Here is a 72,089-nt window from a genome sequence, read left to right as displayed (position 1 = left end):
AGTATAGCAGTGAGTACTTGTCAAGCCCAAACTCCCAATTTACCCCTCCTGCCCACCTTTCCCCCCTGGTAACCATAAGTTCATTCTCTAAGTATGTGAGTCTCTTTCTGTTCTGTAAATAAGTTCATTTATATAATCTTTTTTTCTAGATTCTTCACATAAGCAACATCATATCATATTTGTCTTTCTCTGTCTGACTTACTTCACTTACTATAATCTCCATGTCCATCCATGTTGCAGCGAATGCATTATTTCATCATTTCAATAGCTGCATAATATTTTAGTGAATATATATATATAACATCTGATTTATCCATTCATCTGTCGATGGCCATTTAAGTTGCTTCCATGTTTTGGCTATTGTTAACAGTGCTGCAATGAACATTGGGGTGCATGTATCCTTTTGAACCAGGTTTTTCTCTGGATATATGTCTAGGAGTGAGATTGCTGGATCATATGGTAAGTCTCTTTTTAGTCATTTAAGGAACTTCCATACTGTTCTCCATAGTGGCTGTACCAATTTACGTTCCCACCAACAGTGTAGGAGGGTTCCCTTCCTTCTCTCCACACCCTCTCCAGCATTTATTGTTTGTAGATTTTTTGATGAAGGCCATTCTGACTGATGTGAAGTGATAGCTCATTGTAGTTTTGATTTGCATTTTTCACTAGTGATGTTGAGCATGTTTTCATGTGTTTCTTGTCCATCTGTTTGTCATCTTTGGAGAAATGTCTATTGATGTCTTCTGTCCATTTTTTGATTGGATTTTTTTTTGTTTGTTTTATATTGAGCCTCATGAGCTATTTGTAAATTTTGGAGACTAATCCCTTGTCCCTCGCATCATTTCCAGATATTTCCCCCATTCTGTGAGTTGCCTTTTAGTTTTGTTTATGGTTTCCTTTGCTGTGCAAAAGCTTTTGAGTGTAATTAGTTCCCATTTGTTTATTTTAGTTTTTTATTTCCATTACTCTGGGAGATGGATTAAAAAATATATTACTGTGATTTATGTCAAAGAGTGTTCTGCCTATGTGTTCCTCTAAGAGTTTGATAATATCCAGTGTTATATTTAGGTCTTTAATCCAATTTGAGTTTATTTTTATATATGGTGTTAAGGAATGTTCTAGTTTATTTTTTTACATGTAGCTGTCCAGTTTTCCCAGCACCATTTATTGAAGAAACTCTCTTTTCTCCATTGTAAGTCTTGCCTCCTTTGTCATAGATTAATTGACCATAGGTGAGTGAGTTTATTTCTGGGCTTTCTATCCTATTCCATTGATCTACATTTTTGTTTTTGTGCCAGTACCATACTCTTTTGATGACTGTAGCTTTGTAGTGTTGTCTGAAGTCAGGGAGCCTGTTTATTCCAGGTCCATTATTCTTCCTCAATATTGCTTTAGCTATTTGGGGTCTTTTTTGTCTCCATACAAATTGTAAGATCTTTTTTTAATCTACTTCTGTGAAAAATGTCATTGGTAATTTGATAAGGATTTCATTGAATATGTAGATTGCCTTGGGTAGTATAGTCATTTTGACAATATTGATTCTTCCAACCCAAGAACATGCTATATCTTTCCATCTCTTTGTGTTATCTTTGATTTCTTTTATCAGTGTCTTATAGTTTTTGGAGTACAGGTCTTTTGTCTCCTCAGGTAGTTTTATTCTTAGGTATTTTAATATTTTTGATGTAATGGTAAATGGGATTGTTTCTTTAATTTCTCTTTGTTAACTTTTGTTGTTAGTGTACAGAAATGCAAGATTTCTGTGTATGAATTTTGCAAACTGCAAGTTCATTGATGAGCTCTAGTAGTTTTTTGGTAGCATCTTTAGGATTTTCTATGTATAGTATCATGTCATCTGCAAACACTGACAGTTTTACTGCTTGTTTTCCAATTTGAATTCCTTTTATATCTTTTTCTTCTCTGATTGCTCTGGCTAGGATTTCCAAAACTGTGTTGAATAAAAGTGGGGAGAGTGGGTATCCTTGTCTTTTTCCTGATCTTAGATGAATTTTACAGCTTTCAGCTTTTCACCTTTGTGTATGATAGTTTATTGACATTTAAAGTGATTATTTGTAGGTATGTACTTATTGCCATTTTGTTACTTTTTTTCTGATTCTTTTTGCAGTTCTTCAGAGTGTATTTTTAATGCTAAGGAAACATTGTTTTTTAATAGTGTTAACATGAATGGATGTAATAAAAGAAGTCATTTGGCCTGCTGTCCTAAAAGTTTTGACTGGTGAACTGGAAACATGGGGATGTTCAGCCTGCTTTATGGCTATAAGAAAACTATTTACTTAGTCTATTCACTAAAGCTTATCAAGTTTCCTTACTATCTTTGATAGATTCCATTTGCAATGATTTAACAAGGGGAATAGAACCTACTCTTCCCTATCCTAAAAGACAACACTCGTTCACTCATACAAAATAGTAAAATAGACATAAAAATAGTACCATGGAAAATGGGAAAAACAGTGTGCAATTTATAAGGTTGTTTGATAGGCAAAATATATTGATATGCGTAAAACATTTAAAACGGCTTCAGGCCTATACAAAATGCTATATATATGTTAACTTTTAACATTATATCATTCTTGAATCTTATCATTCACCCAAAAAGTAGATGTAAAATTATCATTAGTGACATCTGTTGATACCAGAATTATTTGGATAAGGGTCAAGACACAAGAGAAACTCTAGAGTGTGCATACTGACATCACATAACACAAATAAAAGCAGATTGATTAGAAATCCTATATAAAATTCAGTCTTTGAGACATAAAATGATGTCTTCATTTTCAAATATTTTGAAAGTCAGATAATGATAAATATGCACAAGAAACATAAACAACTCTGAACATTTAAATTTATAACATTTTTTCTCATAGATATTTCTCAATTTGTAACCACTGTGGCAAACTAGTCTTGATCCTTATTCAGGGAAAAATAAGTTTATAGTAATTTTGATTGATCAGCCTAAGGCAAACAGAAGCTAACAAGAACCTCTTCAGACCTTAACTTTGAAGAACAATGTTTTGTCCTCCAGTGTGGATGTGTAAGCTTGAGAGTACTGGGTAAAGAGTAGTGAGATGTAGACCAACACAGCTGACATTTTATATTTCTCTCTTTTAGAAAAAAAACCAAACTTTATTTCAGAGACACTCTGAACCACATTAACATTATCTTGCAAATGGTTTAAAAGCAATGTGATTTGTAAAAATTAAAACAAATCTCAATTAAATTTTACATCTAGAATTTAATTAAGTTTACCACAATCCATATATTGCATAATATTGAATTATAGTGAGTATGCATATATTAAATTATAATAAAGTGAAAAGATAAAGACAGCAAGCCAACTAGTGCCTCTTAAAACATGGCCCCTGGATTGTCACCAGTCACCAAACTGTTATAAGACTGGAGCAAGAAAAGTACAGAAATAGTTATCAGGTAGAAACTTGTATAGCAGTCTGACACTCCTGTGATAATCAAATGTGTGATCATTTTCCTTGTAATTTCCCTTTATTTTATTTTACAGTAGTATTCATTTAAAACTGATTGGTGATTTTTAAAAAACTGTTTGAGAAGTGAAAGCAATGAAAGGATAATTAAAACAATAAAGGGAAGGGCAGGGCCAGGGTCTAAGCTAATCCATTGAGTACTAACTAGGATTCATAATATACCTTTAGAAAAAGTCATGGGAGTGACCATGAGAGGTGAAGCTGCCTTGAAGTCCAGACATCATCTAGTCACACCTATTTCCTGGCTTAACATGTCTGCTGAGTTAAGGAAAATTGGCACTATTATGAACCTTTAATGCTCTCCCTCCATCCTAAGCCTTAATAATTTGATCATTTGATACTGACCACTGCTGGAGATCTCAAGATCACCCTTTGGTCCTCTTTTGCAATGATATTAAAGCCCTTGTTTTCCTGGTTTCTTCTTGTCATCCACTTTGTCTATTTCATCTGTGAACTCGAGTAGCTGTCAAGAGTAACTCATCAGAATGTTATATAGCATTGACCACCCAGTTAGTCTTGTTGTTGTTTTTTCTCTCTTTGAAGAGCTTTAGTTCTATTTCCCAATCTGTTTATTTTTCTAGGTTTCACCAGCTATTATCAGTAAACTGAATTTTAAAAAAATTTCCTGTCTTGAGTTTTTCAAGATCATCAGGAGCCAGTGCCTTTCTTTTGATTTATCTCCACATTGTCACACAGGACCATAGTGAAATATACCTCCATTCTCCAATTAAGTAATATTATGGCTTACATGTCTCAGTTTCTACAATTCTGTAAGCAAAAATTTTCCACTTTACTGATTCAGATTGTCCTGCAAAGGCACAGGACAGTTAGAGATTACAATTTTGATCTTTGAGGATTCCAAAAGCTATCCATCTATTTCCCCTCAGTGTCTTGATTCTATTTTCAGGGAAGAGTTAGGAGTTGACCAAAAATTGTTCTATAATGTTTCATTTTGCTTTTTGAAAGGCAGCTCATTCTGGTAAAGATATTGCAGCTTGGAGTCAAAGGGTCAGAGAATCTGGTTTCAAACTGTATATGCTTCCAGGACGCTGATCTATCATCTATCTATCTATCTATATCTATCTAGACATAGATAGACAAACAGATGATAGATGTAGATATATTCTCAAAGGTTGTGGTGAGAATCAAGTGAGATAATATTAGGTAATAATTTGTCTTGTAAATGTTAGTTGGTATTTTTTATCCCCAATGGATACAAAAAACATGGTGTCAATCTTTAATTACATCCATGTTAACCAACATAAACTGAATCATAACTTATTGAATAAATGTATATGCTTCCTAAATTTATGATGGAATAACTCTTCAACAATGGGAAGTAATAATTGAGACAAAAACAGAAGTTTGTTCATGGAGGCCTGAGTTTACAGATAAAAGATAAGTGTGTGCTCAATGACACAAAGGAATAACAGATAGAAGTAGAGAGACTAAATGGTTCAAATAAAACTAAAAGTGACAGCACGGTATTTGCTATTTCTGGTTAATTTAGATGAACGTTGAAATTTATTAATAAATAAATAAAAGTTGTACAAACCTGCAGTGAAATATTATTTAGAAATAAATAGGAATGAAGTACTCTTACATGCTACCGCATGGATGAACCTTAAATACACTATGCTCCATGAAAGAAAACAGGAAAAAAAGATCATGTTGATTTGTTGATTCCATTTAAATATAATGTCCATAAGCAAATTAATTAAGGCAGAAAGTAGATTAGTGTTTGCCTAAGGATAAGGGGAGTGTTGCAGGAAATTAAGGACTTACTGCACAGGAATAAATGAATATGTTTTAGAATAAAACATATTCTAAAATGTTTCGGGGTAATAAAAATGTTCAAAAATTGATTGTGGCTATGGTTGCAAAACTATGTGAATATGCTGCAAACCAAATATTTTAAATGGTTTTTATATGTGAATTATATCTCAATAAAGCTGTTGTAACAAAGAAGAAAAAAATGCAAAAGGAAAAAGGAGAAGAGCCTTGAGGAGAACAAGTGTTACTAAGTTTTCTTTATCAACAATTCATTCTTCTGTTACTATTAACTTTAAGTAATTTGTAAACAGCAGAATAATGATTTTTATACCAGAATTCTTCAAGAACTCTCACAATCTCCTTTATAAAATCACATGAAGGAACATATATAGTAAGCATTATTAGTAAACTAGGAACCTATTTTAGTCTTTGACTTTTCATAGAATAAATTAAGTGAAGGTGACAAAGTAAAATAGCATTTGTAGGAACATTTCCTATTTCCCATAGTCCCTGGTATGAAACACATCATTAAAAATATTAAGACATCCTTAGGGGCAAGATTAGTGGATCTACCTAAACCCCAGTAATGAACATACGTGTCAGTGCCAATTGTTCTTAGTTTAAAATGACCAGCTGGTGTAAAATAACAGAATGCATTTTTTCACCATTCCAACCATAACATTTTTTTTGTGAAATTCATGACTACACATTATTTTTTTTGTAATTATTTATTTTGTAATCTTTTTTTTTTTACCTCTTTATTGGAGTATAATTGCTTTACAATGGTGTGTTAGTTTCTGCTTTATAACAAAGTGAATCAGCTATACATATACATATATACCCATATCTCCTCCCTCTTGCATCTCCCTCCCACCCTCCCTATCCCACCCCTCTAGCTGGTCACAAAGCACCGAGCTGATCTCCCTGCGCTATGTGGCTGCTTCCCACTAGCTATCTATTTTACATTTGGTAGTATATATAAGTCCATGTCACTCTCTCACTTCATCCCAGCTTACCCTTCCCCCTCCCCGTGTCCTCAAGTCAATTTTCTACATCTGTGTCTGTATTCCTGTCCTGCCTCTAGGTTCTTCAAAACCATTTTTTTTCTTTTTTTGTAGATTCCATATATATGCATTAGCATATGGTATTTGTTTTTCTCTTTCTGATTTACTTCACTCTGCATGACAGACTCTAGGTCCATCCATCTCACTACAAATAACTCAATTTCATTTCTTTTTATTGCTGAGGAATAGTCCATTGTATATATGTGTCACATCTTCTTTATCCATTCATCTGTTAATGGGCAATTAGGTTGCTTCCATGTCCTGGCTATTGTAAATAGTGCTGCAATGAATATTGTGGTACAGGACTCTTTTTGAATTATGGTTTTCTCAGGGTATATGCCCAGTAGTGGGATTGCTGGGTCATATGGTAGTTTTACTTTTAGTTTTTTAAGGAACCTCCATACTGTTCTCTATGGTGGCTGTATCAATTTCCATTCCCATCAACAGTGCAAGAGGGTTCTCTTTCCTCCGCACTCTCTCCAGCGTTTATTCTTTGTAGATTTTTTGATGTGGCCATTCAGAGAAGTGTGAGGTGATATCTCATTGTAGTTTTGATTTGCCTTTCTCTAATGATTAATGATGTTGAGCATTCTTTCATATGTTTGTTGGCAATCTGTATATCTTCTTTGGAGAAATGTCTATTTAAGTCTTCTGCCCATTTTTGGATTGGGTTGTTTGTTTTTTTGATATTGAGCTGCATGAGCTGCTTGTAAATTTTGTAGATTAATCTTCTGTCAGTTGTTTCATTTGCAAATATTTTCTCCCATTCTGAGGGTTGTCTTTTCATATTGTTATGTTTTCCTTTGCTGTGCAAAAGCTTTTAAGTTTCATTAGGTTCCATTTATTTATTTTTGTCTTTATTTCCATTTCTATAGGATGTGGGTCAAAAAGGATTTTGCTGTGATTTGTCATATATAGCATACTCTCTTGAACTATGTTGACCATAGTATCTCCAAACATTTTATGTACAACATCTTATTATCTCGTCTAAACAACAAAAAGCCTTACACTTTTCACATGAAGAACTGGGCTTTGAGAGGTAAAATAACTTTTCAATATTATAATAGCTTGTAAGAATACAGCTAGCACTACATAATACTGATGGCTGGGTGGCTTATAAACAACAGAATTTATTGTTCTGGGATCTTGGAAGTCCAAGATCAAGGCTCTACATGGTCAAGTTCTGGTGAGGGCCCTCTTCCTGGTTCATAGCTGATACCTTTTTTCTGTGTTCTCACATGGTGGAAGTGGCAGGGACATCCCTAGAACTTCTTTTATAAGGACACTAATCATATTCATGAGAGCTCTACTCTCATGACCCACTTCCTAGAACCCCCACCTCCTCCACCTCCTAATACCATCAACTATGGGAGTTAGGATTTCAACATGAATTTGGAGTACATAAACATTCAGACCATAGTAAAAGGTGGCTATTTTTAGTAGTTAAATATTAATCCTGGATATAAACATATTGAGTATGATGTAATTAAGGAACAGCCAAATAGAAATGTCCAGGAATGAGTTTATGATGACATACTGTATTTAAGTGAGAGTTTTGTGGAGAAAGTCTGGGCATCTTCATAATAAAAATAATGAAAATGGCTGCACTTTCTGAGGAAGTAGTTGTCAGGAGGAAAGACTATAGAGATGGAAACAATATAGGCATCTGTGCTAGATTCTTAAAACAACTTTTCTCTAAATAAGGGAGAAGAAGGAAGAAAAAGAAAGGGGAGTGGGGAGAGAATTTGTTAAACCATGTTTCCTGTTTATTTACAAATATGTACCAGTCAATAGATTAATAAAAAATTATCAATACACAAACTGTAAGACCATAATACATCATGAGAAACTTTCAACTGCCCAGTTAAAAAAAGCTATGATTCTTTTAAGAGAAAATATCATTTCAGAGGCAGAAAGGGAGAAAGTGCTAAACTTCAAGAATATAAAGAAAAAATGAGAACTGGTCCTCTGTTAATTTTAAATTTAAGAAAATAATTCAGTTAAACTTAGATGCTAAGATTTCCTCTTCATTCAACATCGGCAAACAAATTTGGCCTCTCCACCACCAGCCTGGATCCTGCTCACAATATCACCATTAAAATTCACTTGCTAGAGATAGTTAACACTGGTGTATGGTACATAGTAAATTGTTAAGAGAGTAGATTTAAGAGTTCTCATCACAAGGACAATCTTTTTCTTTTCTTTTCATTGCATTTTTATAAAAAGATGGATGTTAACTAAACCTATTGTGGGAATCATTTCACAATATATGTAAATCAAACCATCATGTTGCTGGGACTTCCCTGGTGGTGCAGTGGTTAATAATCTGCCAGCCAATGCAGGCAACACGGGTTCGAGCCCTGGTCTGGGAAGATCTCACATGCCGAGGAACAACTAAGGCCATGTGCCACAACTACTGAGCCTGTGCTCTAGAGCCCATGAGCCACAACTACTGAGTCCATGTGCCATAACTACTGAAGCCCACATGCCTAGAGCCCATGCTCTGCAACAAGAGAAGCCACCGCAGTGAGAAGACTGCACACCGCAATGAAGAGTAGCCCCTTCTCGGCAGAACTAGAGAAAGCCCCGCATAGAAACAAAGACCCAATGCAGCAAAAATAAAATATATAAATAAATAAATTTAAAAAAACACATCATATTATACACCTTAATCTTATACAATGATATATGTCAATGATTTCTCAATGAAATTGGGAAAAAAATTAACCTGAACTAGAGTTATATAAAAGAGAAGACATATGAAAATTTTATCTGATTGGGTAACATAAGACACAATAACCAGGGAAAAGGTGAGAAAATTAAGTTAGTCATTGTCTACTTGCTCTCTGCAATACCAAGTATCACCAATGATGGTGAAACCTAGCTGTTTATGCCAGAGTCTCTCATCACCAAGGTGAATGAGAAGGATCTCTTTTGAGTCAGTGACCAGTGAATAATCTGTTACACCTTTTTGGGGGGAGCTCAAAATTAAATTTATAATCTTATCTAAATATGGGTTATGGGTTCTTACTTTCATGAATAAAGAGAAGTGTTATATTAATGGGGGTTATAAATTACATGAGGGATGATTTCCATGACTGTCTTCACCACAAACTTCGTATGTTTCTTGGACAAGGATGGAATGGGGAGGTGGGGAGGAAGGATAATATTTAATATTTATTCTGCACCAATTACATTGATTTTTCTGTTAATATATTCTAAATTAATCTCTCTCTCTACAACTCACTTTTCTTAACAATGAAATAGTCTAATAATAATCCATTATAAAGCTGATTCACGTCTGTTAGTACAGCAGAAACTAATGCAACATTTTAAAACAATTTTACTCCAATAAAAAAATAGAATCATAAAAAAGTGAAAATAATTTAAATGAAAGAAATAGGCAAATATTATTTATATAAAATGTAAACATTTAAAATAAAATAGCTATTATTAGTGAGAATATGGGCAGTGGTACACTGGTAAACAGACTCTCTGGGGAATAAAATTCCTCATTTGTAGTGTTTGGCAATTTCCATGATGTAAATGCTTTCAACATGTCATAAGATAAGCTATCAATGTGACGTCACTGTACACAGAGTTAGGAAGAGATGCAGGATCAGCTCTCCCAAGCTGGTATGAGCCAATGCTGTTATACTACAAGTTTATGGAAATGGATACACTTATACATGATTTTTGACACATTCTCTTTGCATGCTATGTTGCAGTAAGATTCAAAGTTATAAAAGTAAGTATAATTTGATGGGCCAATAGATTATCAAGTTATCTATACATGGAAATTTTTTGTGGAAATCCAAGTTATCAGAGGCTATGTCTATAGCTATCTAGACACAATGGAGATTTTTTTTGCAGTTTTGTTTGTAATAGTGAAGCTGAATGAATAAATAAATAGCTACGTAGATTTACATTACACCTATACTATGAAAATTAAACAATTATTGTAAAATTTAAAAAGAAACATGTGGAATAAAGAAAGAAAAAGGAGGAAAGAGAGAAATTTGGAAGGATAAATTGTTATTTCTCAGGAAAGATATGGGAGAAGAAAGTGTGATGGGGACCTTTCAGATTTACTCTTTGTATTTCTGTATTTTTTTGAATTTTTAAACTAAATATTTGTCATAAAAATCGAGATAATAATAATGACACAGGGAATTCCTTGGAGGTCCCGTGGTTAGGACTCTGCCCTTCCACTGCAGGGGGTATGGGTTCAATCCCTGGTCAGGGAACTAAGATCCTGCATACCAGGTGGTCCTAGCTGCTTAAGCCAGAGTTCCTCATCACCAAGGTGAATGAGCAGTATCTCACTGAGTCACAGAGTCTCAGTGAAAATCATAAAAATGATTTGATGCATTATAAAGAATGCTCGTTAGCTTTTTTTTTTTTTTTTGTGGTACACTGGTCTCTCACTGTTGTGGCCTTCCCGTTGTGGAGCACAGGCTCCAGGCGCGCAGGCTCGGCAGCCATGGCTCACGGGCTTAGCCGCTCCGTGGCATGTGGGATCTTCCCAGACTGGGGCACGAACCCGTGTCCCCTGCATCGGCAGGCGGTCTCTCAACTACTGCACCACCAGGGAAGCCCTGGTTAGCTTTTTTAAAAAAAGTTTATTTTATATTGGAGTATATTTGATTAACAATGTTGTGTTCGTTTCAGGTGTACAGCAAAGTGATTCAGTTATACAAATACATATATCTGTTGTTTTTCAAATTCTTTTCCCATTTAGGTTGCAACAAAATATTGAGCAGAGTTCCTTGTTGGTTATCTCTTTTAAATATAGTAATGTGTAAATATCAATCCCATATTTATTTCTTTGGACCTCATATTCTTTCATCCTATAATTATAAAAATCCTATAATCCCTTAACCTGTAATTATTTTTAAAAATCTAATTATTTATCATATATTAATAAAAATCCTATAATTCTTTAACTTATTGTTTACTTAATACTTGTCATGGTGTACTGGAGCTGGCTTATACTGGTTCATGGGAAGAGCTGAATTTTAAATTTTCAGGAATTTGGTATGTCAGTAGTTACAACTTTTATTATAAATAAAATAATATAAACTTATAAATAGTGCTAAAGTTAAAATTGGTTTTAGGTTAATTCAATTTGTATGGGAGTAAGAAATAATTTAACAATAGAATACATATTATATTTAATGATTATAAATTTATTGAGAAAAGAGAGAATTGAGATGCAACTCCATTGCTTGTGGTTGAATTGCAATAATAAGTTAACTATGGATACAACTGTTAATTATGTTATTAAGTTCGGCCCCAAAATTTTTAGTTCATGAAAATAAGCTAAGAAAAAAAAATAATGTGGGTAAGAAAAAATACTGAAATATAAATGACAGGATAAAAATACTTTGCATAGATATTAAAAATTAATGTAAAAGTTTCCTTCATAAAGCCCTGACAAAACATTGTGAGAAAAAGCCAAAATGTGTGGTTTCAACTACTGGGTATAAAGTTGACGAGTAGAATAAAATAAGAGCAAAATTAAAATCCATTCAGAACTTGTATATTAGTGTGCTAGGAACTGAATATACAAAGATGAGAAGACATTTATCCCAGCCCTCAAAGGACTTTTCAATGATATGAAAAGGAAAATCTAATAAATTCTCTAATACAGCTAAGCTAAGCTTCCTGGGAGGTTTGCCTCAGTCCTACTAGAAGAATGACAAACTATTTTTAAATAAAAAATAATTGCTTCACTAATCTGATAACAATGATACTTTTTTCTAAAGTCAGAAGATAAAGGGGAACAATTCTTACCTGCTCAACTGACAGAAAGCTACAAAGTCATCTTATTTCCGTGGAATCTTTCACATTGAGTGTTTTCTTTGGAAAATACAGAAGCATTCTTCTGAAAAAATTATGTCTTAGTTGATTATCTATTTTTCCTTTGTCTGTTATGACTTTGGAAACAGTGCCAATTTCTAAACAGTGCCCATTTCTAAAATCTAGCAAGCCCTTCTCTTGCTGGAAATTATCCAGAGTCCACTTGTTTCTGAAAATAACAAAGTGCTGCATCAAAAAAAGGAAAGAAACTGAAAGGAATCATAATTTTTAAAAAGTGATAATTATAACACACACACAAAAATTCCTGAATGCTCCAGGTACATGAGACTAACAGGCTAACTTCTTTTTTTCTGCAGTACGCAGCCCTCTCACTGTTGTGGCCTCTCCCATTGCAGAGCACAGGCTCTGGATGTGCAGGCTCAGTGGCCATGGCTCACGGGCCCAGCTGCTCTGCGGCATGTGGGACTTTCCCGGACCGGGGCACGAACCCATGTCCCCTGCATCGGCAGGTGGACTCTCAACCACTGCACCACCAGGGAAGCCCAGGCTAACTTCTTAATAGAGAATACATGATTATCCTGGGGGTGGGGGGGAATATAAGTAATAATTTGGTGGAAACTAAAAGAAGGTGTTATATCAATTCATGATTGGAGAGAAACAGTGATTCTAAATTGGAGGGAGTAACTCAACCAGTTGGTAGTTTATATTTTAAAGTCTTGTAAGGAGTGTTGGCTTAGATTTGTGTTGTAAACCCTATGTCAAAAGCAGCTCCTTACAGTTTTGATGGAAATTAATGACATAGTAGCATGTAAGGTACATGAAGTCAGAAATTTCTATTTTTGTTCACTATATTTACTAATAGTAAATACTATTTTACTAATATTTATTTTTTTATTTGCATTGTGTCCCTATACTCATCACAGAGTAAGAAATTGACTATTTATAGAATAAATGAATGCCTGAATTAAAAAAATGAATGACAGAAAGAGGTACATAATTCTATGATAGCAACAACTAGCCTCAATTCCAAGAATAACATATTACATTTGCTGTAATGTAATTAAATAGCTAGCTAACCTAGCCGATAAAGAATTCTGGCTTCTTGGCTTCACAATTTATTTGAAATGGTTTTAAGATGGCATCAACAAACAGTATTTATGCATTTATTCTGGAGAATTAGCTGGGCAAATTCCAGTTTTGGTTCAGTGAAATTCATTTACTGGAAGAATAAAGACTTGAAAATAAAACTTTTGCTTTTGTTTATTGTCACACTATTAAGAAACTTGAAGATCTGTTAGTAAACCTTTCCCTTATTCTTTATTTTTTTACAAAAGAGCAAAATTAAATATATAGGCAAGTATATTGTCGTCAAAAACGTCATACATATTTCCTTTGCTATTTCCAGGTTTTCATTCTTTACCACAGATGCAGGAGGCTAGGAATAAAAACTCTTGGCCAGATTTTGCCATCAGCTTCCCCAAAGAAAAGAAAAATATATATATATATGTGTTATGTATATATATTTGGTGTGTAATTGTAATATGCAGGAGCAAATTGACTTTCATGCAAGGTTTCTTCCTTTAAAAGTCTTCTAGAAGAATTAATTTATCCATAAGCTCTTCAGAGAATCAAGATGAGATTCATTATTTGTAAATAATTCCTGCTAGTTTTGTTGAATATCAGCATTGATTAACTGCTAGTTGTCATTTATCAGCTTCCAAGTCAGCTGATTCAGCTACTTAACTTTTTGTGTGGCTATAATTTCCCCCCTCAGATTATTTCTCCTCTGCTTTACCCAGAACTTAGCATAGCATGATTTTCTAAGAGAGAAAGCACATATACAAACTATGATCCAAAACTAAATTCTTCAGCATCAACTTTTCAGAACTAATTTTGTTGATTTAGATGCATGAGTTGTTCCAACTTCCAACTGTTTGGTCTTCCCAGCATGACTGACACATTGGTAAGCAACATTTCAGATGACTCCAGCTCCCACCTTTTGAGCTGTCTCAACAAATAAGAAGTATTCCCCACTGTCCAAGGTCCAAATTCCTTACTCATAGAATCAGTAGCATAATAAATGGTCATATCACTTTCCTAACTTTTGGGGTAATTTTTATACAGCTTGGTAATAACATTAGAAACTCTAGGATTTTACCAATTTTATTGATCGTTTTTAAAGAAAAATTTACGGTTTCTTAAAAATCTAATTGTGCAATGTTTTATGTTTTTTTTTTATTTTTTATTTTTTTAGTTTTTCTTAATGTTTACTTACCTTGGGTTTAATTTGCTCTTCTTTTTCTGTTTTTTGTTTGTTTGTTTGTTTTTGCTTTTTTAAAATGTGGAAACATCTTTTCTAACATAGGCATTTAATACCATAAATTTCTCTCTGCTTTAAGTGTATCCCACAGATAGTAGTATACTGTGTTTCAATATTCATTCAGTCCAAAATATTTTCTAATTTTCTTTGGGTTTCTTGACCTGTGGATTATTTACAAGTTTCTGCTTAATTTGCAAGTAGAGATTTGGGAGATATCTTTTCTCATTGTTCTCTGTTAATTCCTTTGTGATCTGAGAAAACTCTCTGAATTATTACGTTTCTAAATTTTTTGAGACACTTCCAACATATGAACTTTTGTGATAAACGTTCCACATAAACAGAAAAATATTCTATAGTTTCTTTTTTTTAAAACATCTTTATTGGAGTATAATTGCTTTACAATGGTGTGTTAGTTTCTGCTTTATAACAAAGTGAATCAGTTATACATATACATATGTCCCCATATCTCTTCCCTCTTGCATCTCCCTCCCTCCCACCCTCCCTATCCCACCCCTCTAGGTGGTCACAAAGCACCGAGCTGATCTCCTTGTGCTATGCAGCTGCTTCCCACTAGCTACCTATTTTACTTTTGGTAGTGTATATATGTCAATGCTACTCTCTCACTTCATCCAAGCTTCCCCTTCCACCAACCCCATGTCCTCAAGTCCATTCTCTACATTTGCATCTTTATTCCTGTCCTGCCCCTAGGTTCATCAGAACATTTTTTTTTTTTTAGACTCCATGTATATGTGTTAGCATACGGTATTTGTTTTTCTCTTTCTGACTTACTTCACTCTGTATGACAGACTCTAGGTCCATGCACCTCACTACAAATAACTCAATTTCGTTTCTTTTAATAGCTGAGTAGTATTCCATTTTATATATGTGCAACATCTTCTTTATCCTTTCACCCATCAATGGACACTTAGGTTGCTTCCATGTCCTTGTTATTGTAAATAGTGCTGCAATAAACATTGTGGTACATGTCTCTTTTTGAATTATGGCTTTCTCAAGGTATATGCTCAGTAGTGGGATTACTGGGTCTTATTGTAGTTCTATTTTTAGTTTTTTAAGGAACATCCATACTGTTCTCCATAGTGGCTGTATCAATTTACATTCCTACCAACAGTGCAAGAGGGTTCCCTTTTCTCCACACCCTCTCCAGCATTTATTGCTTGTAGATTTTTTGATGATGCCCATTCTGACCAGTGTGAGGTGATACCTTGTTGTGGTTTTGACTTACATTTCTCTAATGGTTAGTGATGTTGAGCATTCTTTCATGTGTTTGTTGGAAATCTGTATATCTTCTTCAGAGAAGTGTTTATTTAGGTCTTCTTCCCCTTCATTTTTATTTGAATTTATTTAAATGACTATATTTTTATTGGTACTATTTTTTCTAAATAAGCTTTTTTTGTCTACTCTTTTGAGTTTTGATGTTTTATAGTTTATTTGATCTATTTATTCCATTTATTAATGGTTTCTTTCATATACTTTTCATTGCAGCATCTGCCTGAGTCTCCTCTTGACTTGTTTCCACAATATATCATGTTTCTTTGTGGGTTAAGTTTTAGTAGAATTGTTTTCCACACTATAAATCCCCAAAGTCAGAAGTGATCTTCCAGATCTGCTATGTATTTGCTTCTAACAAGTACCTTAGCTGTAGAATCAAACAATGAGCAATATTTATAATATTCATTTTGGAACTACATTATAGAGGTAATGTACCTATTATTGAAGTAAAATGTGCATACAATAAACCAAATCAATTTTAAGGATATGGTTAAATGATTTTGCTAAATGTATATAAACATGCAACCAACACAAAAATCAAGATAGAGATTTCTGTCATCCAAAAAGTTCTTCTCATTCACCTTTTCATTCAATTTGTCCAAACCATCCACAATCAAGAAAATGCATGTTTTCTGTTATTATAATTTAAATTTTCCTTACCTAGAATTTCAAGGAAAAGGAAATAGGGTTTCAAATAAAAAGAGCATGATTTTTTATGACTGACTTTTTTTGACAGGAATAATGTTTTGAGTTATTCATGTTGTTATGTGTATCATTAGTTTGTACATTTATATTTCTGAGAAGTATTCAATTTACTGAATATACCATGCTTTGATAATCCATTCAGTGACTGATGGACATTTCCCTTGTTTCCATTTTGGGGTTGTAATGAATAAAGCAGTTATGTAGATTGTTCTCCAAGTTCTTCTGTATGCAAGTGTTTTTATTTCTCTTGGGTGAATACCTAAGATTGAAATTTCTAGGCTATATGATGATTAAGTTTAACCATATCAAAAACTGCCAAACTGTTTTTCCAAGTGGTTGTACTATTTTACATTATTAATAGAAATATCTGAGAGTTCTATTTGTTCCCTATTCTCAGTAACAACTGACTTTGACAATCATTTTAATTTTAGCCATCTCGTCGGCTATTTCACGGTGAAAATTTAAATTTGGCTTAATGAAAGTGACATTTACATATGGTAAATTTTATTCTTTAAGTATTCAGTTCTGTGAGTTCTAATAAACACATACAATCTTGTAACTAGTACCACAATCATAATACATAGCAGTTCTATCACCTCACCCACAATTCTCCTGTGTCCATTTTTTAGACCATATACCACTCCCCACCTCCAATCCCTGGCACCAATCTGACAGACTTTCTGTTCCTGTAGTTTTGCTTTTCCAAAATATTATATAAATACATTCATAGGCTATATAGCCTTTGAGTTTGGCTTTTTTTATAGTATTTAGCATAATGCAACTGAGATTAATCCATGGCATTGTGTTAGTAGTTGATTCTTTTATTGCTAAATGATATTTTAATTAATTAATTAATGTATTTATTTATTTTTGGCTGTGTTGGGTCTTTGTTGCTGTGCACAGGCTTTCTCTAGTTGTGGTGTGCAGGCTTCTCATTGCAGTGGCTTCTCTTGTTGCAGAGCACAGGCTCTAGGTGTGTGGGCTTTTGTGGCTCATGGGCTTAGTTGCTCTATGGCATGTGGGATCTTCCTGGATCAGAGCTTGAACCCACATCCCCTGCATTGGCAGGTGGACTCAACCACTATGTCACCAGGGAAGTCCCGCTGAGTGATATTTGATTGTGAATGAACCACAGGTTCTTTTGCCATTCACCAAATAGGGGAAATCCATGCTGTTTTCAGTTTGGAATAATTATAAGTAAATTATGTGCTTATTTATCATCCACTGAATTCCCAGGTTTACCTAGTCAATCATGTTAAAATTAAGGCATTGATGAGGAAAGAGGGAGACCTTGAAACTAGGGATGGAGGTATCTGGTCAGACACAGGAAAAGCTGATTATCTTACTCCGTTGAGCCTCCTTTGTAAATGAAAGCAACTTTGTTTCCTATGCCTGAAGAAACTTAAAAATCCTGTTTAAAAATAGCACATCAGAAACATCTGTAAATGACATATAAAATTGTTCTCAAAATTACAAAAGAAGATGGAAAACTAATGTTCTTCATGGTTGGGCATGCTCTCTTGTTAAACCCTAATCCTATATTTTGAAATTCAGAGCAGGAAGGTGTGAAGACCACTGTATAATTTCAAATAGCCCAGAACGTGTCACACTTGAGGAGTTCAGGCTTCATTCCCTATCTTATTTTCTATAGATTACTGGTTTAGCATTTGGGAACGTAATCATAGTTTTTAGGTAGTAAAAAGTGTCATGACAAAGAAAATTTCTCTTACGACTATCTCATCACATACTCTAACCACATCATTTTCTGGACTTGTTCTGTGTTGTGCTAAATTACTAAATCTAGGGCATTTCTGTCTCAGATGTGCAACTGCAGTTCATTTGCCTGAGCCTGATGCAGTTGAATACATAATGACATTCCTTTCTGTTGTCTCTTTGCCCCTTCTTCACTGGAGAGCATTTAGAGGCTCTCTACAGTTTTAGGAACAAAGTTTCTTTATTTAAAGTTCTTGAAATAACTGAGAGAAAATACAAAGAGAATAGGAATTTGGCTCAACTGACCAAGATTTGAAACTCAGCTTTACCTACATCTTGGACAATAAACAAAATTTTCTCCACAATTTTGAAATAAACATTGTAATATCTATCATATTCTGTTGTTTTGAATAGTAAATGAGATACTGCATGCACCAGTACATAGCCCAAACACTGATAATTTATTAATAAACACTATACACACTTAGAAAAGTAGGGTATAAATCTGGATTTGCCTATATATCTTTCATTCGTTTTTTTTCATACAGTCATTCATATTTTAAAGTTTACTTTTTTAAAATAAATATTTAGCATTTATCAGTCTGCGGGTGAGTTTACCGTTGTGAATAAGATACAATGACTGTCCCTGGAGTAGTCATTCTAAAATAAACAATCATATTTTTAATATGAAGAATGTTATAAAACAGTGTCTTTTAATACTATAGAATGATTTGTAATCAACTGACAATATTTATTCAGTATACCTTGTCTGTCATAATCTTTATGAAGAAGGTCTAGATGAGGACAGAATTATATAAGTAGGAGTAATTATAATCCTTGATTTTAAAGATCTCACAGCTTATCATCTCTTGTGGTGGGTATGCTTTTCCATTCCAGGTGTAGGGTTTATTGAAGAAGGCACAGCATCTAAACCATGTCTAGTACATAATAGGATTTTAAAAATATTTTATCAAAGAATTAATAAATTCAGAAAAATGAAATGTCTTTTCTTTAGTTTGACATCAACTTAGGGAAAAAAGAACAAAACTATTTTATAGAAATGCAAGAGAAGGAGGAAGATAAATAAAACAGCCATTGAAATTACATATGGGGAAGTATTTAGGATGTATGGTGCTTAAGCAAGAAAATTAAGCTTCTATTGAGTGGGAGATAGAAAAGCTGTAATACACTGCAAAATGAGGTAAAGGAACTAGACTTATAGTATTTAAATTAAAATGACCGAGTACTAAATGTGTGGATGGAGGTATAGTCAAGATAGCTGAGTAGGATGGCCCGGAGCCTACTTCCTCTCACAGGGACATCAAAATTACAACTATTTACAGAGAAATTATCTATGAGAACAACCTGCAGACTAGCAGAAAATATTTTCCAAAATAAAAATATAAAGAAAGAACCCCAATAAGGTGGGTAGAAGGGGAGGAGATGCAGTATGGTCAAGACCCACACCCCAGGGTAAGTGACCCACAAACAGAAAGATAATCACATTACAGTGGTTCTCCCCAAGAAGAAAGGGGTCCAAGCCCCATATCGGGGATCTCAAGCCTGGGAGTCCTGCACTGGATAAAAGAGCCTCCAGAACACTGTGTTTTGAGGCCAGTGGGGCTTGTGGATAGAAAATTGGAGGGCTATAGGAAACAGAGACTCCACTCTTAAAGGGTACATGCAAAATTTCACATTATTTGAGTCCTAGTGGAGAGGGAGAAATTTAAAAGTAGGCTGGGTCGGACCCACTTGCTGATATTAGTTCTCTCAAAGATATAGGAGGTAAATAGGACTCTCCTGGGGTTGGAGATGCTGATATAAGCCATTTCAGCAACATCATATACCACAAGGACACTAGTGCTGACAAGCCCCATATTGGAGTTCTCTTACTAGCCTATTAATGTTGGGGGCTTACCCACCAACAAGAAGTTCATCATCAGCCCTGGGCCCCCATGGGGCCCCCACCAGTGGGTTAGCATCAACCATAGGCCCCCTCAGTTGCCACAGCCAGGTGCTTCAGGACCCAGCCCTGCACACCAGCAAGGAAGCACAAGCCCTGGGCTCACTTGGGCCCTGCAACCAACCAGCCAGGGACATGACACCACCTGTTAATAAGCCAGTATCAGCCAAGGTCTCCCCCTGCAAAATGTTCAGCCAGTTACCCCAGGATGAGGCCCTCCATCAGCAGGCTGGCACCAACACTTGGCTCCCTGAATCCCACAGCCAGCTGCCACCACCACCAGTGGGCCAGCAGCCACCCAACAAGGTAGGTCCTGCCATCAACAGGGCCAGTAACCTGCGCTGATAACCAGCATGCCCACAGTAGTCAGCACCATACAGAAGGGTGCACACAACCCACATAAGGGACAACACCAGAGCATATAGATGGGAGTGTGCTGCTGGGTCCCAAAGGACATCTCCTACATAAAGCCACTTCTCCAAGATCAGGTAAATTAATCAACCTATTTAATATATACAGTAAACACAGAGAATTAGGCAAAATGAAGAGATAGAGGAATACATTCCAAATGAAGGCACAAGATAAAACCTTAGAAAAAGAACTAAACAAAATAGAGATAAGAAATCTACCCTATAAAGAATTCAAGATAACAATCATAAAGAAGCTCAACAAACTTGGGGAAAGAATGCATGAATATAAAGTGACAATTTTAACAGGAGTTAGAATATATGAAGAAGAATCAAACAGAGCTGAATAATACAATAACTGAGATTAAAAATGCACTAGAACAAAACAAAGATATACTATATAGCACAGGGAATTATAGCCTGTCATTTTCTGGTCATAACTTATAATGGAGTATAATCTGCAAAATATTGAGTCACTATGTGGTACACCTGAAACTAACATGACAGTATAAATCAACTATACTTCAATAAAATATAGATTAGATGATACAGAGGAACAGATCATAAATCTGGAAGGGAAAGTATTGGAAATCACCCAAGCTGAACAGTAAAAAAATAGATGAGGATAATTTAAAATGATTCTGGGACACATCAAGCACACTAACATGTTATAAGGGTCCTGGAAGGAGAAGAGAGCAAGAAAGGGGCAAATAATGGTGTATTTGAAGAAATAATAGCTAAAAACATCCCTAACCTGAGAAAGGAAACAAAGATCCAGCTCTAGGAAACAAAGAGAGCTGCAAAGAATTTGAAGCCAAAGAGGTCCACACCAAAACACATTATAATTAAAATGGCAAATAATCATGATAAAGATAGAATCTTAAATGCAGCAAGAGAAAAACAACTAGTTACATACAAAGGAACTCCTATAAGACCAAGCTTTGACTTTTCAACAAAAACATTGCAGTCCAGAAGAGAGCAGTGCAATATATTCAGTGATAAAAAGAAAAACTCTATAAGCAAGAATACTGTACCTGGCAAGGATAACATTCAGATTGAAACTGAGATAAAGAGTTTTACAGACAAGCAACAGCTTAAGGAGTCTGGCACCACTAAACTGATTTACAAAAAATGTTAATGTGACTTCTCTAAGTGGAATACACAAGACCAAAATTAGAAATGTGATACTTACAAAAGGAAAAAAAAAAAATTCAATGGTAAAGAAAAATATAGAGCAAAGGTGGTAGACCAACCACTTATGAAGCTGGTAAAAACTTTAAAAACAAAAAAGTGGCAAAAGCAACCATATTTATGATAAGTAGTTAAGAAATACACAAATCTAAAAGATGTAAAATATGATGTCAAAACAATAAATGTGAAAGTGGGCAGAGAGAGAACATACCTCAACATGATAAAGGCCATATATGACAAACTCATAGCTAACATCATACTCAGTGGTGAAAAGCTGAAAGCATTTCTTCTAAGATCAGGAAGAAGACAAGGAAGCCCAATCTTGCCACTTTTACTCAACATAGTTTTTGAAGTCTAGTCATAGCAATCAGAGAACAAAAAGAAATTAAAGGAATCCAAATTGGAAAAGAAGAAGTAAATCTGTCACTGTTTGCAGATGACATAATACTAAACATAGAAAATCCTAAAGATGCTACCAGGAAACTACCAGAGCTCATCAATGAATTCAGTAAAGTTGCAGGATACAAAATTAATACTCAGAAATCTCTTGCATTTCTATACACTAACAATGAATGATCAGAAAGAGAAATTAATAGAACAATTCCATTTACCATTGCATCAAAGAATAATAAAATACCTAGGAATAAACCTACTGTAGGAGGCAAAAGACGTGTACTCTGAAAACTAGAAAACACTAAGGAAAGAAATTGAAGATGACACAAACAGATGGAAAGCTCCACAGTGTTCTTGGATTGGAAGAATCAATATTATTAAAATGATCATACTACCCAAGGTAATCTACCCAATTCAATGCAGTCCCTATCAAAATTCCAATGGCATTTTTCTCAGAACTTGAACAAGTAATTTTTAATTAGTATGGAAACACAAAAGACTCCAAAAATCCAAAACAATCTTGAGAAAGAATAGACCTGGAGGAATCAGAATCCATGACTTCAGATTATACTACAAAGACACAGTAATTGAAACAGTATGGTACTAACACAAAAACAGACATATAGATAAATGGAACAGAATAGAGAACCCAGAACTAAACCTATGCACCTGTAGTCAATTAATTTATGACAAAGGAGGCAAGAATATACAATGGAGAAGAGATAGTTTCTTTAATAAGTGGTGCTGGGAATACTGGACAGCTACATGTAAAAGAATAATATTAGAACATTATCTAACACTACATATACAAAAATAAACTCAAAATTGATTAAAGATCTAAATGGAAGACCAAATACTATTAAACTCTTAAAAGAAAACATAGGCAGAACACCCTTTGACATAAATCTCAGCAATATTTTTTCAGATCTACCTCCTAGAGCAATGAAAATAAAACAAAAATAAACAAATGGGAACTAATTAAACTTAAAATCTTTTGCACAGGAAAAGTAACCATAAACAAAACAAAAAGTCACCCACAGAATGAAGGAAAAAATTTGTTCATGGTAACTCTAAAAAAAAAAAATAGCTAAATATAAAAAAGGAGTATAGAATTCAAACATAATACAAATTATAGTCATAAAATCACAAAGGTAGAGAGCAAAGAAGAAATGAACAAAAAAAGAACTACAAAAACAACCATGAAACAATTAACAAAGTGGCAATAACTACATACCTGTCACTAATTACTTTAAATGTAGATGAACTAAATGCTCTAATCAAAACAGATAGAGTGACTAAATAAATAAAAATACAAGTCCCAAAAATATACTGCCTACAGGTGACTCACTCATGTCTAAACACCTGTACAGACTTAATTCAAGATATTAAAAAAGATACTCCATGCAAATGGAAATAAAAAGAAACCTGGTATAGCAGTACTTTAATTAGACACAATAGATTTTAAAACAAAGACTGTAACAAGAGACAAAGAAGGACATTACATAATGATAAAGGGATCAATCCAACAAGATTTAACAGTTGTAAATATATATATATATATATATATATATATATATAGTTACAACATAAAAGCACCTAAATATAAAGCAAATATTAACAAACATTAAGGAAGAAATTGACAGTAATACAGTAGTAGTAGGGGATTTTAACACCCCACTTACCTCATTGGACAGATCATCCAGACAGAAAATCAATAAGGAAACATTGGCCTTAAATAACACATTGAACCAGATGGACTTAATATAGAAAAATATTATATCTAAGCAGCATAATATACATTTTTTAAGTGCACATGGAATATCCTCCAGGATAGATCACATACTAGCCCACAAAACAAGTCTCAGTAAATTTAAGATTAAAGTCATATCAAGTACCTTTTCCAAACACAATAGTATGAGACTAGAAATCAACCATAAGAAAAAAACTGCAAAAATGGCAAACACATGGGGGCCAAAATATATGCTACTAAACAAAAATGGGTCACTGAGGAAGTCAAAAAGGAAATAAAAAATACCTAGAGGCAAATGAAAATGGAAAAGCAATGATGCAAAATCTATTTGATACAGCAAAGCAGTTCTAAGAAGAAATTTATAGTGATACAAGCTTACCTCAGGAAACAAGAAAAATCTCAAATAAATGACATAACCTTACACCTTAATGAACTGGGAAAAGAAAGAAAGAAAAAAAAAAGCCAAAATTAGTAGAAGAAAATAAGTAGTAAACATCAAAGCAGAAATAAATGAAATAGAGAAAAAAATCAATGAACTAATAACTGGTTCTTTGAAAAGATAAACAAAACTAATAAAACTTTAGCTAAACCAATCAGGACAAAAAAGATAGAGCCCAAATAAAGAAAATCAGAAAAGGACGAGGAGAAATTACAATCAACACCACAGAAATGCAAAGGATCATAAAAGAGTACAATGAACAATTATAGGTCAATAAGGGAAACCTTAAAGAAATAGATAAATCCCTAGAAACATGCCAGTAAATGGCAACCCTAAAAGAAATGAATAAATTCCAAGAAACATACAATGGTCCAAGCTGTACCAGAAATAAATAGATATGAACAGACAAATTACCAGTAATGAAACTGAATCAGTAATCAAAACACTCCCAGACAAAAAAAGTCCAAGACTGGATGACTTCGCAGGTGAATTTCACCAAGCATTGAAAGAGTAGGTAACAACTATCTATCTCAAAGTGTTCAAAAAAAAAAAAAATTGAAGAGGAAAAAATGCTTCTGAACTCTTTCTACAAATCCAGCAGTAACACAATACCAAAATTAGACACAGACACCACAAATTTTCTTTGTTTTTAAAATTACTAGCCAACATACCTGAAAATAGATGCAAAAATTTCAGCAAATATTATCAAACTGAATTTAACAATCATTAAAAGGATCATACACCAGGATAAATTGGGATTTATTCCCAGAATGTAAAGATGTTTCAATATTCACACATCAATAAATGTGATGACAGTGAAGAATAAAAATGATATGATCATCTCAATAGATGCACAAAAAGCTTTTGACAAAATTCAACATCCATTTATTATTTAAAAAAAAAACCTCTCAACATAGTAGATATAGAGGGAACATAATTTAATATAATAAAGACCTTATATGACAAAACCACAGCCAACATCATACACCTCAGTAAATAGCTGAAAGCATTTCTTCTAAGATCAAGAATGAGACAAGAATGACCACTCTAACCACTTTTACTCAACGTATTATTGAAAGTCCTAGCCAGAGCACTCAGAAAAGGAAAAGAAATAAAAGGCATCCAAATTGGAAAGGAAGAAATAAAACTTTACTTTTTGCAGCTGATATGATTCTATATATAGAAAATCTTAAAGACACCAGCAAAAAACCATTAAAACTATTAAAGAATTCAGTAAAGTTGCAAGATACAGAAATCTGTTGTATTCTACACACTAACAGCAAATTATCAGAAAGAAAAATTAAGAAAACAATACTATTTACAGGCACATAAAATAGAAAAATATACTAAGGAATAAACCTAACCAAGGAGGTGAAAGAACTGTACTTGGAAACCTATAAGACACTGATGAAAGAAATTGAGGACAACACCAAAAAAATGGAAAGATATACCATGCTCATGGATTGGAAGAATTAGTATTGTTAAAATGCCCACACTACCCAAGGAAATCTACAGATTCATTGCAATCCCTATCAAAATACCAGTGGCATTTCTCAGAGAACTAGGACAAATAATCCTAAAATTTGTATGGAAACACAAGGGTCCTCAAAAGCTGGAACAATCTTGAGATAGGAGAACAAAGCTGGAGGTATCACACCCCCTGATTCAAAACTATACTAACGGGACTTCCCTGGTGGTGCAGTGGTTAAGAATTCACCTTCCGGTGCAGGGGTTGTGAGTTTGATCCCTGGTCAGGGAACTAGATACAACATGCATGCTGCAACTAAGAGTTCACTTGCCACAGCTAAGGAACCTGTGTACCACAACTAAGGAGCCAGTGACCTGCAACTAAGGAGCCCGTTAGCCACAACTAATGAGCCCACTGGTCACAACTAAGGATTATATTTGCCACAACTAAAGGAGCCAGTGAGCTGCAACTAAGGAGCCTGCCTGCCACAACTAAGATGTGGTGCAAACAAAATAAATAAATTTTTAAAACTATACTAAAAAGCTACAATAATCAATACAGTATGGCACTTGCACAAAAACAGACTCACAGAACAATGGAACAGAATAGAAAGCCCAGAAACAAACCTACACTTGTATGGTCAATTATTCTATGATGAAGGTGGCAAGAATATACAATGGGCAAAAAAAAGCCCCCTTAATAAATGATTTTGGTAAAACTGGACAGGTACCTAAAAAAGAATCAAACTGGACTACTCTTTCACATTATATACAAAAATAAACTCAAAATGGATTAAAGAAAAATGTAAGATCTGAAACCATAAAACTGAAAGAAGAAAACAAAGGCAGTATGCTCTTTCACATTGATCTTAGTCATATTTCTCTTGAATCTGTCACCTTAGACAAGGGAAACAAAAGCAAAAATAAATAGATCTCACCACATCAAACTTAAAAGCTTTTGTGCAGTGAAGGAAACTATCAACAAAACAGACAGCCTGCTGAATGGGAGAAGATATTTGTAAACAATATTTATTGATAAGGGTTTAATATCCAAAATATACAAAGTACTCATACAACTCAACATCAAAAAAAAAAAAACAATTAAAAAATGGTTAGAGGGACTTCTCTTGTGACGCAATGCAGGGGACACAGGTTCAATCTCTGGTCTGGGAAGATCCCACTTGCCGTGGAGCAACTAAGCCTGTGTACCACAACTATTGAGCTTGCACTCTAGAGCCCACAAGCCACAACTACTGAGCTCACCTGCCGCAACTACTGAAGCCCTCATGCTCTAGGACCTGTGTGCTGCAACTACAGAAGCCCACACACCTAGAGCCCATGCTCTGAAACAAAAGAAGCCACCTCAATGAGAAGCACGTGCACTGCAATGAAGAGTATTCCCACTAGCTGCAACTAGAGAAAGCCCATGCACAGCAATGAAGACCTGATGCAGCCAAAAAAAAGAAGTCTATCCAGAGGACCTGAATAGACATTTTTCCAGAGAAGATATACAGATAACCAGCAGGCCTACAAGAAGATGCTCAACATCAATAATCATAAAGAAAATGCAAATCAGAGCCACAATAAGATACCACCTCACACATGTCAGAATCATCAACAGAACACAAATAACAAGTGTTTGCAAGGATGTGGAGAAAAAGAAACCCTCTTACACTGTTTTGGGATTGTAAATTAGTGCAGCCAGTATGGAAAATAGTATGGAGTTTCCTCAAAAAATAAAAATCAAAATTTTATATGATGGATAAAAATATGGTAGTATCTATATACAGTTGAATATTACTCAACCATTAAAAATATAAAGTTTTGCCATTTGCAGAAAACATGGATAGATCTAGTGGGTATTATCCTAACTAAAATAAAATATCAGGCAGAGAAAGACAAATAATGAATGATTTCATTTACATAGAATCTTAAAAAAAATAAACCAACAAAATGAAAACAGATTAATAGATACAGAGAACAAATGGGTGGTTGCCAAAAGTGTGGGGGACATGAAAAAGGTGAAAGGGATTAAAAGGTATGCATCTTCAATTATATAATAAATAAGTCATAGCCATGTAATATACAGCATAAGGAATATAGTCAATGATATTTTATTAACTTTGTGCAGAGACAGATGGTTACTACAATTATCTTGATAACCATTTCATAATGTATGCAAATGTCAAATATTTATGTAGTATACCTGAAGCCAACATAATATTGTACATAAACTATATTTCAATTGTAAAAGTTTTACTGAAAGATTCAAGACCAAAAAAGTGTTTCTGTTTGGTCACATTCACAGCAGTGTTTAATGTATTATTTTATCTGATTTTTAAGCTTTCTTTAAAGGTAATTTATATATATTTTTTTCTTTCTGTAATTTTTTTAACATTTTTATTGGAGTATAATTGCTTTACAATGATGTGTTAGTTTCTGCTTTATAACAAAGTGAATCAGTTATACATAAACATATATCCCCATATCTCTTCCCTCTTGCATCTCCCTCCTTCCCACCCTCCTTATCCCACCCTTCTAGCTGGTCACAAAGCTAGAATAAAACCAAGCTGATCTCCCTGTGTTATGCGACTACTTCCCACTAGCTATCTATTTTACATTTGGTAGTATATATATATGTCCATATATACACTATCACTCTCTCACTTTGTCCCAGCTTACCCTTCCCCCTCCCTGTGTCCTCAAGTCCATTCTCTAGTAGGTCTGTTTCTTTATTCCCATCTTGCCCCATGTTCTTCATGACCTTTTTTTTTTTTTTTTTTTAGATTCCATATATATGTGTTAGCATACGGTATTTGTTTTTCTCTTTCTGACTTACTTCACTCTGTATGACAGACTTTAGGTAATTTATAATTGAGTCATTTAAAATGAATTTTCCTTTGAGGACTCAGAAATTTGCAATATAAACATGTAGGTGATTTTAGAGTATGGGCTGGGGATCACAGAACCTTGGAAGTGTCTAATTTTATTTCCTGATTGAAAGTTAGAGATTCTGGCATTGAATGTCACCATGTAAAGCACTCACTGACTGTGTTAAACAAAAAGGATGGGGTGGTCTTTTCAAATGCCTGGTCTGATCCCTCGGCTGAAGAATCTTTTTTGTTAAAAAGATAATGTAGTTTTTTATTGACCCAGAGCAATGGGCCAAGCAAGGTTTTGCTGCAACAGTTTCTATATTGCTGCAACTCAATAGGAAATACACATGGATTCTAAATACGTGTTTTTAAACTAATTTACTTCATCTTAATTTTCAGAAGTCAAAGGCATTAAATTATAATTTAAATCCAGATATGTTAATTTGCTTGAGCTATAAATCTAAATACAATAGAAATACTTGATAAATTCCAATTAAGGAAAGATAAGATATGGGAGCCGAACACTTAAAAGTTTCTTATCAAAGCTATTGAAATATCAAACTGTATGACTGAATTAATATTTTTGCAAACAATGATAGTCAAAACACATCTGGAGCTTCCCTGGTGGCGCAGTGGTTGAGAGTCCACCTGCCGATGCAGGGGACGCGGGTGTGTGCTCTGGTCTGGGAGGATCCCACATGCCACGGAGTGGCTGGGCCCGTGAGCCATGGCTGCTGAGCCTGCACGTCCAGAGCCTGTGCTCCGCAACAGGAGAGGCCACAACAGTGAGAGGCGCACGTACCACAAAAAAAAAAAAAAAAAAAAATCTGTTCTTATTCAATGCTGGAAGAGAAATTAGTTAAGAATAAATTAAAAATGCTGGAGAGGGTGTGGAGAAAAGGGAACCCTCTTGCACTGTTGGTGGGAATGTAAATTAATATAGCCAGTATGGAGAACAGTATGGAGGTTCCTTAAAAAACTAACAATAGAACTACCATACAACTCAGCAATCCCACTACTGGGCATATACCCTGAGGAAACCATATCAAAAAGAGTCATGTACCACAATGTTCATTGCAGCTCTATTTACAATAGCCAGGACATGGAAGCAACCTAAGTGTCCATTGATGGATGAATGGATAAAGAAGATGTGGCATATATATATACAGTGGAGTACTACTCAGCCATAAAAAGAAACGAAATTGAGTTATTTGTAGTGAGGTGGATGGACCTAGGGTCTGTCATACAGAGTGAAGTAAGTCAGAAAGAGAAAAATACCATATGCTAACACATATATATGGAATTAAAAAAAATGGTTCTGAAGAACCTAGGGGCAGGATAGGAATAAAGATGCAGACGTAGAGGATGAAATTGAAGACATGGGTAAGGGGAAGTGTAAGCTGCAATGAAGTGAGAGAGTGACATAGACATATATACACTACCAAATGTAAAATAGATAGCTAGTGGGAAGCAGCCACATATCACAGGGAGATCAGCTCAGTGCTCTGTGACCACCTAGAAGGGTGTGATAGGGATGGTGGGAGGGAGATGCAAGAGGGGGGAGATATGGGGATATATGTTTATGTACAGCTGATTCACTTTGTTATAAAGCAGAAACTAACACACCATTGTAAAGCAGTTATACTCCAATAAAGATGTTGAAAACAACAAAAAAAGAATGAATTAAAAGTTAATATATTAAATTCTACATTTTCAGAAATGTTAAGTGGATTTCATATTTGGAAATTTCTACATAACAATAGTAGATATTCATATCAGTAGTATAATTTAATTGCATTTAGCCAATGTTGTTAACTAGATACCATATTCTAGAAAATATTTTTTAAGGTAGTGTGGAATTACGACACCAGTAAAATCTTTATCTTCTTTCCAAACAGCTTTTAGGTCTATTGTTCCAGATGGGCAGATCTCCGGGAAAACTAAGAAAATAATTAATTTTAGGAAAGTTCTTGCATACATATTTTCCAGCATTTTATTCTCCCTCCATACTGGTGACACCGTGTTGGTACAAATCTTCATAATCTCTCTGTAGTTACATGTCTAAAAACTAAGCTAAGGGAAGCACAATCTTTTCATGCTCGGAAAATAAAATGTATTTTTCTGAATCTGGAAATCCATGTGTAAATTCACAAAACCAAATTATGATGGGAGATTTAAGACAAGAATCATGACTGACCCTGGTGTACTTTGAGGAAAATTTATCCTTCTTAAAAAGTGGGTAAAATAATTATAATTAAATTTATATATGAATTTTTTTAGATGAAGAACTAATTAATGAAATATCAATAAACTAGTAGACCACATACTAAGGTTATAATAATCAGGTCAACTTATGGACTTATTAGTTGTAGAACTATGGGGAAGTTGTTTCAACTCCTGTGTCCTACTTTTCTCATTTGTCAAGTAAGAATGATGATAGTACTTATACCATAAAATTGTTATAAGAGATGAATGAGTCAATAACTATAAAGCACTTAAAAGAGTGCCTCACACATAGTGAGCTTCATATTTACATGTGTTCAGTAAAAATATAAAGATCCAGAGATCAGAAAGTTAAAAATAGAATGGAGATAAGCCTAAAATGTTTAGAGACTATGATACCATAAAGCACAGGCTGGACAATACATGATTTATTATGAGATTATGGAACCTCTCTCAATATTAATAGCCAGATGAGCCTCCTAAATACTCTCAGCTACAGTGCTAAAAGAAAATAATAAAGAAAAGTGATTAAGCAAAGTGAAGTATAAGGATTAAACTGCCATAGACTGATCCCAGAACCTAATCTCCCAGGGGAGGGAAGTTGGCCTCATGCAGAGCACACCGTTTTAGGAAATGAGGCCTCGTCAGTGAAACCAGAAACAATTTAGTGATTAAGACAGTCATTCCTGGTAGAATGCTTTGGTAGCAGGTCAGGGCAGAAAACCACATCATATAATCACTAGTAGATGCCCTAGACTCTTGATCATATCAGAGAGGTGATTGGTGTTCCAACTGAAGGTCAGAGGCTGAAATTCCACAACTTCATACTGCTGTAACCACAAGACTTATATTCAAGTTACTGATTATGCTGACTGGGGTGGAGTTTGTGCCTTCCTAATTAAGCAGATTGAAAGCTTCACAACTCAAGAGCCAGTGGTCCTCTCCAAAACTTTGACATTCTGTCTTGATAAACTCTTGTGTGCTATTTTAGAATGCAATAGGCTATGGAAGAACCATACACCAGCTATAGCTCTTGTGTCTATGAATTTCCCCCTTATGTTTGCTGTCTGATAATTCTCCCCTGTTTGCTTGATCAAGATCTTAAGCAAAACCAAAGCTTGACCCACTAGCTTACTTCACAGTTTCAGAATCACTGATGAACTGCATACTATATAAGGCATCTCACAGTGCTGAGGTAGCAATATTCTAGACTACTACCCATGCACACACTATAGCAAAAACTCAGAATGCTGCAGCACTAAGTACAAAAGAATGTTCCCAAGAAGGTAGCCTAAACCACATAGATCAGAAACAATAGAAGTTTTAATTTCCATAGTGAATGAACGGAAAAGAAGGAAGGGAGCAAAGAAGGCAGGCTACTGATTTTCTGTGCATAGGAAGGGCTCTTGATTAAGGCAGGACCAGTGATAAAATTATATCCCTGGTACACTTTCAAATTCACTCATTGATATGAGTGGCAAGTTATGATATGTGTAAGGAATGGCAGTAAAAAGGACCAAGAGAAATACCTCGAGAAGAACATCCCGACCCATCTACTCTATAAGAGTTTATTTAGCCACTCATTTATGCATTTAAACAAATATTTATTTTCAATACTTATGATGCCCTTGGTTGTCTTCTAGGTACATGTGAAAAACAAAACAAAACAAAGCAAAAAATCATTGCCTTATGTAATCTTTATTTTAGTGAAGACAGCCAAATAATATTTTTGTTTATTTTTATATTTCTATGTATATGTAAAATATTTATAAATGTATATGTATGTATATATGTATACAAAACACTGTATAATATCATATCAGATGATAAAAGCTGAATAAAAGGATAGAGAATATCTTGATATTTCAGTATCAGGTAATGTTATATGAGAGGTTTCCTCACAAAATGTGAGTGTTGAACAAATATTTTTAGGAAGAGAGGAAACTAATCATTTGATAAGGAGAGGAGTATCCAAAGTAGGGAAAACACAAAGTCCCTAGACCAAGAGCATAAAAGTTGCACTGAATGAAAAACAAGAAAGCAGAATGGTGGCCAGGAGAATGGCAGTAGTTGGGAAGTTAGCCAGGAGCAAGGTAATGTAGGACCTTGAGTGCCACTCAGGACTGTTTTTCATTCTGAATGAGAATGACAGACATTGGAGGATTTCAAGCACAGGATTGATATGATTGTAATTTTACTGAGCTGCATTTTAAAAGGACCACACTGAGAACTGTTGAACACACTGAGACTGTTGAAATAGTTCAGAAGATTGTGGCCTGGACCACGAAAGGGAACAATGAAAACTATGAGCAGTAGTTAATTCTGATTATGTTTTTAAGGTATAGGTAATAGGATTTACTGCTAGATTAATGGGATCATGCTAAAATGCTTGTAAATAGTGAAAGAGTTTAGAATGCAACTGTGTTGTGCCTTTGTAAATGTGGGTGACAGATTTGAGTTTCAATATGAATATACAAATTTATTTTTATTATTTATATTTAATAAGATGTTACACACTAGATCAGTTATCTGTGACAAGAGTGCTTAGTTCAAGTTCCATAAATTCCTTAGAATGTTAAAATAGTGAGATGCAAAAGTAGATATAATTCTGAAGGATAAAGGAAAAAAGGAAATACCTGATACATTCCTTCTCACCTCTCAACATAAAAAATTAATTGTTATTAAAAGGAAGAAGTATATAAGAAGAAATATATACATATATATATGATATCTTAGGAAAAATTTTATTCCCATTATCATTATTCTTTGGATGATAAATAGGTAAACCATTTTCAAGAGGGATAGATCCTTATGATCTTGAGTGAACAATCACCTTAGATAAACGTTCTAAAGTGTGGATTTTTACAGTGAATATCTATACCAAGAAAAGTAAAGAAACTGACACTCCTACCCTTAGATAACAGACAAACCACTACAATACATAGACCAGATTTATCACTTTCCAGCAAATACCTGACAGGTATTCCTTTGTGGGAAAGCTGAACTAAATATTGTCTGCTCTGAAAAATTACAGATTCATAACCATCAGTCAATCAAGCAAGATATGTTTGGAAAACAAGCCAATAATGAAATGCTAATGTTCACTCACAAATATTACTTTCTGTGTTATCAATCAAAAGGTAGCACAATTTAGTGAGGTCCTGTACACTTATTGAGACAACAAGTATTATTTTGAATGTATCTACGTAAGGTGATAGACACACTGAGATGATTAAAAGAAGAATTCTTGTCAGGGGTGTAAATAATTCATTATAATAGAAATGGAAAAATGCTGTTGTACTTGTAGGCATGAGGACTCTTCACAAATCTCATATATATCAGTTCTCACCTTTTAACCACATTGTAAGTCTTATACTTTCCATTGCCTTTGAATTTAGTAGAGATTATCTGAGTTGCTTCAGTCAATCAATGTGAGTGGAAGTGACTTTAACCACTTCCGGTTAGAAGTTCAAAGAGCCAAGCCATGATCTACCATGTCACTTTCTTGGACACAGAAAATGTGTCCAAATGACACAGTGATTACAATGGTACAGCTATAGCATCCATTATCTGGGTTTCTTAATACCTGTAATGATCAGAGGCCCCTTGCCAATCTCCACTGGTTTTATAATGTAAGCAAAGTTAATTAAGAACTGACACAGAAGTTAGAAATGATGCTATGAGAAATCAGAACATAGTTATTATCCAGAGTAAAGACTTAAAGGAAAAAATCCTGGAGTAAAAGGACACTGAGCTGAGCCTTAACAATTAGCGGGAGTAAGGTGAATGGAAAGGATGGTCGCCTTATGTAGACCATACAGAAAAGAGAGAGAGTAATATGTACAGAAACTGTATATGGTTCATCATGACTGGAGGGTTAGCATCAATAGATTGTCAATATGTAGTACTGGAAAGATATTTAAGGATCAACTCACAGTGGCCCTTTGTTACTAGGCTTAGTTTTAGTTATTCATTTTTAAAGAGACTGTTAACTAATTAAAGCATGCAAACAGATCTAAAATACATAAACACTATGTACCTGCTACCTACCTTAAAAATTAAATTAGAAGTACACTTAAAATCCCCTGTGTATAAAATTCTTCAGTCACCTCCTCCCTCATCACTACAGGTAATAATTATCCAAAATTTTGCTATATAGTTATGTAACCCTAAATTATATATATATATATATATATATATAATCATTTTGTCCCTTTGTAGATGATAAACAATTATATTATTTTGTAAGCATTTTCCTTTTTACTGTCATTTGATTTTTTGGAAAATAGTCTATATCCTTATATAAATGCAAGACATTCATTAAAAATGTTGCATAGTACTCAGTTATTTGAATTTATCATAATTTTTATACTCGGTGCTCTGAAAAATGTCACTTACCATTTTTCACTGGTACAATGTTAAACTGAATGTTTTGTAAATTCCCCTGATAGATATGTGCAAGAGTTTATCTAGAATATACGAGTATGAAATTACTGGGTCTAAGGCTATGTGAATCTTCAAATTAACTAAGTGTTGCTAAATGAAAAGAGTTATTTATACTTAACCCAGAAGCCAAAGGAAACTCCTGAAGGATGTTTAAGGAAGGCATCAGCATGGTAAGGTTTTTGGTTTAGAAATCTCTGGCAGCAATACGCAAATGTTATTGGAATTGAGCAAAATCTTATGAACCAGAAATAAGGCAGTGCCCAAGGAGATTGTCAAGAAGAGGAGAATCACCAGACATTGGTTGGCTAGTGGGGGAAGAGAGGTATGGTGAATTTGGTTTATAGGCTTATTAGCAGGCATGGACTTTCACTGACATTATCTCTGAGTTTTTTCACATATTAGTTAAATTTATTATTTCTCTTGTTTTCAAATATTAAGTTTAAGGCAGAGAACTATTGTGTATTCTTAAGCAACAATGTGTAGGACATTTATTTTGGTTCTTTGTGAAAGCATATTGTAACTTTCTTTTTCTTAATTTTTATTTTAATTTAATTAATTTTTTTATACAGCAGGTTCTTAATTAGTTATCAATTTTATACACATCAGTGTATACATGTCAATCCCAATCACCCAATTCATCACACCACCACCTCCACCCCCACTCCCCCGCAGCTTCCACCCCCCCTTGGTATCCATGTTTGTTCTCTACATCTGTGTCTCAATTTCTGCCCTGCAAACCGTTTCATCTGTACCATTTTTCTAGGTTTCACATATATGTGTTAATATACGATATTTGTTTTTCTCTTTCTGACTTACTTCACTCTGTATGACAGTCTCTATATCCATCCAAGTCTCAACAAATGACCAAATTTCATTACTTTTTAGCATATTGTAACTTTGAGTTACTTTTTTAAAGTCATATTGACTAAATTTAAATCAGTTTCATTACTTATATGTAACCTCTCTTTACTTCAGTTTCTTTTTCTGTAGAACAGTGATAATAATAATACCAACTTCATGATGATGTCTTTAGTATTAATTGAGATAATATATAGATTATTTACAGAACTTGTGTAGCATATAGGAGTTACAGATAAGTGTTAACTATTATTATTGCTATAATGCCACAATCAATTGTGAAAGTAAACGATAGCATCCCATACTGAAAAATTGAGACCAAGAAACTTTCAGTAACTTAGCGAGAAGCTCAGCTAGAAAACAGAAGATTCAGGACTTGAAAATTATGCTGTTCCCTCTACTCCATGTTGCACATAGCCCTATCCTTACTTTTCAGGTTTAATTCTTTCCCTTCCTTTTATGGTAATAGTCCAGTAGACTAAGTACATGTGACAATTGATTTTTAAATTCAGTGAATCACCCTTCACATTTTTGTTCCACCATTACTCTATAATCCAATTAGTTATTTCTCATTCTTCAATGTACAATTTATATTTTTTCCACCTTCAAATTAATCAATTTAGGTGTTATAGCCTTTTATCTAAATTCAAATTCCTTAGGAGAGAGTCTAGACATGCAGAGGCACTCAAATTTTACCCCTTTTCTCCTAGCAGATAAAGAGAAAACAAGTTAGGCTTACAAATGTGTAAGGTGGGAGAATTAGAGGAGATAAAATGTTCACACTAATCTGAATTTAGTCTTCATAGAAATCTATTTGAATATGGAAACAGAATATGCTTAGTTAGCAAAGGATTTATGGATTTTAAAAATGTGGGTTTTTTTGGGTATTCTTCTAACATATTTATTGGAGTATAATTGCTTTAAAATGCCATGTTAGTTTCTGCTGTATAACAAAGTGAATCACCTACACATAAACATATATCCCCATATCTCTTCCATCTTGGGTTTCCCTCCCACCCTCCCTATTCCACCCCTCTAAGTGGACACAAATCACCAAGCTTATCTCCCTGTGTTATGTGGCTACTTCTCACTAGCTATCTATTTTATATTTGGTAGTGTATATATCTCCATGCCACTCTCACTTCGTCCCAGCTTACCCTTTCCCCTCCCCATGTCTTCCAGTCCATTCTCTACATCTGTGTCTTTATTCTTGTCCTGTCCATAGGTTCTTCAGAACCTTTTTTTTTTTTTTAGATTCCATATATATGTGTTAGCATACGGTATTTGCTTTTCTCTTTCTGAATTACTGTATGACAGTGTCTAGGTCCATCCACCTGACTACAAGTAATTCAATTTCATTTCTTTTTATGGCTGAGTAGTATACAATTGTATAAATGTGCCACGTATTCTTTATATATTCATCTGTCACTGGGCACTTAGGTTGCTTCCATGTCCTGGTTATTGTAAGTGGAGCTGCAATAAACATTGTGGTAGATGACTCATTTTGAATTATGGTTTTCTCAGGGTATATGCACAGTAGTGGGATTGCTGGGTCATATGGTAGTTTTATTTGTAGTTTTTAAAGGAACCTCCATGATGTTCTCCATAGCAGCTGTATCAATTTACATTCCCACCAACAGTGCAAGAGGGTTCCCTTTTCTTCACACCCTCTGAAGCAATTATTGTTTGCAGATTGTTTGATGATGGCCATTCTGATTGATGTGAGGTGATACATCATTGTAGTTTCGATTTGCATTTCTCTAATGAGTAGTGATGTTGAGCATGCTTTCTTGTGTTTGTTGGCATTCTGTATACCTTCTTTGGAGAAATGTCTATTTAGATCTGCTACCCATTTTTGGATTGGGTTGTTTCTTTTTTTGATATTGAGCTGCATGAGCTACCTGTATATTTTGGAGATTAATCCTTTGTCAGTTGATTCATTTGTCAGTCTCCCATTCTGAGGACTGACTTTTCATCTTGTTTATGATTTCCTTCGCTGTGTAAAACTTTAGAGTTTCATTAGGTCCAATTTGTTTATTTTTGTTTTTATTTGCATTTCTCTAGGAGGTGGGTCCAAAAGGTTCTTGCTGTGATGTATGTCATAGAGTGTTCTGCTCTAAGAGTTTTCCTCTAAGTGTTTTATAGTGTCTGGCCTTATATTTAGGTCTTTAATCTATTTTGAGTTTATTTTTGTGTATGGTGTTAGGGAGTGTTCTAACTTCATTCTTTTACATGTAGCTGTCCAGTCTTCCCAGCACCAATTATTGAAGAGGCTGTATTTTCTCTATTACATATTCTTGCCTCCTTTATGAAAGATAAGGTGGCCATATGCACGTGGGTTTATCTCTGGGTTTTTTATCCTGATCTATTGATCTATATTTCTGTTTTTGTGCTAGTACCATACTGTCGTGATTACTGAAGCTTTGTAGTATAATCTGAAGTCAGGGAGCTTGATTCCTCCAGCTCTGTGTTTCTTTCTCAAGATTTCTTTGGCTATTTGGGGTCTTTTGTGTTTCCATACAAATAGTGAAATTTCTTGTTCTACTTCTGTGAAAAATGCCATTGGTAGTTTTTATAGGGATTGCATTGAATCTGTACATTGCTTTGGGCAGTAGAGTCATTTTCACAATGTTGATTCTTCCAATCCAAGAACATGGTAACTTTCCATCTGTTTGTATCATCTTTAACTTCTTTCATCAGTGTCTTATCATTTTCTGCATACAGCTCTTTTTTCTCCTTAGGTAGGTTTATTCCTAGGTATGTTATTCTTTTTGTTGCAATGGTAAAAAGGAGTATTTCCTTAATTTTTCTTTCATATATTTCATCATTAGTGTATAGGAATGCAAGAGATTTCTGTGCATCAATTTTATATTCTGCTACTTTACCAGATTCGTTGATTAGCTATAGTATTTTTCTGATAGCATCTTTGGGATTCTCTATGTATCATATCATGTCATCTGCAAACAATGAGAGTTTTGCTTCTTCTTTTCTGATTTGGATTCCTTTTATTGGTTTTCTTCTCTGATTGCCATGGCTAAAACTTCCAAAAACATGTTGAAAAATAGTGCTGAGAGTGGGCAATCTTTTCTTCTTCATGATCTTAGTGAAAATTGTTTCAGTTTTTCACCATTGAGAAAAGTGCTGGCTGTGGGTTTTTCATATATGGCCTTTATTATATTGTGGTAAGTTCCCTCTATGCCTACTTTCTGGTGAGTTTTTATCATAAACAGGTGTTGAATTTTCTAAAAAGCTTTTTCTGCATCTATTGAGGTGATCATATGGTTTTCCTCCTTCAATTTGTTAATATGGTTTATCACATTGATTGATTTGCATATATTGAAGAATCTTTGCATTACTTGGATGAACCCCACTTGATCACGGGGTATGATCCTTTTAATGTTCTGTAGGATTCTGTTTGCTAAGATTTTGTTAAGGATTTTTGCATCCATGATCATCAGTGATATTGCTCTGTAGTATTATTTTTTTGTGAAATCTTTGGTTTTGGTATCAGTGTGATGGTGGCCTCATAAAATGAGTTTGGGAGTGTTCCTCTCTCTGCTATATTTTGGAATAGTTTCAGAAGGATAGCTTTTAGCTGTTCTCTAAATGTTTGATAGAATCCACCTGTGAAGCCATCTAGTCCTGGGCTTTTGTTTGCTTGAAGATTTTTAATTGCAGTCTGAATTTCAGTGCTTGTGATTGGTCTGTTTATATTTTCAATTTTTTCCTGGTGCAGTCTTGGGAGGTTGAGCTTTTGTAAAAATTTGTCCATTTCTTCCACATTGTCCATTTTATTGGCATAGATTTGCTCTCATGATCCTTTGTATTTCTGCAGTGTCAGTTGTTACTTCTCCTTTTTCATTTCCATTTCTATTGATTTGAGTCTTCTCCCTTTTTTTCTTGATGAGTCTGGCTAGTGTTTTATCAATACTTTTTATCTTCTCAAAGAACCAGCTTTGGGCTTCCCTGATGGTGCAGTAGTTGAGAGTCCGCCTGCCTATGCAGGGGACATGGGTTTGTGCCCCAGTCCAGGAAGATCCCACATGCCGCAGAGCGGCTGGGCCCATGAGCCATGGCCACTAAGCCTACATGTCTGGAGCCTGTACTTCACAACAGGAGAGGCCACAACAGTGAGAGGCCCACATACCGAAAAAAAAAAAAAAAAGGAAAACAAAACAACCAGCTTTTAGTTTTATTGATCTTTGTTATTGTTCCTTTCATTTCTTTCTCATTTAATTCTGATCTGATTTTTATGATTTCTTTCCTTCTGTTAACTTTGGGGTTTCTCTCTTCTTTCTCTAGTTGCCTTAGGTGTAAGGTAAGGTTGTTTATTTGAGATATTTCTTGTTTCTTGAGGTAGGATTGCATTGCTATAAACTGCCCTCTTAGAACTGCTTTTACTGCATCCCATAGTGTTTGGGTTGTCATGTTTTCATTGTCATTTGTTTCTAGATATGTTTTTATTTCCTCTTTGATATCTTCAGTGATCTCTTGGTTATTCAGTAGTGTATTGTATAGCCTCCTTTCTTCGTATTTTTTACAGATTTTTTCCGTAATTTATATCTAGTCTCATAGTGTTGTTGTCAGAAAATATACTTGATACAATTTCAATTTTCTTAAATTTACTGAGGCTTGATTTGTGACCCAAGATATGATATATCCTGGAGAATGTTCCATGAGCACTTGAGAAAAATGTGTATTCTGTTGTTTTTGGATGGAGTGTCCTATAAATATCAATTAAGTCCATCTTGTTTAATGTATCATTTAAAGCTAGTGTTCCCTTATTTATTTTCATTTTGGATGGTCTGTCCATTGATGAAAGTGGGGTGTTAAACTCCCCTATTATTATTGTGTTACTGTTGATTTCCCCTTTTATGGCTGTTAGTATTTGCCTTATGTATTGAGGTGCTCCTATATTGGGTGCATAAATATTTACAATTGTTGTATCTTCTTGGTTTTATCCCTTGATCATTATGTAATGTCCTTCTTTGTCTCTTGTAATAGTCTTTATTTTAAAGACTATTTTGTCTGATATGAGAATTGCTACTCTAGCTTTCTTTTGATTTCCATTTGCATGGAATATCTTTTTCTATCTCCTCACTTTCAGTCTGTATGTGTCCCTCGGTCTGAAGTGGGTCTCTTATAGACAGGATATATACGGGTCCTGTTTTTGTATCAATTCAGCCAGTCTTTGTCTTTTAGTTGGAACTTTTAATCCATTTACATTTAAGGTTGTTATTGATATGTGTGTTCCTATTACTATCTTCTTAATTGTTTTGGGTTTGTTATTGTTGGTCTTTTGCTTTTCTTGAGTTTCCTGTCTAGAGATGTTCCTTTAGGTTTTGTTGTAAAGCTGGTTAGGTGTTGCTGAATTCTTTTAGCTTTTGCTTCTCTGTAAAGGTTTTAATTTCTCCATTGAATCTGAATGAGATCTTTGTTGGCTAGAGTAATCTTGATTGTGGGTTTCTCTCTTTCATCACTTTAAATATATCCTGCCACTACCTTCTGGCTTGCAGAGTTTCTGCTGAAAGATCAGCTGTTAACCTTATGACGATTCCCTTGTATGTTATTTGTTACTTTTCCCTTGCTGCTTTTAATAGTTTTTCTTTGTATTTAATTTTTGATAGTTTGATTAATGTGTCTTGGCCTGTTTCTCCTTGGATTTATCCTGTATGGTACTCTCTGTGCTTCCTGGAGTTGACTATTTCATTTCCCATATTAGGGAAGTTTTCATCTATAATCTCCTCAAATATTTTCTCAGTCTCTTTCTTTTTATCTTCTTCTTCTTGGATCCCTATAATTTGAATGTTGGTGCATTTAATGTTGTCCCAGAAGTCTCTGAGACTGTTCTCAATTCTTTTCATTTCTCTTTCTTTATTCTGCTCTGTGGTAGTTTTTTCCACTATTTTATCTTCCAGGTCACTGATCTGTACTACTGCCTCAGTTATTCTGCTATTAATTCCTTCTAGAGAATTTTTTATTCCTTTTATTGTGTTTTTCATCCTTGTTTTTTTGCTCTTTAGTTCTTCTCAGTCCTTGTTAAATGTTTCTTGTATTTTCTCCAATCTATTTCCAAGATTTTGGATCATCTTTACTATCATTACTCTGAATTATTTTTCAGGTAGACTGCCTATTTCCTCTTCATTTGTTTGGTCTGGTGGGTTTTTACCTTGCTCCTTCATCTGCTTTTTATTTCTCTGTCTTCTCATTTTGCTTAACTCATTGTGTTTGGGGCCTCCTTTCAACAGGCTGCAGGTTTGTAGCTCCCTTTGTTTTTGGTAATTGTCCCAGTGGCTAAAGTTGGTTCAGTGGGTTGTGTCTTCCTGGTGGAGGGAGTTAGTGCCTGTGTTTTGGTGGATGAGTCTGGATTTTGTCTTTCTTTTGGGCAGGACCGCATCCACTGGTGTGTTTTGGGGTGTCTGTGAACTACTTATTTTGATTTTAGACTGCCTCTGTACTAATGGATGGGGTTGTGTTCCTTTCTTGCTAGTTGTTTGGCATAGGGTGTCCAGCACTGTATCTTGCTGGTCATTTAGTGGAGCTGGGTCTTAGAATTGAGATTGGGATCTCTGAGATTGCTTTCACTGTTTGATATTACATGGGGTCAGGATGTCTCTGGTGGACCAATGTCCTGATCTCGGATCTCCAACCTCAGAAGCTCAGGCCTGACACCCGCCTAGAGCACCAAGACTCTGTCAGTCACCCAGCTCAGAAGCAAAGGGAGAAAAAAATAAAGAAATTAAGAAAAAAAAAAGTAAAGTTATTAAAATAAAAAATTAAAGAAATTAATAAAAAAAGGAATAAAAAAAGAGAGAGCAACTAAACTGAAAACAAGTTCACCAATGATAACAAGCACTAAAAACTATACTAAAAAAAAAAAACAGACAGACAGAACCCTAGGACAAATGGTAAAAGCAAAACAATACAGACAAAACCACGCAAAGAAGCATACACATGCACACTTACAAAAGGAGAAAAAGGAGATATATATATATATATATATATATATATATATATATAAAAGGAAGAGAGCAACCACATCAATAAACAAATCTACCAGTGATAATAAGCACCAAATACAAAACTAAGATAAACATAAAACCAGAAACAAATTAGATGTAGAAAGCAAACCCCAAGTCTACAGTTGATCCCAAAGTCCGCTGCCTCAATTTTGGGATAATTTGTTGTCTATTCAGGTATTCCACAGATGCAGGGTACATCAGTTTGATTGTGGAGATTTAATCCACTGCTCCTGATGCTACATGGAGAGATTTAACTTTCTCTTCTTTGTTTGCACATCTCCTTGGGTTCAGCTTTGGATTTGGCCCTGCCTCTGCTTGTAGGTGGCCTGAGGGCATCTGTTCCCTGCCCAGACAGGACGGGGTTAAAGAAGCGGCTGATTAGGTGGCTCTGGCTCACTCAGGCCAGGGGGAGAGAGGGATATAGAATGTGGGGTGAGCCTGCAGCAGCAGAGGCTGGAGTAACATTGCAATAGCCTGAGGCATGATGTGTGTTTTCCTGGGGAAGTTGTCCCTGGCACTGGTGGACTTCACAGTCTCCCAGGAGGGGAGTTGTGGATAGTGACTTGTACTTACACACAGGCCTCTTGTTGGCTGCAGCATCAGCCTTAGTGTCTCATACCCGTCTCTGGTGTCTGTGCTGATAGTTGTGGCTCACGTCCATCTCTGGAGCTCATTTAGGTGGTGCTCTAAATCCCCTCTCCTCATGACCCAAAACAATGGTCTCTTGCCTCTTAGGCAGTTCCAGACATTTTCCTGGACTCCCTCCTGGCTAGCTGTGGCACACTAGCCCCCTTCAGGCTGTGTTCATGCAGCCAACCCCAGTTCTCTCTCTGGGGTATGACCTCTGAAGTCCAAGTCTCAGCTCCCAGTCCCCACCTGCCCCAACGGTGACCAGACAAGCCTCTCAGGCTGGTGAGAGCTGGTTGGTACTGATCTACTGTGTGGGAATCTCTCCATTTTGCCCTCTGCACCCCTGTTGCTATGCTCTTCTCCATGTCTCCAAAGCTTCTCCCCTGCCCACCCACTTTCTCTGCCAGTGAAGTGGCTTCCTAGTGCATGGAAACTTTTCCTCCTTCACGGCTGCCTCCCAGAGGTTCAGGTCACATCCTTATTCTTTTGTCTCTGCTTTTTCATTTTTCTTTTGCCCTACCCAGGTACGTGGGGAGTTTCTTGCCTTTTGGGAAGTCTGAGGTCTTCTGCCAACCTTCAGTAGGTGTTCTTTTGCAGTTTTTCCACGTATAGATGTATTTTTGATGTAATTGTGGGGAGGAAGGTGATCACATCTTACTCCTCTGTCATCTTGAAGCTATCCTAACATGTGTTTTTGACTACTCTAGCAAGATAGCAGAGTTAATTGTGCCACTGATCCAATTGAATAGATAAAAATGAGGGTCAAATGAGCACATTTACTGATGGGAAAAAAGCTAAAATATATTCTCATATATTTATGTTTTAGTTCTGGCTAATATTACTTTGGGTGATCTTCTGTAATTTTGTTTGCAACTGCTTACTTTGAAATTCAATAATTATTGGTAGGCCACATGATGGGTTACTTCATTGGTGCAACTTTCAAGTGAAGGTATGTCTTACCTTTTATCAGTGGCAATACTGGGCAATGTCTGGAGATATTATTGGTTGTCACAACTATAGATGAGTGCTACAGACACATAGGGGTTAGAGGCCAGGGATGTTTCCAAACATCTTCCAATACACTGCACACCTGTTCCAGTGAAGAATTATCTATACCAAAACTTTAATAATACTGAGGTTGATAAAACCTGTCCTGTATTTATGACAGGTTGGAGTTAACCCCAGCATCTTTGATCATAAATATGTTTAATACTCTCTAATCTTTGGACTTTTAAAGCCAGCCTGATACCAATACAGAAAGCATTAAAAGAAAAATTTTTGTGGCTGCCAGGTGTTTGAAAGGTGTTTAAAAGTATAATAAACAGGAGCATCACTGATCAATTACAATTGAAACATTAATATATACTCATTGCTCCTGTTGTATATTTGGCATTAAAGCATGATATGGTAAATGGTCACATAATTAATTATTTCACTATAGCTTCAACATTTAAAACACAGTTTTGGAAACAATTAATCCAAAGTGGATTATAACTTGGGAAGGACTGTGATAAATAAAATGTCAAAATCTTTCGCATAGAAAGACTAACAGTTTCCAGCACAAGTATGCTCTCCTATTACATGAATATCCTGCATTCTTTATCTTTCTCATTTCTGTTATTGTCATCAACATTACAAAGAACAATGAGCATTGTTCAGACAAGAAAAAACATGATTTTCTTCTGACTCACAATCTGATTTCTCTTATATTTCCAAAGTAATGTTTTCATGTGTTCTTATTAAATAATCTAATGCCTGTATCAAAATATGTCTACATCATATGTATCTGTGGACTACATCTCATTTATGCCCTACCACTTCTCCTCACATTATTGTATTTGATCCATCGTCCCTCCAACACATTCTCCTCCATATTACCAGTTATCATAAACGTAAACACAAAGCGCTAAGCATGTTACTCGTATACTTTAAAATCATGAATTTCAATCCCTTGGTAGGATAAAATGTTTAGTGGGACACCTAAAACTACTTACTTTCTGGTACCATACAAGCTATTCAGTTTGTCTCTTATTAGTTTCCTTTCCTATTCTCTCTTTTTTAACTATATATAAGAGTTATCATTTTTGAACTAACCAGAAAATTATTTTTATTATTTTTCAAAACCAAGTTTGAACATCATCTCCTCTCTGCATCCAGACTCCACTTTCCTAGAGAAGTTTATCTTATTTCTTCTCTATGTTCCAATAGTTCTGAGTAGTAACATGTATCATAGCTTTATAAGTATGATACTAACTACTGCTTCATTTTGACATCAATTCTACCTTAATCACTGTGATCACCCCAAACATTGTGGTCATACCCTACTCTCCTTTGTATTATAAACACCTAACCATTTTTTTGCTTATAGTTAGTCTTCTAGCAGTGCTTTGGGATAACAGAATAAATACTTCCAAACCATTTATTTCATCTTTGTCCTATTATTAACTTTTACCCAAGAATCTAATATTTGGGAAAATAATGGTTGTCAGTCATTTTGTCTTTCTGGCATTGGTGTGGTAATCAAAATAATAGAAAAGGAAGATCTAAGGATGCCTGGCTCACCAAGTGGATACTATAGGATAGAAATAGAAATATATAGGATAGTATTTACTATAGGATAGTATAGAAATACTATAGGAGAGAAATCATGTTCAATCAAGTCATAATTTTAATTTATGGAGCAGACTGTCACTTATGTTTTTTTCTCAGCATATGCTGTACAGTAATTTTGATATAATCATATATTGCTTTTGATGAATCAGCAGCTCATTGTAAAAGGGGATTATAAATTATTTTGAATGTGAGGTGGTTATTATTATTACTTGAGTGTTTTAGAAAGCATTAACATTAAGTGAATGTTGATATAAAGAGCTTATGCATTTTAGACATTTAATATATTTGTAATAACAACTAGAAGTGACATAAAATAAGTTACCAATATTGAATAAATGTTTTATCAACATACATTATAAATTTTATATGAAATATAAATGAAATATGAAATATGCATAAAATATGGTGCTTATTATAGTAGTCTTAGTTTCCTTTTCAAGAAGACATTAATATTAGATATACAGTAATAGGTTTAGAGAAAGCCATCTATATTTAACTAAGATAAAGTACATCACATAATTATAAATGCTTCTTCTGAAACTATTCCAAAAAATTGCAGAGGAGGAACACTCCCAAACTCATTCTATGAGGCCACCCTCACCCTGATAATAAAACCAGACAAATACCACAAAAAAACACAAAAATTACAGATGATTACAATAATTACAAAAATTACAGTGATTACAATATCACTGATGAACATAGATACAAAAACCTTCAACAAAATACTAGCAAACCAAATCCAACAATATATTAAAAGGATCATACACCATGATCAAGTGGGATTTATCCAACAGATGCAAAGAATTGCAATATCTGCAAATCAATCAGTGTGATATACCACATTAACAAATTAAAGAAAAAACCATATGATTCTCTCCATAGATGCAGAAAAAACTTTTGACAAAATGCAACAACCATTTATGATAAAAACTTTCCAGAAAGTGGGCATACCTCAACATAATAAAAGCCATATATGACAAACCCACAGCTAACAACATACTCAATTCTGAAAACCTGAAAGCATTTCCTCTAAGATCAGAACAAGACAAGGATGTCCACTCTCACCAATATTATTCAACATAGTTATAGAAGTCCTAGCCATGGGAATCATAGAAGAAAAATAAATAAGGGGAATTGAGATTGGAAAAGAAGAAGTAAAGCTGTCACTGTTTACAGATTATGTGATACTATATATAGAAAATCCAAAAGATGCTACAAGAAAACTCCTAGAGCTCATCAATGAATTTAGTAAAGCTGCAGGATAGAAAATTAATACAAAGAAATCTCTTGCATTTCTATACAATAAAAATGAATGATCAGAAAGAGAAATTAAGGGAACAAATTTACCATTCCATTAAAAAAGAATAAAATAACTAGGAATAAACCACTCAAGGAGGCAAAAGACCTATACTCTGAAAACTATAAGATGCTGATGAAGATGACACAAACAGATGGATAGAATCACTGTGTTCTTGAATTGGAAGAATCAATATTGTCCAAATAACTATACTACCCAAGGCAATCTACAGATTCAATGCAATCCCTATCAAATTACCAATGACATTTTTCACAGGACTAAACAAAAATCCTGAGAATGTAAAAAGAAACTGACGGACTCAGGCTTCCTGACATCAGACTATACTATGAAGCTACAGTCATCAAAACAGTATGGTACTGGCAGCAAAACAGAAATATAGATTGATGGAAAAGGATAGAAAGTCCAGGAATAAACCCATGCACCTATGGTCAGTTAATCTGTGACAAAAGAGCCATTTCTTGCTCTTTTGAAGACAGCTCCAGTCTTCTCGTCTCTGTCTGACCCCACTGGGAGCCTGTGTGCAATTTATCTTTCTAATTGTCAGGTATTTCTTTTCCACCGTGTGGGCAGAAGACAGATCCCCACTCCCGTAAACTGTCTCTCGTCTCTTCTTTTCATTTTATTATCCATTTCTTGCCTTTCCCTCCTCTTGTCTTCCTGCCCCCACTTCTTTTTTCCTGATTCCTCCTCCTTCCCACTTCAATTTCAAAATCTCTCCTGCCCCCTCTCACCATGCCCCTTCCCCTACCCTTGTGCCTTTTGAATATAATTCAGTGATGTCTTGGGAATACTAGCACACTCCCCTAATTCAGCCAAGCATGGGACTCTGTGTGAATTCAAGCTGTGTGCTGACAATGTCTTGGTGATCTGGCTGGGTGTCAGGCCAGTGCCTCTGAGGTGGGAGAGCCAAGTTCAGGACATTGGTCCACCACAGACCTCCTGGCTACACATAATATCAGATGGTAAAAGGTCTCTCAGAGATCTCCAGCTCCAGCTACACTCAACGACCAACAAGCTACAGTACTGGACAGCATATGCCAAACAACTAGCAAGACAGGAACACAACCTTTCCCATTAGCAGAGAGGCTGCTTAAAACCATAATAAGTTCACAGACAACCCCAAAACACACCACCAGATATGGTCCTGCCCACCAAAAAGACAAGATCCAGTTTCATCTGCCAGAACACAGGCACCAGTTCCCTCCACCAGGAAGCCTACACAACCTATTGAACCAAACATAGCCACTGGGGGCAGACATCAAAAACAATGGGAACTACGAACAGGTAACCTGCACAAACAAGATCCCAAACACATTAAGTTAAGCAAGAAGAAAAGACAGAGAAACACACAGCAGATGAATGAGCTAGGTAAAAACCCACCAGACCAAAGAAATGAAGAGGAAATAAGCAGTCTACTTGAAAAATAATTCAGAGCAAGTATAGTAAAGATGATCTAAAACCTTGGAAATTGAATGGAAAAAAAAAAAAGTTTAACAAGGACCTAGAAACCCTAAAGAGGAAACAGTCATGAACAACACAATAAAAGAAATTTAAAAGTCTCTAGAAGGAATCAAAAGCAGACTAACTGAGGCAGAAGAACAGATAAATGACCTGGAAGATAAAATAGTGGAAATAACTACCACAGAGCAGAATAAAGAATGAGGAATGAAAAGAATTGAGGACAGTCTCAGAGACTTCTGGGACAACATTAAACATACCAACACTCGAATTATAGGGGTCCCAGGAAAATAAGAGAAAAAGAAAGGGATTGAGAAAATTTTTGAGGAGATTATAGTTGAAAAGTTCCCTAATATGGGAAAGGAAATAGTCAATCAAGTCCAGGAAGCACAGAGTCCCATACAGGATAAATCCAAGGAGAAACACGCCAAGGCACATATTAATCAAACTATCAAAAAATAAATACAAAGAAAAACTATTAAAAGCAGCAAGGGAAAAGCAACAAATCACATACAAGGGAATCCCCATAAGGCTAAAAACTGATCTTCCAGCAGAAACTCTGCAAGCCAGAAGGAAGTGGCAGGACATATTTAAAGTGATGAAAGGGAAAAACCTACAACCAGGATTACTCCACTCAGCAAGAATCTCATTCAGATTCGACACAGGAAATAAAACCTTCACAGGCAAGCAAAAACTAAGAGAATTCAGCACCACAAAACCAGCTTTACAACAAAACCTAAAGGAACTTCCTTAAGCGGAAACACAAGAGAAGTAAAAGGCCTACAACAACAAATGCAAAACAATTAAGAAATTAGTAATAGGAACACACATATTGAAAACTACCTTAAATGTAAGTGGATTAAATGCTCCAACCAAAAGACATAGACTGGTTGAATGGATACAAAAACAAGACCCATATATATGCTGTCTACAAGAGACACAATTCAGACCTAGGGACATATACAGACTGAAAGTGAGGGGATGGAAAAAGATATTCCATGCAAATGAAAATCAGATGGAAGCTGGAGTAGCAATTCTCATATCAGACAAAGTAGACTTTAAAATAAAAACTATTTCAAGAGGCAAAGAAGGACACTACATAATGATCAAGGGATCCATCCAAGAAGAAGATATAACAATTGTAAATATTAATGCACCCAACAAAGGAGCATCTCAATACCTAAGGCAAATGCTAACAGCCATAAAAGGGAAAATCGACAGTAACACATTCATAGTAGGGGACTTTAACACCCCACTTTTACCAATGGACAGATCATCCAAAATGAAAATAAATAAGGAAAAACAAGCTTTAAATAGTATACTAAAAAACATGGACTTAATGGATATTTATAGGACAGTCCATCCAAAAACAACAGGATACACTTTCTTCTCAAGTGCCAATGGAGCAATCTCCAGGAGAGATCATATCTTGCATCACAAAGCAAGCCTTGGTACATTTAAGAAAACTGAAATTGTATCAAGTATCTTTTCCAACCACAATGTCATAAGACTAGGTATCAATTACAGAAAAAAATCAGTAAAAAATACAAAAACACATGGAGGCTAAACATTATGCTACTAAATAACTAAGAGATCAGTAAAGAAATCAAAACATGCCTAGAAAAAAATGACAATGAAAACACGATGGCACAAAACCTACAGGATGCAGAAAAAGCAGTTCTAAGAGGCAATTTTATAGCAATACAGTCCTACCTCAGTAGAAAAGAAACATCTCAAATAGACACCTTACCTTACACATATAGCAATTAGAGAAGGAAGAACAAAGAAACCCCAAATTTAGCAGAAGGAAAGGAATCATAAAGATCAGATCAGAAATAAGTGAAAAAAGAAATGAAGGAAACAGTAGCAAAGATCAATGAAACTAAGAGCTGGTTCTTTGAGAAGATTAAAAAAAAAGAAAAAGATAAACCATTAGTCAGACTCATCAAGTAAATAAAGGAGAAGACTCAAATCGATAGAATTGGAAATGAAAAATGAGAAGCAACAACTGATGCTGCAGAAATAGAAAGGATCATGAGAGATTATTACAAGCAACTATATGCCAATGAAAATGGAAAACCTGGAAGAAACAGATAAATTCTTAGAAAAGCACAACCTTCTGAGACTGAACCAGGAAGAAATAGAAAATATAAACAGACCAATCACAAGCACTGAAATTGATACTGTGACTGAAAATCTTCCAACAAACAAATGCCCAGGACCAGATGGCTTCACAGGCGAATTCTATCAAACATTTAGAGAGAGGTAGCACCTATCCTTCTCACACTCTTCCAAAATATAGCAGAGGGAGGAACACTCCCAAACTCATTGTACAAGACCGCCATCACCCTGATACCAAAACCAGACAAAGATGTCACAAAGAAAGAAAATTACAGGCTGATATCACTGATAACACAAATGCAAAAATCTTCAACAAAATTTTAGCTAACAGAATCCAGCAGCAAATTAAATGGGTCATACGCTGTAATCAAGTGGGGTTTATCCCAGGAATGCAAGGATTCTTCAGTATATGCAAATCAATCATTGTGATAAACCATATTTACAAACTGAAGGAGAAAAAACCATATGATCATTTCAGTAGATGCAGAAAAAGCTTTTGACAAAATTCAGCACCTATTTGTGATAAAAGCCCTCCAGGAAGTAGGCATAGAGGGAACTTACCTCAACACATTAAACACCGTCTATGACAAACCCACAGCCCACATCGTTCTCACTGTAGAAAAACTGAAACCATTTCCTCTAAGATCAGAAAAAAGACAAGACTGCCCACTATCACAACTATTATTCAACATAGTTTTGGAAGTTTTAGCCACGGTAGTCAGAGAAGAAAAAGAAATAAAAGGAATCCAAATCAGAAAAGAAGAAGTAAAACTGTCACTGTTTGCACATGACATGATACTATATATGGAGAATCCTAAAGCTGCTACCAGAAAACTACTAGAGCTAATGAATGAATTTGGTAAAGTAGCAGGATACAAAATTAATGCACAGAAATCTCTTGCATTCCTATACAGTAATGATGAAAAATCTGAAAGAGAAATTAATGAAATACTCTTATTTACCATTGCTGCAAAAAGAATAAAATACCTTGGAATAAACCTACCTAAGGAAAGAAAAGACCTGTATGCAGAAAACAATAAGACACTGATGAAAGAAATTAAAGATGATACAAACAGATGGAGAGATATTCTATGTTCTTGAAGTGGAAGAATCAACATTGTGAAAGTGACTATACTACCCAAAGCAATCTACAGACTTAATGCAATCCCTATCAAACTACCAATGACATTTTTCACAGAACTAGAACAAAAAGTTTCACAGTTTGTATGGAAACACAAATTACCCCGTATAGCCAAAGTAATCTTGAGAAAGAAACATGGAGCTGGAGGAATCAGGCTCCCTGCCGTCAGACTATACTACAAAGCTACAGTAATGAAGACAACATGGTACTGGCACAAAAATGGAAATATAGACAATAGAACAGGATAGAAAACCCAGAGATAAACTCATGCACACATGGTCACCTTATTTTTGATAAAGGAGACAAGAATATACAATGGAGAAAATACAACTTCTTGAAGAATTGGTGCTGTGAAAACTGGACAGCTACATGTAAAAGAATGAAATTAGAACATTCCCTAATATCATACACAAAAATAAACTCAGAATGGATTAAACACCTAAATGTAAGGCCAGACACTATGAAGCTCTTAGAGGAAAACCCTTAGAGCAGAACACTCTATGACATAAATCACAGCAAGATCCTTTTTTACCCACCTCCTAGAGAAATGGAAATAAAAAGAAAAATAAACAAATGGGACCTAATGAAACTTAAAAGCTTTTGCACAGCAAATGAAACCATAAACAAGATGAAAAGACAACCCTCAGAACTGGAGAATATATGTGCAAATGAAGCAACTGACAAAGGATTAATCTCCAAAATTTACAAGCAGCACATGCAGCTCAATATCAAAATACCAAACAACCCAATCCAAAAATGGGCATATCTAAATAGACATTTCTCCAAAGAAGATATACAGATTGTCAAGAAATACATGAAAGGATGCTCAACATCACTAATCATCAGATAAATGCAAATCAAAACTACAATGAGGTATCACCTCACACTGTTCAGAATGACCATCATCAAAAAATCTATAAACAATAAATGCTGGTTAAGGTGTGGAGAAAACGGAACCCTCCTGCACTGTTGGTGGGAATGTAACTTGATACAGCCACTATGGAGAACAGTATGGAGGTTCCTTACAAAACTACAAATAGAACTACCATATGACCCAGCAGTCCCACTACTGTGCATATACTCTGAGAAAATCATAATTCAAAAAGAGTCATGTACCCCAATGTTCATTGCAGCTCTGCTTGCAATAGCCAGGACGTGAAAGCAACTTAAGTGTCCATTGACAGATGACTGGATAAAGAAGATATGGCACATATATATAGCAGAATACTACTCAGCCATAAAAAGAAATGAAATTGAGTTATTTGTAGTGAGGTGGATGGACCTAGAGTCCGTCATGCAGAGTGTAGTAAGTCAGAAAGAGAAAAACAAATACTGTATACTACCACATATACATGGAATCTAAAAAAAAAAAGTTTCTGAAGAACCTATCGGCAGGACTGGAATAAAGATACAGACGTAGAGAATGGACTTGAGGACACGGGAAGTGGATAGGGTAAGCTGGAATGAAGTGAGAGAATGGTATGTATATATATACACTGCCAAATGTAAAATAAATAGCTAGTGAGAGCAGCCGCATAGTACAGGGAGATCAGGCCAGTGCTTTGTGACTACCTAGGGGGGTGGGATATGGTGGGTGGGAGGGAGACACAAGAGGGGGGAGATATGGTGATATACGTTTATGTATAGCTGATTTACTTTGTTATAAAGTAGAAACTAGCACACCACTGTAAAGCAATTATACTGCAGTGAAGATGTTTAAATAAAAATGAGCCAAGAATATTCAATGGAGAAGAGACAGTCTCTTCAATAAGTGGTGCTGGGTAAACTGGACAGCTACATGTAAAAGAATGAAACTAGAATATTTTGTAACACCGTATACAAAAATAAACTCAAAATGTTTTAAACACCTAAATATAAGACCGGATACTATAAAATCCTTAGAGGAAAACATAGGAAGAACACTCTTTGACATAAATTTCAGCAAGATCTTTATGGATCCACATCCTAGAGTAATGAAAATGAAAACAAAAATAAACAAATGGGACCTAATTAAACTTGAAATCTTTTGCACAGCAAAGGAAACCAGAAACAAAACAAAACAAAACAAAAACCCACAAAATGGCAGAAAAAACTTGCAAATGAAACAACAAGGGATCAATCTCCAAAACATTCAAACAGCTCACGCAGCTCAATATCAAAATCATACAACCAATCAAAACATTAGCAGAAAATCTAAAAAGACATTTCTCCAAGGAAGACATACAGATGGCAAAAGTACATGAAAAGATTCACAGCGTCACTAATTATTAGAGAAATGTACATCAGAAGTAGAATGTGGTATCACCTCACACAGGTCAGAATGACCATCATCAAAAAATCTACAAACAATAAACCCTGGAGAAGGTGTGGAGAAAAGGGAGCCCTCCTACACTGTTGGTGGGAATGAAATTGGCACAACCATTAAGGAGAACAGAACAGAAGTTCCTTACAAAACTAAAAATAGAGCTACCATATGATCATTCAATCCCACTCCTGTGCCTATATCTGGAGAAAATCATAATTTGAGAAGATGCATGCACCCTGGTGTTCATTGTGGCACAATTTACAAGAGCCAAGACATGGAAGCAACTGAAATGTTCATCTACAGATGAATGGATGAAGAAGATATGGTATATATATATATATATATATATATATATATACACATACACACACACACACACACACACACACACACACACTGGAATATTACTCAGCCACAATAAAGAATAAAATAATGCCATATGCAGCCACATGGATAGACCTGGAGATTATCCTACTAAGTGAAGTAAATCAGACAAAGACAAATATTATATGATATCACTTATATGTGAAATCTGAAAAAAAAATACAAATGAATTCACATATTTACAAAACAGAAATAGACTTACAGATATAGAAAATAAACTTATGATTATGAAAGGGGATGTGGATGGGGTGTGGGGAGTGATAAATTAGGAGTTTGTGATTAACATATACATACTACTAAATATAAAATAGGTAAGCAACAAGGACATACTGTATAGCACAGAGAACTCTATTCAATAATGTATAATGGAAAAAAATCTGAAAAAGTATATGTATAATTGTATATGTATAATTGAATCACTTTGCTGTACCCCTGAAACTAACACAACATTGTAAATCAACTATACTTCAATTATGTATATATATATATATATATATATATATTTATTTATTTATTTATGTAAATTCCTTCTGAAAATTAGAGGTTCAGTAAACACTAAATTATTACTTTTCAAACAAATTTCTTTTTAATCTATGTTTGAATTATTGTCATTTATGTCAGCAAAATATTATTTTTCAAACTAGTTCATACTCTTGAAGCAATTTGAGTTTCAGTATGGGGAAAGAAGAAAGGATAGGAGAAGAGGCTTACCTTTGAAATATTATAATAATATTTAATATTAGTTTAACAAATGAAAACACAAAAACAGTAATTCAATACTATTCTTAATGTGAAGCCTTTATTAAATAAATACAAATAATGTTAGTTACATTTCACACTATTTTATTTTACAAAGTGTAAATGTATCAACTAGGTGAAAACTTTTAAAATATGTTCTGTTTTTTTTGTAAATTGATGATAAAATGCTAAATATTTAGAATGGTATCAAGGAATCCATTTTTATGTGTTCCTTGATTACTGTTTTGAGTCATTGATAAAGGCATACTGACTTGAAGTAATAAACTTTAATTTTTGGTAAAAAAAAAGAAAAACCACATGGAAAAGAAAAAGAAAATATCTCATTTTATATTAATCATTTGATACATTGTAAACACATTGGGTTAAATAAATAAAATATCTTATTAAAATTATTTTAATCTGCTTTTTAATATTTCTAAATTAATGCTTTTATAAAGTTAAAATGTGCTAGATTAATTAAAACTTTCTATAAACTAAAAAGTAATTTCTAGAAAATTAAAAATATAAAATAATATATTTTGATTAGTCTGCTCTAAAACATTTTGGTGTAATGGTATTCTCTGAAGGGTAGACTAGAAGATATAACAAAAGCATACATTTCGTTGGAAAGGACTTAAAAACTCATCCATTTTAACCACCCATTTTTTCCAGAACTTACTTATTCCAGGACTGCAATCTAGAATTGGATTGTGGCAAGAGCTACATAAAACCCTGAATGAAATGTGAGGTGGTTGATGGGAGAAAGTCCTGAAGCAAAGGCAGAAGAGTCAAATTAACATAAGATTGTACTGAGGCAGCCTGAGCTATGGTGCAGGAAGTCATTTTGTACACCAGACACTGAAGGAGCAAAAAATTTGAACACCCAAATGTAAAGATTCAGAGGGTGGATGGGAGGGTTATAAAAAGATGGGGGAGCAGCAAGGAAGGGTTGCAATGTATTTGTGTTTGGAAAAGTCCTGCCATCTCATGATTCAGTCACTCCATCCTTTTTACAGGCAGTTTGGCACATTCCACAGCATATCTTAAAGGTATATATTTTTTTTCAATTTTTCATGTAATATAGTAATAATACTGCTAATAAAATGTTATTAGTTTAGTATGAATAATAACATTTAATGACTACTTATTATGAATCAGGCTCTCTGCTTAAGCTCTTAAATTAATAATATATTTTGTAAATATTTCTTTGATATGAGGAATTTAACAATTGATCCATCTGAGACTTAGTAAGGTAAATGATTTATTTAATATCATACAGCTAGCAAGAGGTGCATTGCAGTAGAGAGGGGAGTTGAAGGGATGGGCTGTAATTTAAATTCAGATTGTCTAATTCCAAAGTTCAAGCTCTTCAGCATAACAAGATACTATATTTAAAATGTGTAGAATGGAATATCCAGGAAATGCTTTAAATTTTTTAATGATAGGCAACTCAATACCTGTTAGGATGCTCTTTCACTTTTTCAATTTTTTTTTAGAAAAATTACAAAAATTCGAAAAATAAAACATCGAAACAAATCACTATGAATCCTTCATCCAGCTTCAACACCGTCTACATGTATCATAATTGTTTCTGCGCTACACCACCCATATTTGTTTCTGCATTTTAAAGGAAATCATAGATGTCATATCATTTCATTCCTAAGTATTTCATTTTATATATATATATATATATATATATAAAATGACTTTAGAATTTTCTTACATGATCACAATAGCACTATTTATATAACATGATTAATAACAGTTTCTTAAAATCATCTAATAAATTTATTTTTAAATCTCCCCCAACTACCTAAAAATGTCTTTTTATAATCAATTTGTTTGAATCAGAATCCAATGATATTCTGCTCATTATTTTTGTTGTTATGTATCCTAATTATCTTTAGGTCCCTTTTAATCTAGACTAGAAATCTCTTCCTTTCCATGTTTTGTTTATGATATTGGCTTGCTGAAAACAATTCAGCAGTTATCTTGAAAAATGTTCTACATTCTAGAATTGCCTGATTTCTTCCTTATGGTAGCAAACACACCTGCTCCTTGCTTTACTATTCTCTATATCTCCTGAAACATGAAGTTAAATCTAAAGACTTGGTAAGACTAGATTCATTATTTTCCTCTGGCCTGAATAGGTAGTCTCTCCACTCATACTACATCAAATCAGAAAATTTATAATTTTTTATTGTCACAATTTTCTTGATGTAAAAGTGATCAAATTGTTCAGGTTTGAACTGATCCTTTCATTGTAAGTCGCCCAATCACCTATATATTTATTGATGTTATTAACTGAATCAATGAAAATTTAGTAAAAACAAAAACAAAACAAAACAAAAAACCCTGAGCCATTCTTTCCATCATAATACTACAGGTTTATTATAGGAATTTGACAGATACAAATGAGGGAGGACCTGGAGAGATAAAAGTCTGGAAAGGAGGTGTCAGGATGAAAGAAACAATCAGTAAACAATCTGTCTGAAATTCTGTACCAAGGATATCAGAGAAGGCATATGTGTACAGCCATGGAAGTTGAATAAAAAGGGAGAAGGAAAAGTAAGAGAAGTAGATGGAATCTCTGGGAAATTATGCCTCTCTGTAGCATTCACATCTGTGATCTGCAGCCCCAAAATTTTGGTGAGCCTGGGGACACTGTTTGTTTTTAAATTAATTTTTGTTGGAATATATTTGATTTACATGTTGTGTTAGTCTCAGGTGTACAGCAAAGTGAATCAGTTATACATATATCCACTATTTTTATATTATTTTCCCATATAGGTTTTTAGAGTATTGAATAGAGTTCCCTGTGCTATACAGTAGGTTCTTATTATTTATTTATTTTATATATGGTATGTGTACATGTCAATCCCAATCACCCAATTTATCCTCTGCCCTTTCTCACTTGATAACCATAAGTTTGTTTTCTACATCTGTGACTACACTTCTGCTTTGTAAATAAGTTCATTTGTACCATTTTTTAAGATTCCACACATAAGCGATTTCATGTGATATTTGTCTTTCTCTGTCTGACTTACTTCACTCAGTATGACAATTTCTAGGCCCAACCATGTTGCTGTAAATGGCACTATTTCATTTTTTTTTGACTCGGTAATATTCCATTATATATATGTACAATATCTTCTTTGTCCATTCCTCTGTTGATGGACATTTCAGTGGTTTCCATGCCCTGGCTATTGTAATTAGTGCTGCAATGAATATTTGGGTGCATGTATCTTTTCAAATAGTTTTCTCCAGATATATGCCCAAGAGTGGCATTCCTGGATCATATGGTATCTCTGTTTTTAGTTTTTTAAGGTACCTCCATACTGTTCTTCATAGTAGCTGTATCAATTAAATTCCCACCAACAGGGATAGAAGGTTCCCTTTTCACCACACCATCTTCAGCATTTATTGTTTGTAGATAGTTTGATGATGGCAATTCTAACCAGTGTGAGGTGATACCTCATTGTAGTTTTGATTTGCATTTCTCTAATGATTAGTGATGTTGAGCATCCTTTCATGTGTTTGTTGACAATCTGTATATCTTCTTTGGAGAAATGTCTATTTAGATCTTCCATCCATTTTTGATTGTGTTGTTTGGTTTCTTTGATATTGAGGCACATGAGCTGTTTGTATGTTTTAGAGATTAATCCCTTGCTGGTTGTTTCATATGCAAATATTTTCTCCCATTCTGAGGATTATTTGTTTTGTTTATGGTTTCCTTTGCTGTACAAAAGGTTTTAAGTTTAATTAGGTCCCATTTGTTTATTTTGGTTTTTATTTTAATTACTCTAGGAGATGGAACAAAAAAGATCTTGCAGTGATTTATGTCAAAGAGTGTTCTGCCTGTTTTCCTCTAAGAGTTTTATAGTGTCTGGCCTTACATTTAGGTCTTTAATCCATTTTGAGGTTATTTTTGTGTATGGTGTTAGGGAGTGTTCCAATTTCATTCTTTTACATGTAGCTCTCTAGTTTTCCCAGCACCAATTATTGAAGAGGCTGTCATTTCTCTATTGTATATTCCTGCCTCTTTTGTCATAGGTAAGTTGACCACAGGTGTGTGGGCTTATCTCTGGAGTTTCTATCCTGTTCCATTGATCTATATTTCTGTCTTAATTATTGTAACTTTGTAGCATAGTCTGACGTCAGGGAGCCTGATTCCTCCAGCTCCGTGTTTCTTTCTCAAGATTGCTTTGGCTATTCATGGTCTCCTGTGTTTCAATACAAACTGTAATATTTCTGTTCTAATTCTGTAAAAAATGCCATTGGTAGTTTGATAGGGATTGTATTGAATCTGTAGATTGCTTTGAGTAGTATAGTCTTTCTCACAATATTGATTCTTCCTATCCAAGAACATGGTGTATCTGTCAAACTGTGTCATTCTTTATTTCTTTCATCAGTATCTTATAGTTTTCTGAGTACAGGTCTTTTGCCTCCTTAAGTTGGTTTATTTCCAGCTATTTTATTCTTTTTGAGGCCATGGAAAATGGGATTGTTTCCTTGATTTCTCTTTCTGATCTTTCATTGTTAGTGTTTAGGAATGCAAGAAGTTTCTGTGCATTAATTTTGTATCCTGCTACTTTACCAAATTCATTACTGAGCTCTAGTAGTTTTCTGGTAACATCTTTAAGATTTTCTGTATATAGTATCATGTCATCTGCCATTAGGGAAAATTTTACTTCTTCTTTTACAGGTTGTCATGGCTAGGACTTCCAAAACTGTGCTGAATAATAGTGGTGAGAGTGGACATCTTTGTCTTCTTCCTGATCTTAGGGGAAATGTTTTCAGTTTTTCACCATTGATAATGATGTCTGTTCTTTACTGTCTGGAGAGTTTTTATCATGTATGGGTGTTGAATTTTGTGAAAAACTTTGTCTGCATCTATTGAGATGATCATATGGTTTTTATTCTTCAATTTGTTAATATGGTGTATCACATTGATTGATTTGCATATATTTAAAGAATCCTTACATCCCTGGGATAAATCCCACTTGGTCATGGTGTATGAAACTTTTAATATGTTGTTGGATTCAGTTTGCTAGTATTTTGTTGAGTATTTTTGCATCTATGTTTATTAGTGATATTGGCCTGTAATTTTCTTTTATGTGTGGTATCTTCGTCTGGTTTGTGTATCAGGGTGATGGTGACCTTGTAGAATGAGCTTGGGAATGTTCCTTTCTCTGAAATTTTTAGAAGAATTTTAGAATGGTAGGTGTTAACTCTTCTCTAAATGTTTGATATAATTCACCTGTGAAGCCATCTGGTCCTGGAGTTTTGTTTGTTTGAAGATTTTTAATCAGTTTCAATTTCATTACTTGTGATTGGTCTGTTCATATTTTCTAATTCTTCCTGGTTTAGTTTTGGCATGTTGTACGTTTCTAAAAAATTGTCCACTTCTTCTAGGTTGTCCATTTTATTGGCATGTAGTTACTTGTAGTAGTCTCTTATGGTCCTTTGTACTTTGTGGTGTCCATTATAACTTCTCTCTCCTTTTTCATTTCTAATTTAATTGATTTGAGTCCTCTCCCTTTTTTCTTGATGAGTCTGGATAAAATTTTATCTATTACATTTATCTTCTAAAACTAGCTTTTAGTTTCATTTATCTTTTCTATTGTTTTGTAAATCTCTATTTCATTTATTTCTCCTCTGATATTTATGATTTCTTTCCTTCTACTAACTTTTGGTTTTGTTTGTTCTTCTTTCTCTACTTGCTTTAAGTGTAAGGTTAGTTTATTTATTTGAGATTTTTCTTGTTTTTTGAGGTAAGATTGTATTGCTATAAACTTCCCTCTTAGAACTGCTTTTGCTGCTCCCCATAGGTTTTGGGTCATTGTGTTTTTTTGTCATTTGTTTATATATATATTTTTTTGATTTCCTCTTTGATTTCCTCAGTGATCCATTGGTTATTTAGTAACATATTGTTTAACCTCCACGTGTGTATTTTTTACAGTTTTTTTTCCTCCTGTAATTGATTTCTAATCATAGAGTTGTGGTCAGAAAAGATGCATGATATATTATTTTTCAATTTTCTTAAATTTACTGAGGCTTGATTTGTGACCCAAGGTGTGATCTACCCTGGAGAATGTTCCCTGTGCACTTGAGAAGCATGTGTATTCTTCTGCTTTTGGATGGAATGTCCTATAAAAATCAATTAAGTATCTCTGGTCTAATGTGTCTTTTAAGGCTTGTGTTTCCTTGTTAATTTTCTGTCTGCATGATCTGTCCATTGGTGTAAGTGGGGTGTTAAATTCCCCCACTATTATTGGGTTACTGTCAATTTCTCCTTTTATGGCTGTTAGCATTTACCTTTTATGAGGTGCTCCTGTGTTGGGTACATACACATGTACAATTGTTATTACTTCTTGAATTGATCCCTTGATAATTATGTATTGTCCTTCCTTTTGTCTTGTAACAGTCTTTATTTTTAAGTCTATTTTGTCTGTTATGAGAATTACTACTCCAGCTTTCTTTTGATTTCCATTTGCATGGAATATCTTTTTCCATCCCCTCATTTTCAGTCTGATTGTGTCCCTAGGTCTGAAGCGGGTCTATTGTAGACCGCATATATATGGTTCTAGTTTTTGTATCCATTCAGCCTGTCTCTTTCTTTTGGTTGGAGCATTTCATCCATTTACATTTAAGGTAATTATTGATATGCAATTTTCTTAATTGTTTTGGGTTTGTTTTTGTTGGCCTTTTTTTCTTCCCTTCCTCTTTTTTTGTCTTCTCTTGTGGTTTGATGAGCATCTTTAGAGTTATGTTTGGGTTACTTTGTCTTTATGTTTGAGTATCTATTGTAGTTTTTTGGTTTGCATTTCCCATGATGCTTTGATATAGCAGTCTATATATATACAAGGTTAAGTTGCTGGTCTCTTAATTTCAAATGCAATTCCTGTTTCCTGCATTTGTACTCTCCTCTCTTCACGATTGCTGGTTTTGATATCATATTTGTGTATGGATGATTTCTGGCTTTTAGTGTTTGTCTTCCTTTACCAGTGAGCTTTCCCATTTGTGATTTTCTTGTTTCTAGTTGTGGCTTTCCATGCCCACCTCCAACGCACATAGAGAAGATTATCTAGAATATTTTGTAAAGCTGGTTTGGTGAGCTGAATTCTCTTAGCTTTTGCTTGTCTGTAAATCTTTTGATTTCTTCATAGACTCTGAATGAGAGTCTTGCTGGGTATTCTTTGTTGTAGGTTTTCCCCTTTCATCTCTTTAAATATATCATGCCAGTCCCTTCTGGCCTGCAGAGTTTCTGCCCCAAAATCAGCTGATAACCTTATGGGGATTCCCTTGTATGTTATTTGTTGCTTTTCCAGTGTTGCTTTTAATATTTTACTTTGTATTTAATTTTGTTATTTTGATTAATATGTATCTCGGCATATTCCTCCTTGGGTTTATCCTGTATGGGACTCTCTACATTTCCTGGACTTGTGTGACTATTTCCTTTCCTTTTTAGGGATGTTTTTGACTATAATCTCTTCAAACATTTTCTCAGACCCTTTCTCTTTTTCTTTTCCTTCCAAGGCCCCTAGAATTCTAATGTTGGTATGTTTAATGTTTCCCAGTGTTCTCTGATACTGTCCACATTTCTTTTCATTCTTTTTTCTTTATTCTGTTCCATGGCAGAGATTTCCATCATTCTGTCTTCCAGCTCACTTATCTGTTCTTCTGCCTCAGTTATACTGCTATTGATTCCTTTTAGTTTATTTTTCACTTCAGTTATTGTATTGTTCATCTCTGTTTGTTTGTCCTTTAGGTCTTTGTTAAACACTTCTTTTACCTTCTCGATCTATGCCTCTATTCTTATTATGAGACCTTGGATCATCTTTACTGTCATCACTCTGAATTCTTTTTTCAGGTAGATTGCCTATCTCATCTTCATTTAGTTGTTCTTGTAGGTTTTTATCTTGCTTCTTCTTCTGCAAGGTATTTCTTTGTCCTCTCATTTTTCGAAATTTCTGTGTTTGTGTTCTCCTTTCCACAGGCTGTATGATCTTAGTTCCTCTTGCTTCTGATGTCTTCCCCCTAGTGGATGAGGTTGATCCAGAGGCTTGTGCCATTATCCCCTTGTCAGGGAGTTTGATTGGTGTGGTGAACAAAGCCTACCGTAGATATTGAGTGGGGTCTCCCCTTTGCTCTGTGGTTCTCACTGCCCTTTGAGGCAGTGGCTTCTCCCTAGGTGTTGGAGTAGAGGTTCCCAGATCTGTTTCTTAGCTGTGTTTCTGATCTGCAGTGTGAGGTAGGTGGGATTGGAGCACTTCCACTGGGAGAGAATCCACTGAGTATTCCTCCTCTGGATCTGTTCACTTGTGAATGTGCTCTGTTGTGTCCCCTTTCATGCGTTGTGTGGGCTTCCAAAATACACTGTTGTTGACCCTGTTCTCAGTCCCACCTTAACTGTGGGTATGCCAGCAATTGACCCTGGTGACTCTCAGGCTTTGTTTTCACTTGGCCACTGGCACAGATCCTTTGAGTTCACGTCCCAGGACTGTAGTAGTTATGCACTTGGACCCACTGTGGTAGCTATGGAGGCAGCTTAGACTCTGGCCTGACCCAACCTCCATGTGTATTTGCCCACAAAGCCCACAGCTGCTTTTTGAAAGCCAAACTTAACCCAGTTGCAGGAACACTTCTTGTCCTTTGGAGTTTTGCAGGCACTGAATTTAAAAAGCACTCAGTGGAGGTGTAACTCTGTGGTTCACACAGCAACAAGGAGATATTTCAGCACTTCCTCATCAGTCCCACAGCCCCTGGGGCTCAGCTGTGGCTTCAGCCCCTTCTGTGCATGTGTTCCTACTACCAGAGTCTGATCCAGAAGTTGCCAGAGCACACAAACACATCAGCCAGGAAGGATCTGAGCCCCCAAGCATCACCCAACAATGGTGCTTTGCCTCTGTAGTGGTCTGGGCTTCCTCTATGAGTACTGCCTGTTGCAGAGCTCCTCACTCCCATCCCCTCCCGTGGACATTCATCTCAGGCTGGGGTGTGCAGGGCTGCAGCACAGACCACCTGTGTAGGTCTCACTCTGTCCTGTCTGCCTTTGACCATCTGCAGGGCTCTCCTCTAAGCCCCTGAAGCTTCCCCCTCTGTCCCAGCTGATCCCCCTGACAGTGATGGTGCCTCCCCATATGTGAGAACGTCTCCTCACCCTCAGCCTCCTGCTAGGGACACAAGTCCCATACTGCTTCCTGTTCTCTTCCTTTCCCCTTCTTCTTTCTTTTGTCCTACCCACCTATGTGGAGATCCCTTTGGCCTTTTAGGTGTCTGAGATCCTCTGCCAGTGTTCAGAAGGTGATTCATGAGAATTGCTCTATTTGTTGATATATTCTTGATGCATTTGTTGGGAAAGAAAAACTCCATGTCCTCCTACTCCTCTGCCATCTTGGAAAGTCCTGGGGCCACTATTGATCACCAGGCTAGCACTTAAGAAAATGAGCTGGATAGCAGAGGAAAATGAAGTCATACATGGTTGGACATGCATCTTGCATCTGTCTGTCACCATGCCTAATTAATATGACCCTCTGAAATTTATAGTTTGGCTTCACATTGTCTTCTAGATTTGGGGCAAATTATTCTTTTACTCAAATCTAATGTGGGCTCCTACAAAGAATAGAATTATAGTAAGCATAGTTCTTGGCCTTAGCCATGTTAACATAACACATCACAGTCACCATCTATTAATGGTATTTAATTAAGGTTTGTAAAATTGTGATCATCTAATTCTGCAATTTTACATTTTAATTATGTATTCCCTTGAGAATTTATTACCTAGAATTCTTTTTTGTAGGAAGAATTTCTTCATTCTTTCACCAGTCCTATTGGGTAACTCAGAAACATATGTCAGAAAAGTAGAATAAATGTTAATTCCGATTAATTATAAAATTTCAGGGTAATAAATTATTATCCTAGCAATTTCAATGGTGTCTGATGAATGACAATTTGTTTTCTCTCTCATTTTTTTCCCTCCATCTCTTCCTTATCAGGGAAGGAGTTTTTTCATTTTGAACTCCTGGATTTCTTATACTGTCTTTTTAAATCAATTGCAATCTTTGTTATAATCTTCAGATAATGCCATATTTGCCCAGTGCCCTAGGTCAATCCATATTTCCACAATTGACAAGGTTCATTTTTTTCTTATGGCTGAGTAATATTCTGCTGTATATTTATATACCATATCTTCTTTATCCATTCATCTATCCATGGGCATGTAGACTGTTTTCATATCTTGGTTATTGTCAAAAATGCTGGAATGAACGTTGGTGTGCATATATCTTTTTAAATTGGTGTTTTTGCTGTCTTCAAAATTGAAATTGCTGGCTAATATGGCAGTTCTATTTTTTTCATTTTTTTGAGAAATGTCCATAATATTTTTCTTAGTGGATGCACCGACTTAAAATCTCAACAACAGTGCAAAACTTTCCTTTTTCTCCATGTCCTCACCAACACTTATTACTTGTGGGTTTTTTATGATAACCATTCTGACGTGTGTGATGTGGTATCTCATTGTGGTTCTGCTTTGCACTTCTGCAAAGATTAGTGATGTTGAGCATCCTTCTATGTATCTGTTGGCCATCTCTGTGTATTCTTTGGAAATAAAAATGTCAAGTCCTGTGTCCATTTTTAATTGGGTTTTTGTTTATTTGTTGTTGAGTTGTATGAGTTCTTTGTTTATTTTGATATTAACCCCTATTTGGATATATCATTTGCAAATACCTTCTTCCATTAAGTAAACTGCTTATTTGTTTTGTTGATAGTTTCCTTCACTGTCCAAAGCTTTTTTAGTTTGATGTAGTCACATTTGTTTCTTTTTGCTTTTCTTTTCCTTGCCTGAGGAGACAGATCCAAAAATAAATACAGCTAAGACTAATGTTAAAGAGCATACTGTTTGTTTTATTTTAGTAGTTTATGGTCTTAGGTCTTATCTTTAGTTTTTAATCCACTTTGAGTTTACTTTTGTATATGGTGTGAGAAAGTAGTCCAGTTTGGTTATTTTGCATGTAGCTGCCCCATTCCAAACACTATTTGAAGAAGCTGTCTTTTCCTCATTTTGTATTTTTACTTCCTTTGTCATAGATTAATTGATCATATAAGTGTGTGTTTATTTCTAGGCTCTCTATTCTATTCTATGGTCCTATGTACCTGTTTTTATGCAAGTACCATACTGTTTTGATTACTGTAGCTTTGTAATATAGTTTGAAATCAAGGAACATGATATCTCCAGCTTTGTTCTTCTTTTTCAAGATTGCTTTTACCATTTGGGGGTTTTTGTGTTTCCATAAAAATTTTAGAATTCTTTATTGTAGTTCTGTGGAAAGTGCCACTGTTGTTTTGATAGAGATTGTATTGAATCAATAGATTACCTTAACAATATTTACAAAAATAATTTAGCAATATTAATTCTTCCAATTCATAAGCACAGTATATCCTTTTATTTATTTATGTTGTCTTTATTTCATCAATGTCTTATAGTTTTCAGAGTATAAGTCTTTCACTTCCTTGGTTAGATTTATTCCTAAGTATTTTATTCTTTGTGATGCAATTGCAAATTGAATTATTTTCTTTAATTTCTCTTTATAATAGTTTGTTGTTAGTGTATAGAAACACAACAGGTTTCTGTATATTACTTTGTATCCTGCAACATTAATGAATTCATTTGTTCTAATAGTTTTTGATGGTGTCTTTAGGGTTTTCTATAAATAGTATAACATCTTCTTCAGAGAGACAGTGTTATTTCTTCTTTCTAATTTGAATGCCTTTTATTCCTTTTCTTTTTCTGATTGGTCTGGCTAGGACTTTTGATAATATGTTGAATAAAAGTGGTGAAAATGGGAAACCTTGCCTTGTCATCTTAGAAGAAATGCTTTCAGCTTTTTGTAGTGTCTGCATCTGGTTTTGGTATCAGGGTGATGCTGGTTTTATAGAATGAGTTTGGAAGCATTCTCTCCTCTCATTTTTTGGAATAGCTGGAGAAGAATAAATGTTAACTCTTCTTCAAATGTTTGGTAAAATTCACTTGTGAAGCATTCTTGTCTTGGACTTTTGCTTGTTGGAAGTGTTTTTTTTTTTCTTTTTTTATTACTGATTCAATTTCTTTACTGGTTAGGGGTCTGTCCTTATTTTTGTTTAGTTCCTTTTTCTGAGGTTTTGTCTTATTCTCTTTTTACTGAACATATTTCTTTGTCTCTTCATTTTGCCTAATTCTCTATGTTTATTTCTATGTATTAGGTAGGTTGGATATGTTCCCAATCTTGGAGATGTGGCCTTATATAGGAGACACCTTATGGGACCCAACAGCATGTTCCCCTCTGGTTACCCAAGCTATGTGTTCTATGGGTACTCCCTATGTGGGTTACATGGATCTTTCTGTTGTGGCATGGCTGACTACTGTGGGCACACTGGTAATTGGGTCTGGCCCTTGACCTGGTTGGCTGCCAGGCTCTGCCTTGTGTTTGGCTGTGAGCCCACTAGAGAACAAGTATGTTTCTCATGTGACTGGCTGCATGGCCTGAAACAAGGAAGTAAACCTGCTGCCAGCCCATTCATGGTTGGAGCCAGTTCTCTGTGATGTTACCTCATAGTGGGGTGGGGTGTGGGACCCACAGCACTGCTGCTGGCATGGCAGTGGTCAGTTCTGTGTCCCTACATGGCTGTCTTCATGACTGCAGAGTAACAGTATTATTCACAGCATGCTGGTGGTCAGGACCTGTTTCTTGGCTGCATGTCCTGGAGAAATGTGCAGATGATGCTAGCTGGTAGACTGGTAAACCCTCAGCTCTAATAGGTTAGTGAGAGGTTCCCAAAATGGTGCTATCCAGTTCTGGTGTCATCTATTAAATTAGCCCCCCCAAAATGTCTGCCACAAACAACTTAATCACCAGGAGAGTCCCAGTTTTCACCTCCTTCTCCTGAGGGCTCTCTGCGACCAGCAGGTCGACATGTCTTAGGCTTATTTCAAACCATTGCCTCTCTGCTAGGACTCAGAATGTGAGATTTTGCTTACACCATTTAAAAGCATTTTATTTTTCCTACAGCCCCCTAGCTCTATCAAACATAAGCCCTGCTGGTTTCAAAGCCAGATATTCGTGTTGCTGGTGTAGGACCCCCAGGCTGGGAAGACTGATGTAGGGCTTGGTCCTCTCACTCCTTGGGGAGGACCTCTAAAATTATGAGATTCCTCCTGTTTGTGGGTCACTGATCCAGGCTGTGGATCCTGACCCATCCCTCCTACCTTTCTGTCCTGCCCATCTCATTGTGTTTCCTTCTTTATTATCTTTAGCTGTGGAAAACCTTTTCTGTTAGTGTTTAGGTTGTTCTTATAGATAGTTTCTCTGTAAGTGGTTGTAAATTTGGCTTACCCATGGGAAAGGTGTGTTCAGAGTTTTCCTAATCTTCCATCTTGGCCACACCCTACATATTTCTACATACATTTCCTTTAAACATTCTTTACATATCCATCAAAAGGGTTGTGGAGTAATCTGCATGTCCAAATTTGGAGCTCTGCAATAACAAGGCTAACATAGAGAATTTATTTATTTATTTTTTTATTGAAACCTTGATTTCCCATTGGAAGAAATGGAGTTAGAAGGGCTAATGGTTATGCCCAGAAACGTCTAAATAAACAAAGTTCGAATAAAAAGGAAGAGAGCACAGATGATGTAGCAGAACCTAGGGCTTCATAGGGTATCCTGGGAAGGAACTCATCTTTATTTAAGAATAAAATAATGGTGAGTGTTTTACTGTCACTCATTTGGCAAACAATAAGTGAGGCACCCTCCTATACATTATAGGCATTAATATGAATACCAGGTTAGTCAACAAGGAAGGTGTTTGGTCTAAATCTGGTAGAGTTCTTTCAGTGTCATTGGGAGCTTATCCTACATTTCCCTAAGATAAAAATAAAAAGAGAAATAGGAGAGTAATATTTTGGTAGTCCAAATACATAAAATTGTTCTACATGAGTTTTAAGATCTTGTCTGTGGAACAAGATTTTAAATAATGCATGAGAATCATTTTGGTATCTGATAATATGAAGTATTTATAGATAAAATATGGCTATTACTGCTCTTTAGATTTTTACTAATAATTCTCAGTACCACATTTATTCCATCAAATTTTACCAGGTTGAAACCTTGTTGTTATATAAAGTTTGATAATATTTTTGTTATTGGTTTAAATTTCAGTAATGAAAAATAATTGATTAAAAATTATTCAAAGGGATTGTATTTATTTGATATCTTTTATATACTTTAAAATAGCCATTATTATACCTTTAAAATCTAGACACAATGTCTGACAAAATTCTGTGTGTCTATATGTGAGTGGTTAGTTTGTGAATTTATACAAATGGCATTAAATATATGCAAAAATCAACCCTCTTTTACTTATATATTCAACATCTCATTTATACTGAGAACAATCACATTTTAAGTAAATTCAAGACTCCAGAGTTATTAGTTATTATTAATGACTATGGTCATCATCAGTATTACCACTTTTAATCAGAATTTTACAAACTATGATTAACAAAAATATTTGTCTTGTTGAGTATCAATAGCCTTCTATATCTTGTCGCCAACAATAAAAATAAGTGGGGTAGTGGGAGGGAGGGAGACGCAAGAGTGAAGAGATATGGAAACATATGTATATGTATAACTGATTCACTTTGTTATAAAGCAGAAACTAACACACCATTGTAAAGCAATTATACCCCAATAAAGATTAAAAAAAAGTGGGGTAAAGTCCCAAATGGAACAAGAAATTTGAAAAATTTCATAATCATGAGATTAAATTTAAAAGCCAACAAGAATTATGGAAAATTACATTAAATGCCAATAGTTTCACTAGAGATGAATAGTTGAGAAGCAAAATCATCTTTTGAAATATGCTTTTTTAACTTCATTTGCTCCTTTCTTAAATATTAAATAGTTATTGATTACTGTGAGACAAATATCAAACCCTATTAAATGAGTAGTTAAATATTGATAAATGTAATGAACAGACAGGGGGGCATAGTGATTTGATATTCACTGGGAATAGGTTTAGTGTATACTCATATTATTTTCACCAAAATAACTACAAAGTCTGTTTCTTAGCATCTTTACATTTTATGATGTAAACAACTAACTAGTTTAGGAGGCCAAAAACAAATTAAGTTTCTTCTTCTTCTTTTATTCTTAATTTCTTTACTCAAACCAATTAAGTTTGTTTTGTTTCAAATATTTACATAAGTTTTTAGGTATAAATTGTATTAACTATGAGGGTCTTAATGACCTTAAAGCATTTAGGACATCTGGTTTTATACACAATTGATACAGGTCTTAAGTCTCTTATGAAAATTTCTTGTGTAAAATTGGTTTTTAGAATTAAGAATTTTTCAAATTTTTAGAAAACAAATATAAGGTCATTAACTAACTATTAGGCAATGCCCCTAATATGGCTAAAGTAGCAGTCCACAATCAAAATGCATAGCTATTTCTGCCACAAGGAGTGTGAATACTCACACTAATCAAAATAAAGGAAAACAAATGGTCTCATTTTGATTCAGGTCAGGTTTGCAGGAAAATAAATTTTTGCTAATTTAAGGGGAAAACATAATTTTAGGGTATGAAATTCTGTAGATCTATTTAAAAATTTAGTTCAAAACTTTTAACTCACTGTTATATTATTTTTTAAAACAGTATGGGAAAAGGATAATTTTTTTTTCTCATCCAATTAAATGAATATTCTCTATGACATCTTGATAAGAAGTTGTCTCACTTGCTGAATTATATTCATTAGTCATTCTTAGAAAGAGCTCCCCATCATATAGGAAGCAGAAAGGGGAGTTTGCATTAAAGACACAGAGAACATATCTATAGCTGGCTCTCATGTTATGCCCCTGGGCTCATCAATCCTTTCCTGCTACCCATATCAGCTAGATCCTTGCTATTCCAAGTGTGGTCTCAAGACCAGCAGCATTTGCAGCAACTAGGGTGTTGTTAGAAATGCAGAATCTCAGTTCCCATTCCATATCAATGAAACCTGTATCTACATTTTTAAAAGATTTAAAGGGATTTTAAGAACATTCAAATTGATTAATAATGATCTACCAGGTCATAGAGGAAGAAGGTTTCAGCTGTATCTAAA

The sequence above is a fragment of the Pseudorca crassidens genome, chromosome 19, assembly GCF_039906515.1.
Source record: "Pseudorca crassidens isolate mPseCra1 chromosome 19, mPseCra1.hap1, whole genome shotgun sequence".
In the NCBI taxonomy this organism is placed as follows: Eukaryota; Metazoa; Chordata; class Mammalia; order Artiodactyla; family Delphinidae; genus Pseudorca; species Pseudorca crassidens.
Note: the sequence above shows the minus strand (reverse complement) of the source record.